Raw genomic sequence first — 71412 nt, 5'->3', positions numbered from 1 at the left:
CAAACTAGGGATTTTTCTGGTTATTGTCAACTTTCCTCCTTAATCCTGTTGGCACCTCAAAGACAAGAAGGAGGTGGAATAAAGTTTGTCTTTTCCCATAAGAAGGCCTCTTGGGGATTGTGGTGTCTGGTTGCTGTTACCTCAGTGTGAAGAATTTCTTGATTATCTCATCTCTTTCTTGAGCTAGTTAAAAAGTATCTTACATAGAATAGTTTCTATTTTAACATTATGTTATAACCTAAAACTGTATTTAACACACTACTGGAAAGGATTAATACATTATAACTTTCTAACATAACACATATAATATTCATTTTAATATTTGCAAAAAGCCAGTCATAAAATACACATTTTTCACATGGTGTTCTGAACATGTTGCTTACTTGTAAGGTGTTTACAAGAAAGGTGTAGTTCCTAATTAGCCAGTGATGTGAGGGGCATTGATGGAGGAGCAGTCAGGTCCAGCTTTATTGGAACAGACTATAAAAAGAATGTGGTGTATAATAAACTTTGCATTTTCCTTCTGAGAACACAGGAGTCTGTGTCACTTCATCCATCCATCCCTAACGCAGCAGCCACAGGGTGTGGTATTTTTGGGGTCCCCAGGACGAAGGAGGAATTGAGAATCTGACTCCATGTTCTTAGAAGGCTAATTTATTATTTTGTAATATTATATTAAAGAATGCTATCCTAAACTATACTAAAGAATAGAGAAAGGATACAGACAGAAGGTTTAACAAGATACTAACTAAAAACTCGTGACTGACTCCTCAGAGTCCCAACACAGCTGATGGTGATTGGTCATTAAGTTAAAACAATTCACAAGCAACCAATGAAACAACCACCTGTTGGATAAACAATGTCCAAACACATTCCAAAGCAGCAAAACACAGGAGAAGCAATCAGATAATTATTATTTTCATTTTTCTCTAAGGCTTCTCAGCTACCCAGGAGAAGAATCCTGGGCAAAGGGATTTTTCAGAAAATATGACAGTGACACACAGGGTGTCTCTTACTCGTGCTGAAAACACCACACAGAAATTCTCAGCAGCGAGCACAAAGTCAACCAACACCTTTGGATGATCAGCTTTGCTGCTGCTGAGCATCCCAAAGGTGTTCCAAACACTGAGAGCAGCGTGGGGCAGCTCAGGGCTCCTCTGCTGGGGAGAGCTGCCATCACCTCCAGTGCAAGAACAGTGCCAGGCACTTGCTGACAACAGGAAGGCTCATCAAGAGGCAGCTCTGACAGTCATTTTAAAGATAATTACATCCTGAAAGAGAACACACCTTTGCAGATGGCTGGATATTGACACAGCCCTAAGCAGGAACAAGGAGATCTACTGTGATTAGTCTGATCGGTGTACAGAGGGAATAAACAAAGATGTGACTGCTTAATATGGTAGAAATTAGTAGCTACTAATTGTGGAAGATAAACTCGTGGTGATTCCCTACCTGCCATCACCTGTTAATGCTGGAGGCTTTAGCTGTTGGCTGAATGTACCTTTTCCTTTTGAATTGAATTCTCCTCTTTGCAAATGGAGCAGTGGAATGGAGCATTTCCTTTTCACCCCTCACATGCACACAACACTCGAAAAGCAATAAATCCCAACAAAGGAAGTCTTCTATGGCGCTGCCTACCAGCCCTCATTCCAGTCCCATCACAATCACTCCAAAAACCAGCAAAGACAGGAATAGATGCAGGGGAAAAAAAAAAAAAAAAAAAAAAAAAAGAAACAAATGGGATTATCTAAGAGGGACAAGCTGGGTGAAGAAGGAGCCTCAAGGAACTTGGAGTGAATGGAAACAATTCAGTTCAATCACAAATTGTTAAGCCATTCCCAGACAAATTCTCACAAAACCAGAGAAAACTGAAACTTTACAAATTTCTTTGGAAGGAAAAATAATGCCCTTTTGGATGGATAAGAGGAATGAATAGCCAGGGGTGGGACAAGCTGAAGGACAGACAGACAGACCAGGACTATTTTTGGGTCCCTTATTCTCCAATTCCCCAGCATAAACACAACAAAACAAAACAAATAAACAAACAAACAAAAAAAAAAAAAACACCACAAAACAAAGTGAGAGTTTCTCTATTATTCCCCACCTCTTCCTGACCTGTAATTAATAATTACCAAGCTATATTCATGGATGGCTTGTCAAGATTGTCTTGCAAGACAAATGGCTCTAGTGAGTCTTAGGCTGCCAAGAATATTTATTGGATATGAAAGAGACTACTCCTGACTCCCAGGAGGATCCAAGGGCCATCAGTAGGAAATGTACTTCCAGGAAAAATAGAGCAAAAGAGCAGCACCCCTTTAGCACAGGCTTTTTAACAAGCACCCAGCAAATAACACATTTTAAAAAGGAAAACCATTAGCCCAGCTATATTTACTTCTCTCTCCATCAGCAGAGATGCCTTGACCCAATGGATTAAACATCTAAGGAGCCTCTCCTGACTCTAGGGAGAAATGGATCAGGCAAAAATTACTCATGTTAGATGATGTCAATCCAGTAACACTGTCTTAAACCTGAGTTAAACTGAAAATAAACTGCAGCCAGTGGTGTAGATGTCTTGAAACCATCAGAGGCAAAGTACACAGTGTGCTGAATGATCAAATACATATGGAGCATGCAGCAAAATAAAGCACATATTAACTTGGGTAAATAATACTTTTGTCAAAATATCTCCTACAAATTTACACAAGTCTAAGTGGTGTTTACCCAGGAGTCCAAAATAACTCCCAAGCTACCACAGTATTCTGTTTTTTCCCAGGTTAATTTAAGTTAAAGTGTTCACAGCTGTTGATCCATGTTGGGGGTGCACTACAGTTCCAAACAAAGCCCTCCATGGGCAGAGGTAGTGCTGGATTCTTGGGGAATATTTACCCTGCCTGTCACATGTGGATGTGGCACTGAAATGGAGCACCTCATGTGCATCCTGAAACCCTCAGCATAACCCTGCTTCTGAGAGAGTTTCATAATTGCACCAGCTGAAGTTCATTTATTTTATGCTAAACGCTCAGCTTTGCTGCTTCTGCTGCACCTTTTCTCTGCTCCCTGTTTTTGCAGCAAACATCCAAAGCTTGGGGCTTGTTTCCTTCCCCACACATTGGCAGCACCCCTGTACAATTTTAGAGTGTCAGCAAGGTTCAGCAGATATTTTTTGGGAGGTGGAAACAAGCAGTAACCTGTGTGGCAAAAGGAGAAACAACACATTACCTGCTGCTGAGAACAGCTGACAAACCAAAAAAAAAAAAAAAAAAAAAAGGAAGCTGGCAATAATCTTCAAGAGCCATTATTTGGGAATCAACCAAAACTGCTCATGTCAAGTGTTTGTGGCAACATAATCCCAAAATTCCTTCCTTTTCCCTGCCTTTGGGTTTTGTTGTTACTCCTTCCCTCCAGAAGCAGCTGCATAAGCACCAATCTCCTGAACTCTGTCTGCAGCTTGCTAGCATTTAGTTCAAGCCCTGTGAGAAGTAGGTGGAAACCAGCAATTACTTGCAGAAGGAATTAAACTGTACCACTGATAACCAAAATGGCTTTGTTCCTTCCTTGCTTGTACTTATTTGTTTGAAATGCCTTTGGATGACACAAATACTCATTCCATCAGACTCCAGACAGGCCAAAGGAGAGCCCATGGCTCTAGTTCAGGTTGTGCAAAATAACCCAGAATTGTTAACCAGAGCTTGTAATTACAAACAAACCCAAGAACCAGTATAAAATACACCCACTCTCCTTACTAGCCAAATTAACACTTCTGCACTCAATGCACCTTACTTTTTCCACCTGCCTTCAAACACTGTTCCTTTACTCTGCTCAAGGGCTGTTTCTTTCAGACAGCTTCACTGTGAATCTCTTTTTCTGCCTGGTGCCAGCACTTACCTTGCTGATACTCCTGGTGCCAGCCAGGGAGTTTGGTGGCTGCAGCCAGCAAGGTGGCACCTGGGAGCTGGGCAGCATGAGATCCCTGCTCCCTGTGCACCACACAGGGAGAAAGAGCCTGTGTCTCTTTAGGCCTTTCTAAATTAATTGTCTTTCCCTAAATGCAATCAGAAAATCAATCACAATTAATTGACCTCATGAAAACATTTCCCTAAACACACACACACAGAGCATAATTAAACAGCGTCAATGCCCTGAGTGTTCTTGTGAAAAATGTGTATTTTATGATTGGCTTTTGGCAAATATTGAAATGAATACTATATGTGTTGTGTTAGAAAGTTATGCTGTATTAATTCTCTTAAGTAGTGTGTTAAATACAGTTTTAGGTTATAACAAAATGCTAAAAATAGAAACTATGCTGTGTAAGATACTTTTTTTTTTTTAATTTACTCTTTCTTTAAATTTACTTTTTTTCACACTCTCCATCACCCTGACCATCCTCACCTGGGACTGCCAGCCAAGCCTTTGGCCACAGTGCAGAAGCTCTGGATAAATTTGGGTTGCATCCCACTCCTCACCTGAGCTGTGTCATGGTCTTCATCCCTGTCTCCTAGCAGGGACTCTGCCATCCACCTCCCCATGCCCACCCTGCTGCTCCTGTCCTCTCCTGATGCCCTGGATGGCCCCAGTGTGGTTCCTCTTTGCCTCTGAGCTGCTGGACCCTGGTACTAGCTCCCTGCTCTGCCCAAACCCTGGGGGGCTCCTCTCTGGCCACTGGAGGTCCTGGGGTCCCCCTTGGCTCCCAGCTCACCCCACACCTTGAAAGGAGCTCCCTCTCAGGTAAGGCCACAGGAGTGCCTCAAAGTCAGCAGTGAACTTTCCAGAAAACTGTATTCCCCTTTGCAGAAGAAGACACCCCCAGGTTTTACACCTCCTACAGAGATTACAACCCCCTCCTCCAGAGGTTTTAGTTCAACCCTTGTGGATATTCAGGTATGCTGCACTTAAACCCAAGCCTAATTTCATGAAGTAAATTAAAAGATAAAAAACTCCTTTTGAAAAAGATAGAAAACTCCTTTTGTCCCAACAGGATGTGACTAGATGTTTAAACAGCACAAGCATGGCACATCATCTCCATTTCACAGCAGAGAAACAATTTGTATATAGACCAGCAAGCAGCGCTACCAGGAGAGAGTGATAAAAATTATCCTTCCTCGAGGTTAAATTCAAAAAATAATTCAGTTCAGTTAACTTTGCCTGCACTTAGCCATGATTTTTTTTTGCATGTGTCATTAGGAAAAGTGAGAAGGAGCCTTACTATCCACTGGAAAAAGCTTGTCCCAAGGAAGGGCCAAAATTAGGGTCAGGACTAGAGAGTTGCAGCTTTTTCAAAGGCAAATTCAGTTAAATGAAATTACTGTGCTTCAGATGCAACATGAAGAAATTGAGGGAAGTGAGGAGTAAATGAGGTGAATCGGGAGTTCTGTTTGCATAAAACCCATTCCACCATTGCAAAAATAAAATGTAGCAGCTGTAGCATTCAAAACAAAAGCTATTTCCTAGAGTATAGGAGAGATAATTGTAACTGCAGAACTTCTGCAAAGAAAACTAGATGATCAAATTAGTGTAGACAAAAGGTTTACTGCTACATGACATTAATGTAGCCCCTGGAAACATAAAATACAGGAGAATGAAAATTCAGAGACTGCAATTTGGGAATCAGATATTAGATCTGTCTGCTAACTAAAAGAAAGTTCTGAGCCCATCCCACTTTTGAGGGGGCTTTTGGGAAACACAAAGCAATGCTTGAGGGAAAGAAGGGCTGTGGCAAACCACTCAGGAGACCAGACAGATTTAGAGGAGTAGTTTTTAATCACTGTTTGCCTCTCCCTTACCCACACAAATCAAAGATTTACTACAGCATCCTCTATCCCAGTCCTTTGTTCCAGTGAAACCATCCCACCTCCAGTGGCTGCCACCAGACTCCAGCACAGCTTCCCATGGGGACACTCCCTCAGGCAGGCTCTGCAGCTCTCCAGCAATTCCCTCTTGCTTCTTCCCCTGTTTCCCTCTTTTAAATTTCAAAGAGTGGCTGGATCTGGATCTTTTGCCCTGGCTAGGAAAGCCTGGGATGGTCTCAGGGACAGGCTGGAGCTGTGCCCCTGGCACACCAGCACTGCTGCCATGCCTTGGGGAGGCTGCCAAGAGCCCTGGACTGAAGCTCCTTCCTCTCCCTCTTCTTCCACTGGTTTCTACTGAGATTTCAGCTACTGGCTCACTTTCTTCTCAGTGCCTCTGCAGACAAAGGTCACACATAACCATCTATCAAACTAGGACATCTAAAATCAAAAGCTGTCAAACACACTTCTCTTCTTTGCCCCACGTAAAAATTCTCTTCTGCTCTCAAGCAATTAATTTTTTTTTCCTTTTCTGTACCTAATAAAAACGATTTTCCTGCAAGCAGAAGCCATGGGGCCAGGCAAGCAAACACATCCTCCCTTTAAATCCCAGGCTGTGCTTTGCTGTCAGCACCATACAGTGACCTGTCCACACCTGGCCAGAGACAAACCAGACTTCAAACTCTTCACACAGCTCGAGTTACACCCACACACTTCTTGAAACAACTCATGTAATTACTCAACTCATGGATGTAATTATCTGGACTCTCATTCCCTAGTGACACTCACTCCCTATTTTAGTATTTGGTTAAAAAGAAAAGGGTTTAAAACACTGAAGGACTTTCAAAGGGATTTGATAGAGCTGAAAAGAAATGACAGGAACACCCATCCTGCCCATGGTGGAAGGGTTGGAATTAGATGATCTTTAAGGTCCCTCCCAACCCTATGAATCTGTGTTAGAATTGCACCAATTGTATATTCATTAGCCCATTCAGGTTAGGGAGGGTCTCTCCTAGACAAAAAGCAGAAGTAGACATTTACAGTATTAACTTTCAGAGAGATTCTGAATTACTGACAACAGTTAATACTCATGCCATGAATTATCCTTCAATCTGAATGCAGAATGAAAAAAAAAAAAAAAAAGAAAAAAAATTGAAATGGGTGAGATGGCACAGCACAGTCTGGCTCACCCATTTCCTCTTTGTTACTGTGAAATTTATATCCTTGTCTCAGCTGGTACCTGATGTCATTCAGATATTGAGAAACATTGGACTGTACCAGAGCTCTGCTTCTTTAAGACCTGTGGGTTTTCCTTGACCTGTCATTGTTTTCCTGCAAAGTAATGTCCAAATGGCATCTCTGACATTTCAAAGTGACAGCAAACAGGCTGAGTAAGTGCACTCTCTGGAGGGAAAAAAAAAGAGCCAGCAAGAGAAAAAGAAGGAAGTTGTTTACTGCATGAATTCTCAGAGCTGGGCTAAGCAGACAAACTGCTACAATGAGAATCTGAGAGCTCTCACTTGAAGGTTTGGCTGAACAGTAGCAGAGGGGGTGTCCCATTAAACCATTTTGTGTAAGGAAAGAAAAGGTGAAAACTACAAAAATCCATCTGGGAAGCATATCTACCCCTTATTATGGACACTACTGCCAAGTTTTCCAGTTAAACCTGGAGTGGATCAGCCAGAAAACTCAGCTGTCTGTTTACAAATGGAAATAAGCACAGAAAGCAAAGCAGTGCCTCTACCGAGAAACCTCCCAGATCCTGCTGGAAACCTGCAGGAGCTGCCAGGCCAGGCACATAATAACTTCCAGCATTCTGACATCTCACTTCAATAGGACATAAACTAATGACAGTGGGAGAATATGCTAAGTGCAAGAAGGATACTTTGCTGCTCAGCAAGAATTTCTGAAGATCTGAAGTGCAGCAGTCTCTGGGCTATTATTCAGATGCACTGGATAGGGCTGTGCAAGGCAGCTTTGCATTCTGTGATAGAAGTGATTTCTGAACTAAAAAAGGAGCTAATTCTGTGCAAGGCTGAATGCCACAGCAATCCCTGTGCATTGAAATGAGATGGATATAATGGATTTCACATTGGGAACAGAGATCAGCACCACGGAATCTCAGACAACTCCACATCAGGCTGCTGGGTAAAGTCACTGGTAAATAGAGCACTTCAGTCTTTACTGCCAAGGCAATGGAAACACACAATTAAATGTCATTTTAGGGAAAGCACCCTCCTCCTCCCTGCCAGAGTGAGGCTGGCATTCGACCTGACCTGAAAAGAAGGAATGGAGGCACTGGCAACCAGAGCTCACCTTGCACTTTGAAGCAAGGACCTGGTCTGCTCCTGCCCTAACACAAATGGGGAGCACATCCACTAAAAACAGCCAGAACTGGGAAAACTGGAGGGAAGGCAGCTCTGTTTCCTGTACATTCCAAGAGCACAGAGTGCCAAACCACCTGATAATAAATTACCCCACTCCAGCTTCAGGGGGCAAGCTGACAAATTGCATTTCTTCTGATTTACTCTTTCATAAGAAAACCATCATGCCTCCTGGAGATGCAGATATTGCTGTATCAGCTTGCTCTTTGCAAGATTACAAAGGGAGCACTCACAAGCATTTTTAGCAATTGCTTTTCACAGGTGAAGAGATTTGCAGAAATTCTGACTACTCACTCAATTTTATCTTTTCCTCCCCAGTACACACAGCAGACACACATGAAAACATCCCTTGAGCTAAAACATCGTGGAGTAAACTTAGAATAAACTGAAATAATTAATTCATTTAATTTTAAAAATGAAATATTATTCTAACTGAAGGGTTCCATTTCAATTCCCACTCCAAGACAGCCCCCACAGCCTCTCACCTGATGTGCCCATCCACAGCCTCACAGAGAGGAGTCTCCATCAAATTTCTGATGGCTGATGGAAGAACTGCTCTGAGAGTCAAGCCTGGGGTCTCCTGCTAATTCTCAGCTCAAATAGTGTCTGTTTCTGGGGATCCCCCTTCACAAAAGACACACAATAATGAGAAAGCATCCAGAGACTCCAACTAAGAGAGATCAAGGTTTTAGGAAACATGGTCTCATTAATGGACTTGGGGTTTAATGTCAGGAAGGTAGAAGAGAGCTGTGAAAGAGCCTTCCAGTATTCCAAAGGATACTGCAAAGGAAAATGGGATTAATTTCTCCCTGTGTTCCAGGATGAGCACAGGGGATGGACAGGGATGACAGGAGCAAGCTTTCACCCAGGAGGAGAAGACAGAGCTGCACAGCCAGAGGCTGCTAAGGACAGCACAAGCACAGCAGCCACAGAGCAACTGGATGTCACAAATTCATAAAAACAAGCATACTGTCAAGAGAGCCCAAGTCATATCTGCCCTTGTTCATTCCCTTTTCCTTGGCCTGCACAAAGCCTTCTGAACTTCCATTTCTGCACACTCCAACCTCTCAGGAATTAAGGGAATTTTATTCCATACACCAACTTCTTCTATCAACTCAGCCTCCCTACAACCTTCCTGGTCATTGTTGCATGCTCAGAGCCCCAAGGAGTTAATCCCAGCACGGGCAGTACTGAAAGCAATAGAGGCTGGGAGAAGTAATTCAAAAGACTAAAATACTGGTTTTAAAGGTTTTAAAGACCACTTTGTGCTAATTGTATCTGAATTTTACACAGTGCCTGCATAGGCATTGTAAAAATCCCTTTTCCCTTGGAAAGGACTGCAACTTGCTTTAACGTTATGGCATCGTGGATTTTCCTCGCCTTCCTTCAGAGCACTGGAGATTTTCTGCAAATTTCCTGACTTATTTTGCAGTCTAATTTGGGCCTGCAAATATGGCTCTAGAGGCTAATTCTGCCCATGCTGGCACTCTAAATATACTCAAGGAAAAGCAGCAGCTGAGGACAGAATGCTGCTGCACTGCCAGGGCAGTGTCCACCACCATTAGGACCAGGAGTTAATGCACTGCAGCTGCCAGGATTCTGGGATCTGACAGGTCTGACAGACCCCCCAAAATCCACTGGACAGGGCCCTGCAAGGGAAATGGCAGGTCCAGATATTTTAATCTTTTGGTCTCCAGACATTTCAAGTCTTGGAATAACTCATGGAGAAGAGGCAGATGCTGTTTAGTACCCCACACGGTTTGCCTGACATAATTTAAGGGGAAAAAAAAAAAAAAGCTGAGACATTTCTGGCTGCTGTGGGGGCAAAATACTAGAAAATAAGTGTTAAATCACCTTAAATGCTCACTTCAAGTACAATCCAGCATTTCCCAGCAGCTAACAAACAGATTCTTACATTAGTCAACATTGTTCTGATTCAGCATAATCATCCAACAATCAATACCTCCTTTTGTGACAATCCAGCAATTCAAAAGCTGCATTTGAATGCTGCTCACCTCTAGGCATTGCCAAATCTGACTCTGGTTCATAGAACTCACTGCTTTTTAGGCCAGCTGTCCTTTCCTGTGGGCAATGCAGACCAACAGCTCAGCTGTACCCTCACCAGACTAAGGGTTATCCAGACCTCCCTTTATTTCCTCCACCTCCCTGAAAGTTGCAATACAATTACATAAGGTTGCACATTTTTCTTGCTGGTCCTACTTCCTAAATGCAAACTGCTCAGATTCTATTACCCTCTAAGTCCTGAACCTGCCAACAATGAGGAACAAGGGCTCCTTCCTCAGAGGAGAAAAAGAAATGTAAATGCACAGGCACAATTCTGAAGGTCAGTGGAAGTTGTTTCCACCTTGCTCCAATTGTGCAATGTAGCCTAAAACTGCAAAATTCACTCCTGCTGGGGAAAGAGGGTAAAAGACCCCTGCACTGTGGTGTAATTGGGGACAAAAGTGCTCCTCAGAATAAATGCCTTAACAGGGGAACCATGAGTGTAAAGCTCACACTTGTTTGGACATCATCTGCCAAGATATTAAAAATGCAACTCCAGGCACAAAAAGAAGCATAACAAATTCAAGAACCTGCCAAGCATAAGGGTTCTGAAATCCTAGCTCTGAAAGGCCAGGAAGAAAAGATTGACAAGATAAGAAACATGTTTCTTGCCACAGATGGTCACTCCATAAATACCTACAGTTCAAAGATAAGCCAGCCCAAACAAGAGAGCATATTTGTACTTTTAATAATCAGCACAATAGCTGGGTTTGAAGTACTTGTTACTTGAAAATTATTCCCTCTTTTCCTGTATAGAATGTCATTAGAGTGGAATATTAGAATGTGGTTATATAGAATATATCTGGCATTATACAGTAAATATTTGAGTCCACAAACACATCCAAGCATTTACTCCTGGCTGCTGCTGGCCACTCTCTCATGGAGTTCTGCTCCTCAGAGACAACTCAACCCTGCACTTCCAGCATCCCTGATTTCTATATATTTAAAATTCAGCCCAAGACATGGAGCAGTGAGCTCCAGAAAGCAAACACAGCCCTGATACAGCTTTCCCTTCCTATTATTTGGGATTCAGGAATGATTCAGATTAAAACTTTCTCGTGAGTGCTGAAGTCAGAGGATAAAATGCCAACAGGCAGTTTATAGAAGCTGTTACCTCTGAAAGCCAGATAAACAAGAGGATGTCTGTCCTGTGCTAAGGCTGCTCTGGGTGAGGGTTGACTGCACAGCAGCTTCTAAAGCAAGGATGGCAAAAAAAAAAAAAAGAAAAAAAAAACAAAACCACAAAACCACTACCTTAAAGAAGAAGCTACAAAGCTACAGGCCCCAAAATACATTTTCCCTGTACAAGGTATAGGACACAGGTGCATTTGCTAATATGTCAGAGTAGTTTTGTCCCATAACTCTCCTGTAAAGAGGTCTCTGCAGAGATTGTTCTTCATTCTGCTTCTATCCTAAATCTCTGGGGAGGTTCCTTCCCTGCACCCCTCCTCCCCCAGCCTCCACTAGCAGAAACTGTAAGAAAATAAACCTTATCCCTTAAATTGGTATTTGAGCAAGTATTTCAGATGAGACAGGACCTTGGCTTTTGGTGACCTCCTGGAGTGTCAATAAGGCTGTTAATTAATCAATAATCAATTAATTAATCAATAGTGTCAATAAGGCTGTTAATTAATCAATCAATCACTAATCCATGTAACCTGAAGAGCAGAGATCATTTGCTCTCACTGCCCCTGCCTGGGGAAGCTGCTCTCCGTGCCCTCCCCAGAGGGATCCTGAGCAATAACCCTGTGCTCCTTGAGAAAGGAGTGGGCACCAGGCTCCCCACTGAGATAAGGCTCCACATTAAATTAGAGCACAGGGATTTGGTGCTAAACTGTCTCATCACTTGGTGGCTTAGCTGACCTGAGAACCTCAGCTCTCTGGGCTCAGAGATAAATGGCTTTAAATGTTTCACCCAAATTCCCTTCCCAGCATCCCAGGGCACATTTCACTGGCATCACCTGCTTTTTCAGCTGCCTCAGCAAGAAACTGGATAGTGCAGTTAGCTGAGTACAGTCTGCAGCAAATGACCAACATTACAGTGTCAGAGCACCTTCTCTTTATTACTTCCATCAGAAAATGAGTGGCTTTTGCTCTGAAATTGCAGAGGAGTAGCCAAGGCCCAGCATAGTGCTGTAAATTATGTCTCTTTGGAGTAGTAACAGCTTTTTTCATTATTATTTCCAAACATCCTGTCACTGCAGCAGGATCTTGCAGTGTTCAGGAGTGAAGTTCCAGTCCATTGGTGCAGGACTCTTAGATGTTGCTGAGGATTTTCAAGCAGAGGGTCAGAACTACCTCACTCCTGCTTGAAAAACATCAGCTTTGCCCCAGTCTGCAGAGACAGCAGAGCTCAGCCAACACAACCCAGGAGCCTTGAATTCACAGGGCCCTGGTGCTGCCACAGGTGCAAACAAAGCCCCTTTCAGTAAGTGGGAAGTGGGAGAAATTGGAGGAAATTGGGTGCCAGCACTCCTCACTGGGGAGCTCAGCTGCCTTGGGTAAGTGTGTCCAGTGCAAATGCAGCTCTGAGCACTGGGAGCAGCCAGGGCTGAGTGCTGCCAGCCTCAGGCAGCAACAGGCTGCAGGCAGAAATAATGGCTGGCCTAGAAATAACAGGGGGGAAAAAAAATATGGTGGTGGACACACCCAACATATCGACAAAGTCAGCAAAAATAAATTGTTTCTATAAAACCACACTGGTGACTGGATGGTTAAAATCATTCCCAGCTGGGCTCCTGGGCTGAGGAATGACAGAGGAATGACAGGATGTGCTGGCACTGCTAACATCTGCATGCAGAACAGGGAACCCTCTAAAACTGATCTGTGGGAAAGTCTGAGCACCTTCCTCCTCAGGGATTAATGTCCACATATCCCTGCAAAAATACAGACAAATAAGGACAGAGAAATTCCAGGCCAAGGCCTCCAAGTAGACCTGGAGATCCCAGACAGGGCTGCACTGCTGTTTCTTGTGGCACAGCTCCTGCAAATTTACACAGGATGCTAAAGAAAAAGTGGGATTTCTGTAACACACAGGGTGAGAGCTGCCAGAGCTGAGATTTACTACTGCAAACCCATTTTCCCCTCTGTTAAGACCCTAAGCATGCTGCTATTTCAAGGCAAGCATCCCAAGGATAATACTTTTTGTTCCAGTGTGTATTACTTCTCTCAGGTCTATTTTGCATTTCTAATGAAAGATCTATTCCTTGCTTAGCTGAGCAAACCCTGGTATCTTTTTCACTGGACACTTGCTTGGATATATTCAGCCCAATCCATGGTGGAAAGATGTTCCCAAAGCCAACGATTTCTAAGAGCAGCAAGGAGGAGAACAAAAGGAAACTGGGTGAAACAGCAGAGCACAGAACCCTGCTCACAACTGTGAAAAACGCCAATCACTTGGGTTTTAAATTTTAAAAGTTTAATAGGAATAAAATGGTTATAAAAATAGCAATATAATTAGAGTAATAATAATTTGGACAATTAGGATTAGGACAATATGAGACAATAAAAACAAAGAGTTACGGACAGTCCGGGTACCTCTTTCTGGGCAAAATAAGCCCAAAAAAGGACCCACGTTAACAGAGGATTAACCCTTAAAAGCAACAGCCTGTTGCATATTCATCCACCTCATCCATGATGCATAAATTCCATTCAAACACAGGATTCTGTCTGGGCAGTGTCAGCTTCTTCCTCTGAATCCTGATGGCGTCTTCAGCGCTGAGCGAGGTGGGAAGAACTCAAGAGAGCAATAAATTCTCTTTCTCTGAAAGATTTAGTGGTCCTGTGGCTGCTATCTCGCTGTGAGTCCTTTCTTTAAAAAAAGTATCTTACATAGCATAGTTTCTATTTTAACATTATGTTATAACCTAAAACTCTATTTAACACACTACTTAAGAGAATTGATAGAGCATATCTTTCTAACATAACACATATAATATTCATTTCAATATTTGCCAAAAGCCAATCATACAATACGCATTTTTCACACGATGCCCTGCGGACATCCCAGCGCTGGTAATGCCCGGGAACCCCCATCCCTCTCTCCTGATCACTGACTGATCCCCCTATGGCAGGTTGTGAATTTTCCAGCGTGGGAAGAGCTCCCCCAGGCTGCCGCGGGAACAGCCGGGGGAAGGGAGAGCTCTGCCGGCCCTCGGAGCATCGCTGCTGGCCCAAGCCGTGCCATCGCTTTCAGTTCTGTGAAAAATGCGTAGTTTATGACTGGCTTTTGGCAAATATTGAAATGAATATTATATGTGTTATGTTAGAAAGTTATGTTGTATTAATTTTCTTAAGTAGTGTGGTAAATATAGTTTTAGTTATAACATAATGTTAAAATAGAAATTATGCTATGTAGGATCCTTTTTTTTCTAAAGGAAGGACTTGCACTGAGACAGCAGCCACAGGACACCTAAATCTTTCAGAGAAAGAGAATTTATTGCTCTCTCCTCAGAACAAATGAACTTCTTCCTGCCTCGCTTAGCCCTGAAGATGCCATCAGGATTCAGAGGAAGAAGCTGACACTGCCCAGACAGAATCCTGTGTTTGAATGGAATTTATGCATCATGGATGAGGTGGATGAATATGCAACAGGCTGTTGCTTTTAAGGGTTAATCCTCTGTTAACGTGGGTCCTTTTTCGGGCTTGTTTTGCCCAGAAAGAGGTACCTGGACTGTCCCTAACTCTTTGTTTCTATGGTCTCATATTGTCCTAATCCTAATTGTCCAAATTATTATTACTCTAATTATATTACTATTTTTATAACTATTTTATTCCTAATAAACATTTAACATTTTAAAACCAAGTGATTGGCATTTTTCACAATTTCTCTTTCCCTTCACCAGGCTTCTTTGAAGCTGCCAGGCATCCGCTGCTCCTCCCAGGCTCAGAATTGCCTCTCTCCTTCTGCCTTCCTGGATGTTTGCCATTTCTGGCTTGCTGCTCTCCCTTCCCTCTTCAGCTCCCCCAGCCCTTTCTCCCTGTTGTGTTTGTCGAGAGGAAATAATGAGTTATTCAGACACACACAAAAATCTATACATCTTCTGGATTAAATAAATACCAGGTCGTGTTTGACTCTCTATATATATATCCTGAACTTTCTGTCTCTTTAACATGGTATCCTAGGCAACCTGGATTAGCACGTTGGAGATACAACTATCCCAGCTTCTCTTCTTTTAATATAAAGATTAACCTTTGCACATCATCTGAAATTTTAAGAAAGTTCGTAACCTGATTATGCCTAAACTCCATGAATTATTCATTTGTCTGCTAGTAAGTGAGATCAGATTTAATTACATTTGAGGGACATCTACAGAATTAAATGCTGAAATCCTTGTTTGTCTTTGCTGCAGCCTTAAACACAACATTGGCCTTTAAATGAACACACATACACATGGCGTTAGTTAAAAAGTTAAGTTAAAATTAGTTAAAAGTTAAATTAAAATTATACCAATACTTCTTACAACTAAACAATAGGCAAGTTTACTTAAGTTGCTTGTATATTAAACCAAACACAACTTTATCTCCATTACTAAAAATTAAACCAACAATAAATTAATACTACATTATCCAGAATAAGGCTGTGAGTCATATACAATATTTATACTATGGGAGATCAATTTCTTAAACAGCTATAGGCTGATATCAGCCATCAAAAAACACGTATCAATAACAAAGTCACAGCCTCATGCCATATTTGGCATGCCTTAAATTCAAATTCAAAAGAGAGACTTTAATTGTTTTCAATATTAGTTGTCTGTGCAAGCACTTTACAAAACAATTTTACTCTGAAACACTGATGAAAAGTTTCTTAGAACAGCTATAATAATAATAATATAAATGCTTCCACCCTTTCAAAGAAATTAATTGCCAAAAACCAAGATATAATCAAGGTTTTCATCCCACCAAATTTTATTTTAATGCCTGACACACCCCTGCATCTCATATACACTCAATTCGTGCACATGTGTAACCCAGAAGGTTTTGGTGTAGCCATTCCCCAGTAAAACCAGGACTATACCCCAGTTAAGCCACCCCATCATTTCTCTGTATTGAGAGCTTTGATTTTGGGGTTTATTTTATTTGGGGCTGCAAATGCAAATCTAGATTTGCTGAGAGCAAGCACCCTTGCTGGTAGGGCTTGATGCACAGGCTGGTTCCCTTGGCAGCCAGAGGAGACACAGCCACAGTCACCTCATCCCTCACCCCCTCAGCCTGAGATGAGACTTGGCAGGGGAAGAACTTGCACTGCCTCACTTCTTCTGCCCAAAAGCTGATAGCACAGATTTTTAAATTTTTTTTCCTACAGTATTTCAAGCCCTACTGAGAGCAGCCCTATTTAAAAGGCTGCCTTTTAAAGTGTGTCGTTCCCAAGCCAAAAAGAGAGGTTGGTTTTCACTTGTGCTTCCTGGTGGTTCGATTTCCCTGGGTTTTTTTGGCTTTGTTTTGCTCTGGTTTTTGTAAAGGGGAATAAGCACACCCTGTGTGTCTGGGTACTGGGTTTGTGCGGGCAGGTTTTGGTTGTGGGGTGGGCACAGGGGCGCCGTGTCTGGCACCCAGCCAGGGTCAACCCACTGCAATCTGAAACTCTCCCTGGATATCTGCCTTCTCCAGGGCACACTGACAGGGTCTGGAGAGCAAGCTCAGCTCAGCACCCAATTCCTTCAAGCACCTCCCCTTCAAAGCCTGCAGCTGCCTCAGCCCAAATTTACACCTGCGCTTGCAAAAACCCATTGGACTGGGAAGCAAACATAACATTTGGTGACATATAAAGGCTAAGGCTTCCCAAACCTCTGCACAAAGCCAGGAGCAGCCCCCTGACCCTGCCATATCCCGTGTGAACACACAAAAATCACCTGCTGTGGGATTATCCCAGGTTCCAATGTACACTTTAAATGTGTGTGGCTGCAAAATCAGGACAGACCCTGAAAGTTGCTCCCCTTCTCCTACCCAGCATCTTTTTAAGCCCACAGATCTTTACATCTAAAGCAACTTTAAAGTTTACCCTGGTGGGTTTTTTCCTATGAGATGCCTTCTTCTGGTTTGTTTCCCATTGCAGGGCAACTAAATGGATAACATTATATTTTAATACTTTAATATACAACATTTTATTGGTTAGTGAAATATTAATGAGTCCTCAATGCATCCTTATGTAACAACTGTAGGTGTCTAGACTGCCTGCTTACTTCAAAACTTCTCTGCTGCATAAATTTAGGTTTTCTGTTACTTTTCCAAATGTATCATTTTCTTATGGGAACTCCCTGCCTCTGATAAATAAAAAGGCTTTATGGATGATTTCTTTCACATAGCAGCACTCTGAGCTCAGGGGCCTTTGAGCCCAAAGTCTTGCAGGGATTCACAGGAGGATTTCAGGATGCACAAAGATTACCCTGACTCCTGCAGTATCCCAGTCAACGTTATGGTCCCTCCTTTCACAAATCAGGATACTGCATTATACAAACGTGCTCTTTCAGAGGCCACAACTCAAACACACGCTCAGCCAGGCACTCCTGCAACAAATTTAGCACAAGTTAAAATCCCAGTGGTCTTATATTTGTGCCAAAATGAAGCCTCAATGGGACTTGAAACACGTGCTTGATGCTGAATCCATAACAGGCCTGGCTGAACTGAGACAGGCTCGGCCATGGGCATGGATGGCTCTCCCAAGCTGGGGGAGCTGCAGCTTTTCCCTGCTGGCATCAGGGGGAGGCAAGAAAGGCACCTGCAAAGAAATTGTATGAGTGGAGCCAGAACATGCAGCAGAATAAGAGTTTCACTCTGGTTTGGGGTTTGCTTTTTTCTTAGTAAAAGCAGATCAGTTTTTTTCCCCACATTTATCAGTTTCTCTGGGTCTGGATTGTAGGCACTGGAGACAGTAGTTCTTGTTTGGACTCAGGTGTTTATTATTTCCTATCAGTAAAACAGTTTCACTACTGTGAGTTTGGCAGCTTTTCATTAGCAAGGCACAAAATGGCTAACTATCTCTTGTTGCAAGGTCTTTTAAGGCTAAACTATCCAATTAAGAGCTGACACCTGGAGTATTTTCCCTTTTGACCCAATAACTGATCCCTGGAGGCCCACAATGAGGACTTTTCTGTCCAATTACAAAACATCACCCAAACCCATGAAGGAGAAGGAAGAAGAAGCATGAAGAAGAAACTCAGGACAACACCCTGTGCCCTCCATCTTGCTTCCATCCACAACATACTAAAAATCCCAAAACCTAAACTTCTCACCCAAGTGATGATACACCTACAACTACTCCCTATAATCTATTTCACACTTTTGTGGATTCCAGTCAATCTTGGCGTCTAGGAAACTTTCTCCATGAATGAGGGTCAAAGTCAGTGCTCCCCTGGGGGTCAGGGCACCCCAGAGCAGACAGAGAAATATTCCTGGTGCCCTGGGTTTCCACACACATGGGAAAACTTGAATTTTCAAATTTATCTGTCCAAACAGACTCTCCATTTGCTTGGTGTCTCATTTCCAGTCCTTCCTTATTCCAAATCCCAAGGTGCATTATTTTTCAGGGGACATAACACACATGATACATGAAAATTGCACACGAATTCTCTGAAATTTTGATGGCAAAGAGCATAAAGTCTGTTACCCACCCTGTGACAAGAAAGGCTAAAAACCAGCAGCTATAAGACTTGAGAGGCCAGGGACCCTCCTTGGTGCTGCTCACATGATCTGGAGGAACAGTACCTCTGAGATCTTTCAGCTAGCTTTTTCTGCTAAGAAAAGCTAAAACAGAGACAATTCTTGCCACCTTGCAGGGGCAGTTTTCTTCTGTGAGCAGCTGCCATGCTCCTTCAAGCTCCCTGTGCAGGGGATGCTCTGGTTTTGCATGTCCTCACTCACCACCATATCCTTAGGATATGTACAACAAGGAGCACAGGGCAGAGTCCTTCAAACTCAGTGTTTGCTTAGTGAAGAAATCCTCTCCTGCTTTTAAAGCGTGGGATTGTTACCTTGGGGGCATTTGACACCTTGAAAAGTCAGTTTATTGATGTCGCCTGAAAATGGACCAAAAAGTATAAAATAGGAGGTTCCTGCCCCTATGATTTGTTCAAGATCATGCAGCCAGATCTAGTAAAGACTATCTCCTCTTCAGAAACACTCTTGATTTGATGAAATTCAAGTATTTGAAAGCACTGACCAGAGATGAGAGTAGCAAATTATGTCTAAAAATGTGCCTTTATGAGCCCATCCAGCTCCCTCAAAAATCAATAGGATCCTGCCTGTGTTTAGCTCAGAGCCTGGAAGACAGATTACCTTCCTGGGAGTGATCCTTCACAACAGAGCTGCCTGAGCAAAGAAAAGGGAGAAGTTATTTCCCCAGCAGATGTGTTCCCTGGGCCAAATGCTCTGAGTTGCTCTCTCCAGCCAGGCAGGCACAGCACAGCTGCCCTGGTTTCCAAAAGCTTTGTGCTGGTGTGGGGGCTGCAGGTGAGCACAGTTTTCACCTTGAGCCTGAAAAGCCTTCCTCCTCTAAAAACATGAAAAGTCAAGAGAGAGATTTTAAAAAAAAATTTTTTTTAAATTAGCCTGGCATTTAGGAAGAAAATGGATTAGAGGAGTGAAAGGGACTCAGAGCCATTCTGCTTAGTCTTTTGCCCTCCCCTCTGAGCAGCTGCTCATTTGTTCTGCAAACACTGTGAGCAGTGCTGAGCTCCTCACTGTCTCCAGAATTAGCAGAGCTCATTGAAGTCACCTGGAGCTAATGCTGCTGGGTTTTAATCCCCCCTGATCTAGTTCAGAGCCCCTGCTTGTGGTGGTATGAAAGTCACTCGAGCTCTGAGTTCACTTTTGTTGCATCTCCCCTGTGGATGGGTGGGGGCCCTGCTGTGGAGAGACCTGGAATGAACTCTGAGATCCCCCATGAGTGGCAATCCCTGGATTTTGTCAGGGCTGAGTTCACTCAGGCTCTTTAGAAGGACTTTTCTGTAGGGCAAACCCCCTGCAGGATTCAGAGGCTTCAGCTGAGCCCCCCCAGAACTGCACATGTGGCATTTGCAGGGGTCCCCAGGACGAGGGGAGAGATGAGTGAATCTGACTCCATGCTCTTAGAAGGCTAATTTCTTATTTTATGATATTATATCATGTTAAAGAATACTAAAACTATCCTAAAGAATGGAGAAAGGATACAGACAGGAGACTCAGCAAGAATGATAATGAAAACTCGTGACTGCTTCCAGAGGCCAGCACAGCTGACTGGGATTGGTCATTGATGAAAAACAATTCACATGGATAAACAATCTCCAGACCACATTCCAAAGCAGCAAAACACAGGAGAAGCAATCAGATAATTCTCTGAAGCTTCTCAGCTTCCCAGGAGAAAAAATCCTGGCAAAGGGATTTTCCAGAAAATCATGACAGTGACATGGACACACTCCCTGCTTCAGCCCCTCCCTGTCCACACAGATTTCTTCCATGAGATCTCACTTTGTTTTGCACAGTGCAGTTTGAACACCACAAGTGAGAGCCCTGCCAGCCTCCCAATTTGGACAATATTATTTGGTCACTTGTCAGGACTCCCATTTGAAGACACTGGGGATGGCAAACAAGAAAAAAGTGAAGACTCTGCTTCATTTCAGAAACCTGGTTCAGCCCCAAATTCACTGACACAAACCACCTTTTGTGGGAAGGGGGCTGGAAACTGAAAAAAAGCCCTCAGGATGCTCACAAGGATTAACAAGAGACCCAGGTGGAGAGGTAGAGGTGCTCAAAGGGGTTTCAGTAGAAACAGATTTTTCTTTTTGTTGGCTCCATAAGCCTGATAGCATTCTTTGTGACATTGGGCTGGGAGTCTTATTCACACCTCCTGCCAATTCCTGTTATGCATGTTAGCTTTGGTTGCTTGTAGTAGGGTGTCTTATTGATGTCACTTCTTTTCTGCAGTGCTGCTGCCTGGAAGCATTTGGTTGGAAACTCAGCTTCCAAAAGCTAAACAATGTGAGAAGGTCAGTCCAGGAGACACAGACCCACAACATGCAGTGGAACAATGCAGAATTTGCCCCTGTTTTAAGGTGAATTTAAATACCTTGAGGGGGAGCCAGCAAAACCACGTGGGCAGGATGTGAACAGAACTGGAAATAAAACTGCTCCTGTCACCAGTGGTGTAAGAGCAATTGGGGACTGGGAAAGAGTGCAAGGGGAAGCTTTAGAGTCATTCACTGGAGACATTAGGACAAGATTATCCTAATCTTCAATTCAGTAATATCTTCCTTAGTGACTGAGGCAGTGAGAGGAAATGTTTCAGCTTGTTCTTACCAATAAAAGTGGGATTTCTTATGACAGTCTTTGAAAAGCACTAAAGCACTTTCATAGTTTTGAGGTTGTTTTCAAAAAGGCAGCAGCTTCCCAAATGTAAATCTTGGCTCCAGCCTACTCCCCTAATGACCTGCATTCAGCTGTATCCATTGATTCTACAAAACAGCATCATTCAGACACACCTGCAATCAAAAAAACATGAATAAAAGCTTTTAAATCTATGTTTGCTTCACTCAGTTCAATCCTTATACTCAGATGTTTTACAGAATCTTTGGTGTTCTAAAATGAAAGTCTTATTTTGGACTGTAGCAGAATTCAGCTCCTTGGGAAATAAACTCTTCCACTGCACACTTGCTATTTCCTATCATAATATGAAATATGTCTTTGAAGACGACTGCATACACATCAAGTCCCTAAACAGTTCTTTTAAGGCACAAAATAAGCTGGGGGTTGCACAGAAACTTTTAGATTTGTTATCAAACTTTAAGTGTTGTGCAGCTCAAAAGTGATACTAAATGCAAAGGTAAGAGAGAGACCCTTTTGTCTTTCCTCTAAAAACAGAGCCTTCTCTACCTAGAAAAGCTCCAAGCTGAGAAGGAAATGAACTCATTCTTGCAAGGATGAAGGAGAGCAAAGTAACAGCTGCCAGAAGACAGCACCTTCTTGAAGCAAAACTCTTTAATTTTACAATATTGCAGGGTTCCAAAGAAATAGATTTTCTAAAAAAAAAAAAAAATCATTATGTCACCTTTTACTCCCATATATGTGGGGGGAAAAAAAAATCTGATTTCTGTTATACAGGAGACACAAGGGGCAGTAAATTCAGTGTGCCAGGGGCAGATGTCAGCTGGAGGTGTGAACACCAGTTCTTGAGCTTGCCAGCATGATCCCTCCACTTTTAATTTCCCATGCTCAGCCATGTGATGAGCTCAGCTCAGCCCAAGCTCTGAGTCCTGTTGGGATGGGAAAGGCTGAACCTCAGCAGAGCAGCTGCCCTCCCTACCTGCTGCTGCTTGAGCAAATGAAAAAGGGAGAACTTGGGGCTTTTTCTTCCCCTCCCTCTCTTTGTGTTTGCTCACTGGAAACTGAGCCTGCTGTGCAGGAACAGAGCTGCTCCCCCCTGCTGTAATTTCAGTAAAACTACCAAGGATGCTTCCCAAAAGCCTGGGCAATTCAGCTGCCCATCACATCCTTGCTTCTCCTCAGACACCTTCCCTCAGAAGAGTTAGTGACAGCCTCACTGTCACAGCTTCTGTCCAGAGGCAGGCAACTTGCACACACACAAAAACAGTGAAAGAAGGAAATCATGCTTTTCCTGTGTAAAGTTTCAAATGGAAGTGAAAACAAAGAAAGAACTGTAATTAAATTTCCCCAGGCAACCCCCTTTGTCATTCCAAAAAACTAATGCCAATTAATACTAGATGCAATATTCCAGAGAAATTCTAATAACATTAACACAGTTTTATCACCCTTCAAAGAAGAATTTTGTTAGATGTGAGGCAGTACTGAAGGCATTTGAGCACAAGTTTTCAAGAACAATAAATATATTGGATCATAAATTCTGTGTACTAAATCTGCTTTTCTGGAGGGTGGCATTTGAAGACAAAGAGCCATTGAATCTTTTCCTTTTGCCTGACCTTGTTTTGATTGTAGAATTGACAATAAGCTGCAAATATTTATTATGATAATTTCTGCTGCTTGCATTTTAGTTTCTATCAAGTGCTAAGATAGCAGGGCAGACACTTTGCTATAAATACAAATCAAATTCCTAAACTAATAAACAAAGTCAGTGGGATGTTGCCTAGAAAAATGTAATCAAATAATACTCATTACCATCTCCCAAATTTTCCAAGAGGCTGAACAAATAACATTAGGAAGGTGCAGTTCTCATTGACATTCCCTGGGTTTTCCCATCTCAACTCCTCTCCCCAGTTCCCAGAGTGAGCCCCAGCTCCTTCTGGGTACCAAAGGTAGTCTCTAAAAAGCAAGACCATGGCACTATCTCCCAGTTTTCCCCCTGATTTAAGCTTGGAGCTGTACAGGGAGCACAGGTTGATGTGTGTGCTCTCAGCATCACCTGGTCACAGGTGCTGGGGCTCATGTGACAGCAGCTCAGGGACCTCCTAGAGCACTCAGCATGAGGCACACACATCACTTGCAGGTGGACACATATCAAAAATACCTCCTTTAAACATGACATGCACGAAACAAACACCACAGTCAGCAAAATGCATTCAAATACCTTTTTTTTTTTCTGCAAAGGTAACAGTTTCTGCCCCTCCCTGGGTTCTGGGCAATTCCTGTGGATTACTGGGTGTTCTGTTGCTATTGGGTAGGAGCACAAAGAGCTGTTTCCCACTTAGGTTCTGGAAATTGGGGCATGCAGAGGGGTTTTTGCCAACTGTACCACTCACCAAAGGCACTGCTGGCACAGCCAGGCAGCTTCCTCCACAGAGCCTGAAAGGTTTGGCTCCACAGCTGGAGGGAGTCCCTCCCAGCTCATTACCTCCAAAATGAAATTAAGGGCATCCTTATCCACAGGGTAAATCCCACACAGCCAAACACTCCTCTAAAATTGTGACACAAAATTTTGCACACAACAGCACTAAAGGAATAAAGGAAACAACACACAGACAGCTTTACTATTTTTTAACAAATCTTTACCTGACTTATATCCTAAGGACATTAAACCATCAAAGACAATTCTAAAGTCAATTTGACAGTATCACCCTTGCTAATGCAATCAGATATCCCTCTGTTTCTTTTTGAAAGGGAGCTAGACAGGAAGAAAATGTACCTGCTTTCCAAGGGGAATGCCTCAGCCTCAGGCAGCACCTTCCTCTGCAGAATTTTGCTTTCCTAATTCCAAGCTCTCCTGCTACCAGGGAGGCACTATTGGAGAAGAAGAAAGGAGAAAAACACTCAGATTAAGCACATTTAGCTTTGGTTGTTTTTTTTTTAATACAGAATTAACAAGCATTTCAAAGTCTCCCTGCATTTGTACAGATTCAGGAATTGGTCTAACTTACATTTCAGATCTTTAGAGTGTGTGAAGAACTTTTAATGATGGCTTGATTGGGTAAGTGGGGAGCACCGTGGGTATGAGCAATTGTTATGGTGTTCTGTAGGATAAAAAGCCATGCCATTCCTGCCTAGATCTGCATTCCTGAATTTCCTCCTGAATGGGGAAAAAAAAAAAAAATCTTTAGTAATTTGCTATTTTCCAAGAGATTTGTGTTAAAGGTTCTCTTGACACAAATGTGTAGATTTTTAAAATGGTTTCCTCATTTCACAGTAAGGGATTTCAGGTTTGACTTAACCAGAAGAAAATAATTTTTTAAGCGATGGCCAAAAAATATACAGGGGAGAATCCCAAAAGCCCAGCTCTCTTTAAGAAAATGGTGATTTAGCTTTGTCACTGGCAATGGATAAATTGCAAAGAACACTACATCAAACTCTTGTTTAAAAGTGACATTCAGCTAAAAAAATTTTTACTGAAATACATTTGACGTTTCAATGGTATCTGAAATATAAATCTATATTTAAAACTAAGTAAATCTTAAAATGCTGCACTTTTCATGGAACTGAGTAATAATTTTAATGGCATTACAATGCTTAAATCATTTTAGTAAAAGCTTATAAATATGGAAGTCTAAGCATCTTTTCATGGATAATAAAAACCAGAAGAAAATACAAATATGCCATAATTTTAAATACAAGCTTAATTCTATAGGGCCTAGTTAAGAGCTACACATTACCACAAAATTAACATTCTATGTGATAAAATACCAAAATCAGACAGGTATTTTTGCCCTGTTGTTTTGTCTCACACAATCTCTAACAGAACCCATTTCCTTCTCTCCTAACTTTTACTTTCATCTCCTGCATCTTCAGACCTCTTTCTGTGCATTTGAAGTTATTCTTGTTGCTCAACCAAACCTGGGGTCTAATACAAGATGTTTGATATAGGGATAGAGAAAAGATGCTTTTCTCCAGGGTGGTAATAAGTAATTTTTCTATATGGCTTTCTTCCTGTAGAGAGGGAAGCAACTGAATTTTTTGAAATTGAATTTTACTGAATTTAGCCTTCACACACTTGCTTCTTTATTTCAGATTTTCCATAACCCTCACTAAACCTGATCCTAGTAATTAATTACCACTCACCATCCCTTGAAAGCACACATTGGACTAGCCAGGCAAGAGGTTTGGAGATTAGCAGCCCTTATTTAAATAAGCAACACAGCTTGATCTGCTTACCAGGTGCCCTGCACAGTAAATTCACTGAATTAAAGCCACCTGACAGCAGATAAGGCAGCTGATCCTCGTGCTGGGATGGGCTTCAACTGCATTCCTTGAGAATCATCCAAATAAACTTCTGGTGTGACAAGGAGTATCCTAAATTGCTCCAGGGCAGGGGGGTTGCATGTTTCAGGGGTACATTCATTAAACCCAGGGATAGACAACACCCTGCCCACCTGCTTAGGTTTCACCTCCAAGCTGTGCCACGTGAAATAAAGCCCTGTGTCTCAAATACAGGGAGTGTCCTGATACTGGGAGCTGCTTTAGGATTTGCATCCAGCTGAGCAGCTTTGGCTTCGTGCACAGCATGGCACACAGAGAAAGCCAGTCAGGATTTTTCACCAACCTACCCTGCCTGAGCAGAACCCAACTAATTAAGAGTCAATTTGATTCAATTACAGCAGCAAGCCAAGTTCCCAGAAGACAGAGATGAGGCTGATAAGGCCTTTTGAAAGCACAAAATCTAGACTGCAATTATGTTTTACAAGGCTTCTCTTCAAAGAGCTGAGCTTCCCAGAGGAGGTCTGAGCAAGGGGGCTTGGCTCCTGCAGGTGGCCCCAGCCCCACACAACACTCAGGTATGAAAGGTGCAGCTCTGCCACCAGTATCAGCAGCTCCAGGTAACTTCAAATATCTGGAGTCACTAATTATCTGGGAGACATTATGGAACAACTGCATTTTAATTTTATTTTTTTTCTCATGACTGGGATTGCTTTGAGGAAGAGCATTTCTTATTCACTAATACTCTCCTAACAAGGTGTGCTTCAGCACTGATTTACATCTCTGACTGGCTGAGTAAATTACACTGCACACAGGGGCTCAGGTGCCTCTAACACCCTGTTTTCCATCATTCTGAGTAGCCAAGCAATAAATGTGTTTTAATTGGAACCAGAAACACGTATTTGATGTGACCAGCAGTCCCTTTTGCAGTGGTACTGGGTGCCCATGGTATGCATTTAGATCCAGCCTTCCCTGGAGAGTAGAGATGAGCATGTGAGCTGCAGCTAAAATTAATATTTCCTCCTTCTGAACACTGAGATATTGAAGCAGAAGAATAATCTTATTCCATGATTCACCCCTCTGACCTGCATCCTCCCCAGCTAGCAAGGGCTGGGGGAGAGACACTCTGCTGCTCATTTATTGATGCTGCTCGGAGATTGCCAACTTCACATTGTTGCAGGAGCTGCAAAGGCTGGTTTTGACTTAAAGAAATCAAAAACATTTCTGGTACTGAGAACTGTGCCAGCCCATCCTTCATTCCTGAAGGGTTTAAGGAAAACCCCATCAGCCTGGTGAGAGCCCTCAGTCTGACACGGCTTCAAGGACAGCTCAGCCAAAGGTGCCCTTTTTCCTAAGGGTTAAGATCAAGCATCTCCTCACTATTTTGCAGTTTTAAACATTTTTCATCTCTGTTAAATGTCTTTCCTCCTAAATGCTCCCCATCAGGTGCAAGCCATGGGATTCCAGGGTGAGCTCTGCAGTAACATCCCAACCAACCTTCCTGAATCTACACCTGTGACAGGTGAGAGCTCTGTTTTGTGTGGTGAAGAATTACCCTTTCTTCAAGGAACAGCTTTTTCAAGATTTGGGGCTGCATAGTTCTCCAGACCAGCATGTGCTCACCCTGTTATTAAGTTAATAATAAAATATTAAAAATGTCATCCTTTGGTATTAGTTATTTCTGCTGCACTATTGAAACTGCACTAAAATAACATAATACAGAGAATCACCTCCTCCTTGTAGAGGACTCAGTGGTTTAATTCACATGCCAAAAATCTTCCTCAGCTGACAGACTGTTGGGTTCCTGTTGACACATAGTATTAGTGGCATATTGCCTGCTAATAATAAAAAATATGTGAGAAGTGGAGCTGTAAATCACATTCGTGGCTCATTACTATCTACAGTCCTACTCAAGTGTTACACGTGGTTTTCTACTCCTACTCCAAACAGTTTTGCACACCTGCTTGCAACTAAAATTAGACTGAAAACTCTGAAATTTGACATTGCAATGTCCAAAAGTACAATGGACTAACTAAACCTGTAAAATTGTATCTGGTGATAAATCAGTGAAAGTCTAAAAACCCACACTAAAGGAATGATGAAAATTATCAAGGGGTAGAAACTTTCTTAAGTTTTCCAGCTTTGCACACTGAGTAGCAACAAGCAAATGTGTAATTCAAAATTACCCTCACATTGCTGAGCTGCTCCTTTATCCTGAACTGTTTTTATTTTATTTCATGGACTTGTGTATCCCTAAAATAAATTGGGGTTTTTTTTCCCTTAAAAAATGCTGGAGAACTGACACAGCCCATTTTTTCCCCCACACATTACAAACAGAAATCAGAAAAAAATGCAGTATATTCGGTACTGTGAATATAACCTGAAAAATTGGTGGTGGAACAAATTAGACAAATTTAATTCCATTTTTCACATTTGCTCATTTAGCCAATAAGCAGAAATGGAACTCAAATTAGCTTATTAGAGCCACTAAGCCAATACATTTCTGTTCTGGAAATAGGTCATGTGTCTCACTTATGAAGAGTTATTAAACAGACACCTCTCTCAAAAAAATCTCTTAACAGATTCCCTTCCCAAACATAACAAATGAACTCATAAATAGACACAATATTCATAATTCCTAAGGAATCATTGCTGTTTAGTCTCAATGCATTCTTTCAGTGCATTCCAACTCCACTAGCATTCAGACTGCCTTACAGCTGGCAGGACGGGGCAGGAAAAAATCACCTAACAATGGGAAAACCATAAAAATGTCATTCAGAATGTGGCATTACGTGAAAATGGGGTGGGAGACGCCAAGGTTACCTGGCACAAGGCTTAGGGCATGGAATTTTATCCAACATCCATATTGGAACAGGCCAAAATGCCTATGTGCATTGCCTGTGTGCCTATTTTCAGCAGCTTCAAGGCCAACAGGAAAAAAGAAGTCATTCTCATAAAGAAGATATAATTAAAGGATTCAGTGCACAACTCAATTATTTTTTCCACTAATTTTTTACTGCAATAATCATAATTCTTTTGTTTCTTTCCCCCCCTTTCCCCCCCCAAGGCAAAACTAATTTGTCCTAAAGGATCACACGGTGCTGGTTTCCAACTCTGTGGTCTGGTCTAAAAATCAAACACAAACCCCCTCCCTGACTGCTGCTGGGTGTCATGCCAAACAAATTCCTTGCAACATTGCTATTAGGGACAGGACAAAATATTCCAGAGATGGAAATAAAGGTGTAGCCAGTGATTAGACAAAAGACAAGCACATCCCACTCCCTCAAGGAGGCACAGCAGTAGAAATCACAGCTAAACTTATCAGCACCTGATTTCTTACCCCAGAATTAAGGCACTTTATTTTAAACACACTCACTACACCCACCCACACTGAAATGTGGAAGTTCCTGCAAATAAGAAGAGGCAATCACTTGTGCAAAGCAGTCGGGATTAATATGAAATTTACAATCTGATGATGTTTAAGAAGCACTTAGAACATCATTCTCTCTGTGTGTTCATGAGAAGATGCTGGTTTTCTAATTAATTATAATTTCATCTGATGGGTATAAAAGGTAATTTGAAGCTGTAGGAACTTTTTAGGCCCAGGCATGGGATGTAATGGTCTGAGTATGTGGGGAGTAACAATTCAGGTCACACAGATCTTGCCTGTAAAAACTCCAGGTTAACAAGGGGCTTTAGTTCTGGTTTACACCATAGGTGGTGAGCACAGAATCATAGAAAAGATTCCTTATTGACCTTCACCTTAAAGAGGAAGTGTAAAACATTCTTGCTGATACAATTCAAGCTGTAAATCAATATATAAAAAACACCTGCAAAGTGTCAGGTCCCCAAAAAGCAATCACTGAAAAGAAGGAGAAACCCTTAGAGTCACAGGATCATTAAGGTTGGAGAAAATCTCCAAGATCACTACGCCCAACCTTTGCCCAAACACCATCCTGCCAATTAAACCACAGCACGGAATGTCACATCCAGTCATTTATGGAACACCTCCAGGAATGGTGACTTCACCACTGTGCTGTTGTGAGGTCCCCGGGACGAGGTGAGAGATGAGAATTTGAGTCCATGTTCTTAGAAGGCTGAGTTATTATTTTATGATATTATATTATAAGAAATGATATACTAAAGAAAGAGAAGGATACATCAGAAGGCTAGACAGGAAAGATAATGAAAGCTCATGACTGACCCAGAGAGTCTGACACAGCTGGCTGTGGTTGGCCATTAATTAAAAACAATTCACATGTTTGGATAAACACTCTCCAGCCCACACTCCAGAGCAGCAAAACATAGTGAAGCTGAGGCTTCCCATCTTGCCAGGAGAAGAAATCCTGGCACAGGGATTTTTCAGAAAATACCATGGTGACTCCAACACCTCCCTGGGGAGCCCATTCCAATGCTTGACAACCCTTTCCATGAGGAAACATTCCCTGATGTTTAACCTGAACCTCCCCTGGTGCATCTTGAGGCTGTTTGCCCTTGTCCTGGTTGTCTGGAAGAAGAGGACAGCCCACACCTGGCTGCACCCTCCTTCCAGGGATTTGAGCCTCCTTTCCTCCAGGCTGAACACCCCCAGCTCCCTCAGCCTCTCTTCACAGGATTTACTCTCGAGATCCTTCACCAGCTGTGTTGTCCTTCTCTGGACATGCTCCAGTGTCTCAAAATCCTGTTAACATGGTAGAAATCTAGCTACAGTTTTGGTTTGGTGGGCTGCATTTCTGGAGTTTACATGAGCACATCTCTGGAAAAAAAAAAATAAAAAAAAACAAATTAACAAACAAAAATCCCAACCTACTACTAGAAGTGTTTCTAGTAGAAAAAAATAAAATTCAAAGTACTGGCAGCCAAAGCAAGAAGAAAAGAATTCACCAGAAATAGTCTGTGAGGGAAGTTAAGAACCATCTGTTGGAAGGAATCTTTTAACTCCAAGGAGTCTCTAAGGTACCAAAGAAGGCTTAGGTTTCACTGCAAGTTCAGTGAAGAATTAAAAGGAAATACAAGTGCATGCAGATCTGTCCAGAAATCACTTGAGGTTCTCCTGATGCAGCATGTCTCCTCCTTCAGTTCTGCTTCCAGGAGCATCTCCTGCTGCCAGCTGGAGCTGCTGCAGGTGTTCTGGCATCACAGGCTCACCAGCACAGGCTCTTGTCAAACACTTCTAATTTCAAGGACCAAATAAAAGGGGGAGGGAAAAAAAAATGAAAATAATAAGAATCCATGTCATCTTCCCCAGGGGTTTGTCCAAACATGTGCCTTGTATAACACAAGAAGCATTATCAGCTGAGGATGGTTGGCAGACTCCCCACTTCCCACATCCATTTAAGCTCTCATGGACCTTCTAGGAGAAATTAAAAAGGCAAAATCTTGCAGCTGAGGCAAGGGATCATTCTTACCTGACAAAACTTCTAGACACTGCTGTGGTGCTTGTGAGGTCCCCAGGACGAGGCAAGAGATGAGAACTTGACTCCATGTTCTCAGAAGGCTGATTGATATATTATATTATATTATATTATATTATATTATATTATATTATATTATATTATATTATATTATATTATATTATATTATATTATATTATATTATATTATATTATATTATATTATATTATACTATATTATATTATATTATATTATATTATATTATATTATATTATATTATATTATATTATATTATATTATATTATATTATGTTATGTTATATTATGTTATGTTATATTATGTTATGTTATATTATGTTATGTTATATTATGTTATGTTATATTATGTTATATTATGTTATATTATGTTATATTATATTATATTATATTATATTATATTATATTATATTATATTATATTATATTATATTATATTATATTATATTATATTATATTATATTATATTATATTATTATAACTATACTAAAGAAAGAGAAAGGATACATCAGAAGGCTTAACAAGAATGAATAATAAAAGGTCCTGACTGACTCCTCAGAGTCTGACACAGCTGGCTGTGATTGGCCATTTGCAAAAAACAATTCACATGGAACAAATCAAACATTCACCTGTTGGTAAACGATGTCCAAGCCACATTCCAAAGCAGCAAACAGATAATTATTGTTTTCATTCCTCTCTGAGGCTTCTCAGCTTCCCAGGAGAAAATCCTGGGCAAAGAGGATTTTTCAGAAAATACCATGGTGACACACTGCAGGCTTTCCCAGAGAGACCAATAAAGAGTTATCACATGGCAACATCATGAAATGAGATGCTGCAAGCTTCAGTGTGCCCTGCAGCCCTCAAGGAGACAAATTTGGGGTGAAGGAAGAAGTAAAACTGCTCCTGCAGGCTCGCTCTCTTCACTTATTGAGAATCTTGTACAGCAACACCTAAAGGGCCTAAATATATTCCAGATATTCCACCTTGTTACTGAAAAGGCTCTTAAAGATTTCTGCAAACAGGATTTTTACAGGTGAGAACACAGGTCTAGACAAAAATGTCATGAAGTATCATCACACTGTGTTTTATTATACAGTAAATATTTTTATTCTTTTTGAGAATTGAATAAGATGAGGTGAACTGAAGCCAGTGGTCCCAAGAAATGAGCAGTACCACCTCAGGAAAAAACCCTGTGATGCTAAGCATCACATCACATCATATCACAGGAGACTCCAGCAAGGGCAGAAGTAATTGTCCCTGAGTGAGGATTTTGACAATCAAATCAGTCTGGAAAAACAGAAGCACACAGAATTTAGCACACCCTGTGAAGCAAAACCCTGCTGGGCCCGCTCATGTCTAAAGTTTAAGGTAACTTCAAGGTTGATCTTAATAAGAAAATATTAAGTATCCCTGGTTGGATGTGACAGATTGTTGAGGGTAACCCAAAATGTTACTGTGGTCCATAGTTCTTTGTGTCCAAAATTGTTACTGTCTCTTCAAGACCCTGCAGGACATTTGCATACGTATATTTTTGTTATATATTACATATATTTCTATAGATGACATATGCATATATATAAATTTTAAAGTAGCACTTTTACAGTGCCACTTCACAAGTTTTATTTAGTTTATATATACACACATACATACACACATATATATATATATATATATGTATATATGCATTTTCCAGCAAGATCTGGCTTGAAGGAGAAAAGCTGGTGAATCTCAAACCAATCAGACAAACCTCAAACCAATCAAAGACAAATGCTGTATGAAACCCTGTTGTTTTGAGGACACAAAATACCTACATTCAGTAATCCAAGCTGGTTGGACAAATTTTTGACAAATTTCCTGAATAGAAAGAGCTGCTGCAGCTTCTCCAGCATCTCTGGATTTCCCCATCAGAAACATAATTTTCAGTTTATTTAAATTAATCCTCTGTCAACCCATACTCATGAACTAAACCTCACTTCCCCCAGATGCTGTTGATGTAAGAAAACTGAATTAAATGAATCTGATGACCACACTGGTGAGCTGGAGGTGAAAACCATCATCATACAAATAATGCCATGGCCCAAAAGGTCTTCCTCAGCATCTTCTGCACACTCTGAATGGGAGAGCAGGAGCAGAATCTGTCTGGCACTGTGTGGCACAAAGGTCAGGGTGTTTCTGTTCTTCCTCATTGCTCCTGTTTCCAGGAGTCAGCAGCCCCCCTGATTTTTGGCCTCTGTAGGAAGCATCCTGTAGGAGGTCCAAAGCTGTGGTTTGGTATAAAACAGACTTAACAGGAGCAGCAGAGAGGGGACAGTGGATGGACCTCACACATCACACTTCAGAGTGTACAGGTCCTGTAGATGGCTGGGAAATATTGTCTTACACCAATGCAGCAGCCAGAAAAAAGTGATGGCCCAAATTCCTGCCTCATGCACTGCAGCCACATTTCTCCTCACAGGGAAAAGCAAGGCACAACTTCCTAAGAATATTTCTGGGTTTCACCTTCTCTGAACCTCAGAGAAAGAAAAAACAATTCTTATCTCATTCACTGCTCCTGTGTTGTTCAAAAGTGGAATGCAATGTGGAAGATTGTTTACCTGAAGGGAATTGAAGATTGGATTCTGGTGTGAGTGTTTTGATTCTCTGCCCAGTTGAATCCAGGTGTGAGTGTCAGGACTGTTGGCTGACAGTCACGAGATGCTGTGCAGGGAAGTGCAGTTGGGTGCTTGGCAGATTCAATTTGGATGTAATGTAATATAGATGTAATACAGTATAGAATAATATAGTATAATGAAGTAATTAATTAGCCTTCTGATAAGATGGAGTCCTGCTCATCATTTCTCCCGGACACTGGGCAAAAATATCAGTGATAATATCACAGATATCATCTGTACATTTAGAGATGAACAGAGGATCAGCCTATGGGCTCCCCTTCAGAGCTCCTCAGATTACAGGTCAATGTATTTTATATTTTATTTACAACAGCATGGAAACACCATTCTGGTGCATTTAATTAATCTCCCATGGCATTTGCACTTGGTAATGCTGGGCATGCTGCCATCAGTGTAGAAACATCCAGTTCACACCTGAGACATCTTTTACTCCACTTGGTTTGCTCCAAGGGAAAAACCTCACAGATACAACTCACACTTCCAGCTGTTCCCCTTCTCCCTTACTCCCCATTTCCCCACTGGGACCTCAAAGGGATTTATGCCTGCACAGGCAAATGGGTTTTTTCCTTCTCAGTAACTTTTACTTTATTTTTACATCCTTCTAAACATTTCCAAAACCAAAACAAAACCCACTTTGCAAGCTGAGCTGGAAATTTGGCTTATGGAGGAGCCCCAGGGGGGTGGGTCCATTTTTCAACATGGGGTTACAATGGACAGAGCAGCAGGAACTGATCAGCTTGATGTAGGGAAAGAAGGGATGCTGGAAGGCAAGATAAAATGTGCTCAAAAGCAGTGATCTGGCACCTTCCTTAGGAGGCACAAGGCAGAACCAGGAATTAAATTTATTCTGTGTGTATCTTTACAAACACATGTATTTCAGGTAGGAAATAACTGGGGGAAAAAATGGTAACTGACCTGGCATTGATATTCAAAAATTTTTCTGCCTTGTCTGGTGCAGATTGGAGGATCACCAACACCCATACCCACATCAGGAGCAGCACAGCTTCTCCCAGCCTGAGATCCTACTCACCCTGAGAGATTCCTGGAGCTGGCACAGGGGAAAAACAACTGCAAACACATCAACACAGAGCAACACCAAACCAGATTTGAAGTTAGGGGGTTGTAGCCAAAACTTCTGGGCTATTTTGAAATCCTTTTTCCTAAAACATGTTGAATTTTTGCTAAAACACATTAAACACAAATGAAAGTGTTTCAGTTTTAATGTCAGCACTTTTATCCTTGCAAGAATGCACTGCTGTTCTTCAAGATGGTTTTCTTATCAGCATGTGGCTGCATGTGACTCCATGGACTTCTCAACAATACCTCCTATTAAAAAGAGACATTAGTCTGAATCTAAATACTCTGATCAATTTTCTTTATGGATTTTAATACATAATACATTATATTTCACTGTAATTATTTGCAGGAACATTCTGGCTAGCTCAGTATACTTTCACCACCGAGGCATAATGGAAAAAATAGAATTTGTCCTACCATCAGAAATATTGCTAATAGAAGAACAACATGGATTTCCCCAAAACACAGGTGGGGAAATGGAAATTTATTCATAAAATGTTTTGTTAGATGTGTTAAAAATATATGGATGTTAAACTAATTGGAATAAAAGAGTTTTTCACCTCCCTCTTCTGCCCTGAAACACAGAAGCAGTTTTGCAGCAGGCACACAACAACTTCATGGTTGCAGTGGATACTTCACCTTATGAAGCCCATTGGCTATATTCCAATAAATTTCCTAAAACTTAAAGTTTTCATTGGTATTCCTTTTAATCCATAGGAAACATCTGCATTGCTCCACCCTCCCTCCCATTTCCTCAAGTCCTCACTATGTATTAGCATACCATAAACTATTCTAGCAGGTTCAGGGGGTTTGTTCAGGTTTCTTTTCTAAGGATGTTTATCAACCTCTTGGAAATTTTCCACGCTGGCCAGGAGTTCCTTGGCTGGGCACGACAAAGTTGTTGCCCATGCTGTTCCTCTTCCTAAAGCACACCAGGGGATGGGAATGCTGCCTGGCTGATTGCTGTTTGTGCCTGCTTCAGGGACAGCAAACTCAGCACTGTGAGACCATGACACAACAATCAGCTCTCCATAGGGAGAAATATTCCAGCTGGCTGCCCTTTTGAAGCATCCCCCTAAAACTATAGCTTTTCTAATGTGAATGTATTCTAGGATTGACAGCCACTGTTTGCTCTTTACATTCCTGTCTTGTGTCCTCCTAACCCCAAACAAACAAAGAAAAGCAATTAGAGAGAATTTCTTTGGAGCTATCACGAGATAGAAATAAAAATCCATAGTAAAACAAACAGTGTGTGGCTTCTGAGGAGCAAGAGCACCTCAAAGAAACAAACTCATGCCAGAATGAAAGGTTCATTTTCTGATTCAAACTGCACCAGCAAATGCAACCTCCTCCCCTAAAAGAGATCTTGTAGACACAAATGTGAGTAGGACCACAGCCTAGTTTCATTCAAAAGGCACCCACCTGTTTGTCAGTCCTAAGGAGTGATTGTAAGCATTGGACTCCTCTCAGGAAATCCTGCCTTGACACCCAGAACACATCTCTTGGTGCTGCCAAAATTGCAGTCCTGTAGCTTGACAGAAATGCTCTGAAGCAAGAGTTCAGGGGCTGAGGCTGCCAAAAGGCAGCCCAGCCAATGCTGATGCCAGCCCAGGCTGTGTGAGCTGTGGTGACACAGGGCTGCTGCTTCCCCTTGTTATAGATGGATAATGAGATGATTGGCTCTCACAATTAAAAGATAACTCTTGTGTGACTATTAAGAAAAGCTTTAGGGATGTATAGTTATGTTATTGTAGTTCAGATGCCCTCTGTTCTCCCCACAGCTCCCTTTCCCCCCTGTATTGTTGTCTAGGACAGGTAAAAAGAAGGTGTGCACCTGTCCCTTACCTGGGGCAGCTGGGAATGGACAAGCTTGGTACTTAGGGGGTGAGGCATAGCAACACCTGAGCTCCAATCCAGTGACAAGAAAGCCAGCTCCACTGATAAATGAAAAAGAAAAGCTGACTGACAGACTTTGGGAGTGGCCAGGGCTGGCTGATGCAACCCCCAGGGGTATAAAAGACTGAGCATCCAGCGTGAAGATGAACTGGCTGTGTGGTGTGCACTAGGGGCAGTGCCCAGCACTGCAGCTTTTTCCTGATGTACTCCTTTGTAGTATTTTTGTTAAGGTTTAATAAGCTTTTTTAAATTTTCAAAGTGAGCACTTGTCTCTCACACCCTTGCAGCTTCTCTGCAGGGTTGAGGGGTTTGCACAAATGTCATGCAGATCACTTGGTTAATATGCAGAAAAATTAATGTATTGCACAGTTTTTGAACTCTGGAGAATGCAAATACTTATATTAAATACACTTTGAAGAAACAGCAGTGTCAATTATCACTAGAGTGGCATTTTTTCTTTAGGGAAGGAGGCTTTAATGAAAACCACCTTAATGCACTGTAATGGTTTTCAATTTCTTAGGTTCTGCTGACACCAGGTGGCACAAAGGGAAATAGTCTCAAAGCAATAAACAGCTCTGGTCCTGCTTCACCAGCCAATCACTCCTCACCCTCTCTGAGTCAAGATTTGCCATTTCTATTAGTACAAAACCAAAACACACGAAGTTCTGTAAGAGATGCCTTGGAAGGCTTTTACAGGTTAATAACATCTGCCCTATGAACTGTTCACACCCAGGTGCTCCAAGCTTTTGCAAACAGTTGTTAGTGCAGAAGAGTTAGTAAAAAGACATATATATGTTCTCTACAGCCAGAGGCTTCTCAACCACCCTTATAAAATGAATCCCAGTTCTTAACAGGAAAAAAATTCACCATCATACCTCATCGGGCACTGGTCAACATGACCCAGATAAGCTAAACACAAGAGAAAAAAAGCACTTTTGCATGAATAGCAAGGTACTGTCTTACAAAAAATGTAAATCTCCTCTCCTTAAGCCACAACTGAGGCACATTCCCCACACATCTATATGCTGGCAATATATTTATTAAATCAATAATAATTTTTGGGCCTGGAAATACAAGGAGCAGCTCTAAAATATTGTGGGCATGAGGTTAAACTCATAAAGAACAAAAACATATTCAGATACTGCTGGCTGCAAATACTGAACTGTTTATTGAATCAGAGGAGCTCTCAGAAAGGAGAAAGTCCAAGATCAGGTTTCCATGGCTTATTTTCAAAGACCATTGTCAAAAACCCCTCAAGCTTCAACCTGGCTCCTCATCCCTTTGAACGAGCTCAGCTGTGAGCCATTTATATCAGGGTGAACAGGACCCCACTTTTCATAGGAAGGACTGGGATTTGGCCTGGCAAACAAACCATGGACTGGGGAGAAGACAGGGTGTGCTCTCCTCCCAAGGCATTGGGAATAGAATGACTTACAATGAAATTGAGGTTGGTATGAGAATGAGTGTGGACTCCAGAATATGGAAGGGTGACCAGGCTCCATTGTATTTTCACAGCATCTGCTCTGATTCCTGCCAGGCCCTGCCGTGTCACTTCCACTGAGAATCAAATCCATGCAAAGAGTTTAGGAATCTCTTTCTGCATTTTCACCAAACCTTTGCTGTCTGCATAATCCATAGTTACATGCAGCTGAGCTGACAGAGAACCATTTCTAAACACTCACATGAAAAATTGACCAAAAATGGGCATTTCTGAGAACATTGTGGCACTGCTCAGGATGGACTGGCAGCCAGAGAAGAGCAGACACTTCACACCAGCTGAAAACCTGCTTGGGGAGGTCTGTCTGCCCTTTGCTGGGCAGGTACTGAAAGGAAGAAACTCCACTAGTCAGAGTAGGGGTGCTCCATGAATGAGCATCTCTGTAAATAAGAACATTTTTAATTAATTGTCCACACTAGCTTCTAAACTATGAGCTTAGCCATTGGCTACTTATATCAATAGTCATATTATTTTGATTTTGATTACTGTATTTACATCCCAAAATAAAATACTGATAATTTTTCCAAACAGCTTTGTAGAAACATCACTTATTCTGACTGTTCCATTCTTAAAATCTTATTTTTCAATCACAGTCTCTAGGGCCAGTATCTGAGTGGACATGTTGCTAAAACACCTGCAAAAGTTTTTTAGTGTTATAATAATTGTATTTTCTGGTTTTTAGCAGTCTATGACGATAAGCAGCACATTTCCATTGGAGGTGTCTTCTGTTGAGAAAACATTTTTTCCTAAGAAATATCAAGAGGAACAAGGCACAGGAATTCATGTGTCCTGGTTTTTGCTTGCAGCTCTCTACAAGCAGAAAAATCCATAGGATAAATATCCAATTTCAAAGCCATGTGACTGCACTTGGAAAGGTGGCCTTGCCCAAGTTTGGCTGGCAGCAGAGTAAGGCAATAACTTTTGTTAAAGTAAACAGTACTTTTCAATGAAGTGGGCTTGGCTGGTTGGTGGTTATTTGAAACTAATTGTGATGTTTAAAAATACTCTGGGCACAGGAGAACAGGAAGCATCTGTCCCAAACATACAGCTTTTCCTTACATGACATATAATGGATGTGGCATTGACATTCTCTGAACAGAGAGACATAATTCTCTCTCAGGGTGTTTTCCTGGAGAAGCACAGAGAAGGAGGGAAAACAATTCTTATCTCTACTTGCTGCTCCTGTTGGTTTTGCACATGTGGAATGTGTTAGGAAGATTGCTTACCTGAAGTGATTTGTCAATTGGATTCTGCTGAGGATTGTTTTGTTTCCTTGGCCAGTTGGCCCAAAGCTCTGTCCTGGCTGTCTGGAGACAGTCGCAGGTTTTCTTTAGTACCCTTTTAGTATTTTTTAGTACAGTATCTCTTTAATATAGTGTAATGTAATATAATATAGTCTTAATAAAGCAATTATTCAGCATTCTGAATCAATCATTTCCCTGTGTTGGGGCACCCTGGATTCAATAAATGGCCAGATGGGAAATTATGTCATTCTTAAAGGCAAAAGTATGTGTAACACTTCCACCTATCCTGCCCACTCACCCTTCCTGTTCAAATGCCAGCTGTGTAGCTTGCCAAATCTTTACTTGAGCTTCATGGCTTTTAAAAAACCATGTCAGGGTGCAGATCTAAATCTCCTGTCGTGGTTGACTGATATTTTACAATACAAGCAGCCTACAAGTTAAATAGTAAAAACCACAGTGGTTACACGGCGTGCAGCATTGTAACTGTGATGTGCATTTGATCAAAAGCTCTCACCAGTGAGTTATCCCTACAATCAGGGAGAGAGCTCTGCATCCTGGCTCTGATGGCATTCACAGCAGGTGCCCAGGGCAGACTGAAAGGGCAAGCAGACCTGGGGAACAGCAAATACAAAAGGTGCCATCCCCTCTGAAAGAAGTCAAAGTGTAACAACCTGCAGTCTTTCATTTCCCCCGAAGCTTTCTGGGCAGTTTTGCAGGTTCTTCTCAGCTCTTGTTGCTTGCTGGCAGCTTCCAACTGCTCGTCTGCCTTCCCTGGATGTGACAGAAGTGTCTGTCAGCAGCCCTGGATGCAGTAGGTGGAGCAGCTGCGTGGCATTTTGATAGCCAACACAAAATAAATGACTTAGATGCATTAGAAACAGCAAAGATTTCAGGTCAGCAGCCTGTTTTCCAACCTTCCACAGGAAAGGTGGGTAAGTTGAAGCAGTAGGTGTTTCTTGGCCTACAACTTTAGCTCTGTGTCCCCACTTTGTTACACCCAGGAGTGACTCAGGGAGTGCAATACACAAACACCAACAGGCACTCAGCTGGCATCATTTGTTTAATAAAGTTTTTTCCGGTTTTAAAAAAGTTTACAAGACAGATGTGTTCCACACGATAAACAACTAGAGGTTGATCTTCTCTTGTAATAACTTAATCCATGCAGAAAGACTGGACTGCCTAACCTGATGTTAGGCAGCAGCTAACAATTTACCAAAATATGCACAGATCTGCACACTGCAATGGAAACAGGTAGCACATGACACCACGGACTGAGAATCAATACACAAGCCTGCTCAGAGAATTTTCAGAATTCAAGTGTAAGTTTAAGGAAAAAACCCTGATTTATTCTTTAAATGGAGCTTATGTACTGAGAGTGAAATGCTCTGCTACAATCTGCCTACAGTCACCCTTTGCTCAGCAGTCGTGTGAGAACGCGTACACAGAAATGTCACAAGTCCTTTTCACTACTGACACTACACATTAACAACTGAATCTGATAGCATTGCTTTGGTTGGTTCAATACAGAATGAAAGGTTTCTAATGTCTCAGCTCTGCTTTCCCATTTTCCTTCCTTCTCCAAAGTCGTTGAGGAGTGTTGCTGAGGCCAGTGTTGGGTCTTTCTTCAAGGATTCAGTGTAGCTTTTGTGTAAGAAACTGTGGAAGGCAAACAAACGGAAACATTACTGTAGGTAGAGCAGAAATACTGCAGGATTCCTTCAAATCCCACAGAGAAAAGAATGTTTACTTATTGTCACAGCATGAAAATTAATGCTAGGTTATCTGTATGCCACATTCTAGAGACGTTAAGCTCCTTAGAAATCCAAATGTTATTGGAAAGATTGGAAAGACTGACCCAATCATTCCAATAACACTGCAAACCCTCTAAAATGTCCTTATTTCAACACACAACCCAGAAACAGTGGGGGGAAGCCCTGTATAGAACAGAAATCATCACCCAATGTCTGACCACGTTGGAAATTCATGGATTTAAAAAAGAAAAAAAAAAGTAAGGAACTTTGTGAGCAGTGAACAATGCTGAACTGTATAAATCACAGCCAGACTAAACTCTGGGGACAGGAAAATGAGAGAAAGGTTAAACCTTAACTTTGCAAAGCTGTTAATAATTAAACTGCACAGCCAGCTCAGGGCTTCAGTGTGCAGATGAGGATAATAACACTTTCTTGAGAGCCTGGACACGTTTGAAAAGTCAAAATCAGCAATGTAACTTTTTGGGGTCAGGAAGGGGGAGGGAAGGTAATGAAAGCTGTGTCCTGAAAGCTTAAAGCTGACTGGAAGAGTATGATAAACACATATCAACACAGGCAGATAATCCATGACTAAGGATTCAGGTCTGTATTCAGCTTAATTCCATTCACTGATGTCTAGGTATGTCCTGGGGGTTGAGTGCCTGAAGGGAGAGAAGATCTGCTGTTGCTGAGGCAAATTTGGCTCTCAATGTCTGCCCAAATGTCCTTATTAGATGCTGGAGGTCCATAAAACAGCCTGTGACTAATTCATCCTGGGAAAGAACAAAACTGAGGAGGGGCAAGTAAGAATCATGAAAGCAAGCTGCAGTTCTGCCCTGTCTCCAGTTCCTGAGCTGTTTTCCACCTCCATTGCTGGGGACTGTGCTGTATTTGGGCTGTCCCAGAGTGAGCTCCCTGCTAGGTGAGGACAGACAGAAATACAGTCCTGTGTATCTGAAGAACACAAGGCAGGATTCTGAGTTAAGTCACTGCTGTACTATCAGATCAAACTTTCAGATTTCCTGAGCCAACATGGAAACAATCACAACTGGGCCAGACCCACAACTCCAGCCAAGCTGGGAAGAGGCTTTCACCCACCCCAACATTCTGGTGTGCGACTGCAGATGGGAGCAGAGGTTGTAAAATTTATAAAACCAAGCAAGATTATAAAATTTCACCTTCCAGCACTTCTAATGCCACTCTTTGCATGTGCTGCTTCAGTAAAAGAGGCAGGGGGCCAAGCATTCCAGAGGAGAGGAGAAGCCAAACCTGAGGCCTGCCTTGGATGAGCTAAGGCTCTCTTTCCGAGGACACATCTCCTTCTGCTCCGCTGCTGGCACTGGGGTCATCCTTGTTTCTGGGGGCATTTCTTTCTCTACTTGACTCAGAGGGCACCTTGGTTCTGGTCTTCTCTTTTCTTTGTTGCTGTTTTTCAAGTTTTGTCAGCTATTCACAAAGTAAGGAAAAAATACATCATGTAATAAAACAATTTCAGAAATCTATTTCCAAAAAAAATGTAAATGTGAGCATTTGTATAAAACTTGCAACTTAGATTCACACCACCAATACATGTATCAACAAAGCAAAAAAGAAAGAAAAAAAATCCTGAAGGTTGAGATCTTCAAAAATTTAGAAAAGACAGTGAATTATCACCATAAGATAACATGATCACCCCAAGTATAAAAGAGAAGTGATTTATTTCTATCCCTCAGCACAAGTAATACAAAAAATACATTTGGATTGACTAATCCAAATGTATTTTTACTAATTACATTGCAAATTACTAACAACGTTCTGATTACCAATCACAAACACAGACAATTGCTCAGACAAAATGAGGTATTTCACTGTCACATCCAATGACATAAAAGAGCTGTTCATCAGCAATTATTTATCTAATCTCTTCCTGCTAACATCACATTAATCACTGCAGGATGGTTCAGTTATCTCTTCTCAAATGTAAAAACCACACCATCCTTAAGCCTTACTTCCCATGCTACAAACAAATCAACAGATTTTTGTCAGCAAAAAAAGAATGCAATAGGCAGGGAAGAGGAAAGAGAAGAACAATTTAAATTGGCTCTGCCTCATCACACTTTGCAGGATGGATGTCTTGACCCCACCTCCTCTTGGAATTTCTATCACCTGAACATTGATGGGACCAGGAGTGGGAGCTATATTCATTCTTTTCTGTCTCTTTCTTCTTCTAATTCCCTCTCCTCTGAGTTTTGAGCAACTTAAAACTGGACAGGTTTGGAGTTTGTGAAGCTGAATGGGTTAAGCCAATGCTTTGTGAAATGTTTTGTGTTAACTGGATGTTGCTCTACATTTTTGCCAAAGCTGTCTGATTTTCTGAAGGTTGCCAATGAAGTTTTTGTTGTTTTGACTTCTTGATAATATCCTGTTGGAATTTCTCCCTTGTGTCTAACTCAGGGAACATGAAAAAACCTTAAGCCCTTTTAAAAGGCTTGTCAAGGGAGTTTTGGGCCTTACACTGCCAGAGAAAGTTTAAAAACCAGCATCCTTCCCGGCCTTCAGCCCAAGCTGTGGCCACCAGGAAGATGATGTCAGATGGGTAAAGCAGGCAGCCTTGAACTGGGAAGGCCAAACCCTTAAACAAGTCAATATTCCCCAAGAAAGAAATGAAACCTTGCAGAATCCTGCACACCTTGGTAATTCCTTGGTTATTTTACACCTACACACTGAGCAGCAGTTCTCACTCAAAAAACAGAGCTGCTGCTGATGCTTATGCATGGTTAGGCCTGAGAACTCTGAAACTGTGAGGGTACAGAAAGAAAGACTAGAGCCAGAAGTAGATTTTTCAGGGGCTAAAACATGACACAAAAATCCAGAAGAGAATTTGAAGGTAAAAAATGAAACCGACTTCAAACCAAGCTATCTAGGACAACACAGGGCACTTGTATCTGCTCATTTCATAGCTGGAGGACTTGTTGAGAAGGATGCTGTGAGGGACAGTGTCAAAAGCTTTACTAAAATCTAGAAAAACTAAATCCACCACCTTCCCTTCCTTCACTTGGCAGGTGGCCTTATTATAGAAAAGCATTAAATCTGTTAGACAGGACTTTCCCTTTTGAATCCATGCTGACTGTGCACTGTCCTTTAAATGCCTTTCAGGAGCACCCAGCATGATCTTCTCCACAATTTTTCCAGGCACTGAGGTTAGATTAACAGGCCTGTAGTCTCCTGATTCTTCCCTCATGCCCTTTTTATAAACTGCAGTAACAATTTCCCCAAGGTTAAGTGAAGCATTATACAAATAAGGTTGGTGTGGCCTTGCTGAAGCACAGCAATCCTTCCCCCTTCTCTCTCAGCCTGGAAAAGCTGGCCACTGCTGTTTAGAGATGAGGAAGCCTCAGCACTGCATTTGGTTTTCAGCACAGCTTGTGCTGCTCCTCAGCAGAGCTAGCTCACTCTCCTGTCCACTCCAGGACTTAAACTCAGGACTTAAACTTAAGTCCAGACTTAAATTTGGGATTGAAATTCCCTATTGCCTTGATTCTGACAGAGAGGCACCTCTTCACTTCCATCCAGTCACCCACATGCCAAAGCTCCCACATGGCAAGAAACTTCACTAAAGGCAGGGGGGGTGATCCAGACTTATTAAAAACATTGTTAATGAGTAATGATTAAACAACAGCTTTTATGAGGAGGTATGAACTGTGAAAAGCTGTTCTGATTACACACACACAACCTTCCCCAGGACAGCAGGCAGCCATCAACAGCCAGGGAACAGAAGAAAACAATGCAATTTTTGACTGTTCAGAGGCTGCACAGGAAGGACATGGTCCTTGTACCTGATGGAAGCTGTACTGCTTCACAACAGGAATGGTACACATTTGCAGAGGATACACCTCATCCTTTCCTGACAGACCTTACAAGTCACTTACTTGTTTAGGGTCAACAGTGGCTGCTGGGGACTCCAGTTCTATTGTTACAGGACCATCATTCTGGATGTGGACCTGCATGTAGGCACCAAACTTGCCATCTGAAAAGGGAAAAGACAACAAGCACTCAGAGCCCTTGGGAAGATAATGCACAACAAAGTTTTTACCAAAAGTGGTACCAAAAAGTAATTAAAAAATACATGAAAGTATTTTCTAAGTAACTTTCTGCAGCCAAGTGCAGAAAGTTACTTAGAAAAAAACAGTGTATGTGCACCCAGGTATGTAGCTTGACATTCAGAGAGGATAAACACACAGCTAAGTAGAGAAACATGCACAAAGCAAACCAAGCCTACAGGTAATCAGGATGTCCACAGTTCAGGATAGGCAGGATGGTTCTCAGTGCCAGGACATGACATTTTAAAGGCTGTAACAGCTCAGCCTAGGGATCCAGTCCAACTGACCACTTGATGTTGTGAAGAAACTTTACAGCTAGGCAAAAGGTAAGAAGACCTGGAGACTACTCTGAAGCATTTGACAATTGAATACTGAAGAGCAGGGGACACTGGGGTGCAGCTCAGTCCCAATCTGCTACTGCCATTTCTACATTCCTGCTGGTAACCTAGGCTGGTCTTTGAGAGTTACATAGATGCAACCTACGACCCTGTGACCACAAAACCCAGTCAAAACTAATGCATCTTTCTTTAACAAAATACTAAACAAAGAATATTATCTTAAACTTTATTAATGGGAGCACAACTTTGCAAATTGCTCTCTACAATCATCCCATCCCTCTGCTGTACTTCACTTATAAAAAGGGTTGGGCTTTTCCATTTCCTATTCATGTGTATGGACCTAAAAAAAAGGTGAACTCCACAAGCCCTTTTTTCCAGAGGTTGATAAAGTGGTCAAATAAACCCCCAAATTTACCAGAACACTCAAAGTACTCCCATGCCATAAGCACTTTCTGTCTTGTTTTGGCACCAGAACTACTGTCAAGAAACATCTTTCTGCAACAGCTCCCTCCCATTCTCCTCACACATTTAAATTTCTAGTTACTGCTCTTCATCCTTCCCCACTGTAAGACTTCTGGACTGATCAATTCATCTTGCAACATCTTCTGCAATAAAATAGGATCCTAGAAGTATTATTAAAGTGAAAACTTCATTCTGCTGGACACCCAGCTCTCCAAATTCCTTGCCTCTAAAAGCCTAGCACACATGCCTTCCTCAGATGGAATATCTGCACCTGACATGAGTCAGAGAAGCCACATCTGAGCCATAAAGATTTGAAAAAGAGGCATCATTTACTACCAGAATATTTTTGTACATATTTCAAGCCTTATGACCTAGAAATTTCACACTGGTTTTATACTTCTAAGCTTGTCTACTTGGAAAGTTATTCTTAATTAACCTCATGTGAATACTGTTGCTCCAGATAAGAGCACTTATTCTGAAGTGACAGCACTTACAAAGGGAATTAATCAGGGAGAATAATTGTGCTTTCTACTTGTACCAAACCTTAATCTGAGTTAAACTCTTCATTGTGGAACAATCCTCTCATATTTACTTAGATATTACTACTAAGGGAGTAAGACATTTCACATTCCTTGCCATGCTAAACTTTACTACCTCAGGAGAATAAATCCACATTCAAGACAGAGAGCAAAGGCCCTGAAACAAAAGGAGGAGCCTTGGTAGGTCTGATATTTGGATATTAGCTTGCACAACAAGAGTGCTCAGGCCTGCAGACACCAGCTCTGCTCCCCAGAGGGGAGTGGGATGTTTAAGAACACAAGAAAGCACTGAAGCACAACAGGCAAGGATTTCTGATGCAGCCTTTTATTTCCTCGATGTGGGTGCCATGTGTTAAACTGTGCTGACCTAGGAACCATGGCTCTGAACTGAAGGAACCTTCTCCAAGATTTCATTTGTCAAGTGTCCCACTGCTCTTGGTGTGAAAGAATGGTTTGTGCCTCTCTTTGGGGAGCACGTTCCACTCTAAGCTCCTGGCTGGCAAGCTCTAGGCAGACCAGGGAGCAGAGAGGAGCTGCCTGCCCAGCACCTACAACTTCCAACAGCCAAATTCTCTACTGGAACCAGGAGCCAGAAAACACAAGGCTCTTAGGAGATAGGACAAGACCTTTATTGATCTGTCTTTGCCTCAGCTACACAAATTCCACTTTCAGTGATTAAAATACTCCTCTAAAATGCATTAAGCAATTTGTAGGATCAAAAGGGAAGGGCACCTACAGCAATCCAGAAAATCAAACTCTAATCTCCCAATAACTAAAACTGTTGTGTGTGTGCCTGTGTGTATGTAGGGGCAATGTGAATAGAGATTTCCAGACAGCAAAGAAGCAAAAAAAAAAAAACCACTGGCAAAGCAATTGGCACAGCAGAAACTTCAACCTAAGAGAATCTTAACAGACTTAGGTGCAACACACCATAACTGGCACAGCTTAATAAGAAAGCAAAATCACAAACTGACAGGTAGCTCCAGTGCTGCCAGCAGTTTTAAATTCATGTGTTATCTGACCCAATAGCACTCTTGGGTTTCCAAATCTGTGCTTTTAACACTGAAAGAAAAATGCAGAAGTGAAAGCTCATTTTGCAGAAAGGACTGGCAAAAAAAGTGCCAAAATAAGGGTACTTAATATTCATTTCAGATACACAACTGCTATTCACTGAGAGAATGAATTCAAAAAGCTGCTTTCAAAATATAAAGTGATTGAAGGGGTATCAGAAATGCATTTCTTATCAGGAACAAATGTTGGAAGAACATATCAAGCTAGAAAAGCTTGAAAATTGACATTTTTGGACATGTGGACATGTGTGCATGTCACTGTGCCTCCTAGGAAAGTATTGGAATAATTATTCTAACCTAGAGTCAATATGAAAATTAGCCTCTAAATCTTTGTCAGCTTTATTTTTTTCCTCATCAGGAAAATAAGGCCAACCACTATCTATTAGCAGATACCATTTTAAAAATAGTCTTTTCTAGAAACTTGTCTTCTGTCAAGTGTAGCAAAAAGTCAAATCTGAATATGAAAATGGACAGAAAGTACTGAGAAAACCAAACAGAAAAGATTGAGTGTGGACAGAGCACAAATGAACAGGAAAGGCAGGTATTTTCTGATAAAGAGAAAACTGTTCCACACATGACACAGAGTTGAGGAAAGAGAGTCTAAATCAAAACCTGTTCTCAAGTAGCACGTTACACCTCCCACTGTCACAATTCCATTTAGCAGGATGTGGAAGTGACAGATGGAACTGAGCTGTCCATCACACACTGGTGACACCTTAGAGCCTCACTTCTCAGAAAAAATGCTTCTCTTGGGTTAATCTATTCATACAGCACAAAACATCCAATCTTTGAGAGAGCCTGACCACAGAGCTTGTTCTCATGGCTGCAGCCTCTCTGGGCTGCTCATGCTGTGCAGCCAAAAGGAATACAACATCTACATGTCATCCAGAGGAAGGCCAGGAAATGGCTTGGCTGGAGGAAGACTGATCACCCTGACAGGCTCTAGTGAAAATATTGTTAACATCCCTTCAGCTACAGAAAATCACAGAATAAAGAAAGCAACAAACAGGAAAGGACACACACAAGGAGTGTCCACTGGTCACAGCAAGGACCTCACCAACCTTCTGTCCTTACCTTTAATAAGCTCTGGTTTGTAGGCTTTTCTTAGCTGCTCTAGGAAGTTGTTATAAAAAGACTCTGCCTGCTCCGTGGGCATTGCCATGTGATAGTCAGGCTTGTTTCCCTTCAGGATGCACTGGAGAGTGAATTGGCTCACACACAGCACTTCATACTGTTTATCCATGACACTTTTAGACCAGTGCTTCCCACTTTCATCTTCGAAGACTCTCAAGTTCAAGATCTTTCGAACCCTGGGAGGAGGAGAAGATAATTCCTAAATTGTCCCCTGTAGGATCAACAGGTACCATACAGAATGAGATAATAGATGCATATTCAGTCTGCCTCCACATAACAAGATATAACAAGATATCCTTCTGCCACTTCATTCCCAGCCCTTACACAACAGTGTCAGGTCATTAATCCACACCATCACTTCACAGGGTGGCACCAGGACAGAATAACTGCATGTTCCACAGCAACATAAAGATGGCACAGGAAGTAAGAAAGCTCACTCTTTACTATCTGCTTTTATGTGTCACAATATTATTGAACGTGTGAACAGCTTTGGGAATTTGAATCCTCCCACCACACCAGGAAATCACACTCGGTAGGAAATGAGATCATCCTAAACTGTGTTTAAAACTGTGGGTTTTTGTTTCCAATCATGATTCCAATCATGATTCATGATGTACTCCTCCTGCTTTGTCACTTCCTAGCACTATTTCCAGACCAGGCCCCATAAGCCAGATGATGACAACACTTTTTCATCAGAATGAGAGAAGGAATCCAAGGAACAGGGCAGAACTGCAGCTGGCAGCAGAGTGGTTTGAATTTTGGGCTGATTTTCTAGAGACAGGGGACAGAATTGACTGGCTCAACACAACAAGGGGACTTTCAGAAGTGGATCCTGAAAAGCAGCAGGCATCTGCAACTCAGTCCATGTCAGGATTTTAACTGATAACAGGACTGCATCCAAGCCACTCTCCTGTCTTTAGTTTCTTCTGGCTTCTCCATACCTGCAGCATACCAAGGGAGCCTATCAGGTACAAAGGGTTTCAACTGCAGCCATCAGCCAGGCATTTTGCACTGTACCAGAGGTGAGGCAGTCAGTGCAAGACAAAGCTGAGACTTTGTTATGGTCTAGCTCCAGGGTTTTACCATCCCTAAGGCACAGTCACAAGAACATCCTCACCAATTTGTGTGTATCAACAGCAAACAGCATTAACTCCTGAATGAAGTGGATTGTTGCAAGCATCCGCTGGAAGGCCCCAGCAGAAGGCTTAAATCATCACCACTGCTCTGTTTTCTTCATAGAGGTATTTGTTGTTTCATTTACAGGATTACTAAAGTTTCCTTTAATAGGCCTTGAAAAGCCTGGTTAAGCTGCTTTCTCTCACTCCTTTTGCCCAGACGCTGGCTTCCTGCCCTTCCTGTGTCAGCCATCCCAACAACCTGGTGCTGAGAGCATGGTAGCCACAGATCTGCCTGCAAAATTCAGAAGCAGCTTCCACATCCACCAAGGCAGGCATGGGAAGCGATGGCAGAGCAGATGTTACACATTGAGGGAGGCAAACCAATGAAGCATGTGAGAATAAAAACCCCTTCTTCTTGACATCAGTCAGCTCCGTTACCTGTTTCTTTCTTGCCTTTGCAAGGACTGAGGTCAGCCCTAGAGCAATAACCAGTCCAAAAGAGACACAGGAAGCCCCTGGAGAGCTCGCTCTTGCATGTGTTTGCTGGCTGAATCCCAATATTCTGTGGCCATGGAGCAGATGGCCAGAGCCAGTCCTCCAGGCTGCCAAAACTGATTCCTGTTTGCAGACAAGCAACTGACAAGACTATCCTGCCTTTAGGAAGAACAAAACTCATGTGCAAGCTAAAAGGAGAGTTTGAGGATGCTCATAAATCCCATCATTAAAGGATGGATTTCTTTTGGACTCATAAAGGATTTAAAAGAGTCCGCTCTTGATAAAAAACACATAGCAGAAAATGGGACCAGATTTTTCTCAATGGAACATGAAGAGAAAACTCTAAGAAATCTGTATTCAAGGTAAAATCTGAAGAGGAGCTAACAGGCAAACCTGAATTTTGCAATAGGAATAGCTGATTTGTTTGGCTACTGCACAGGTATCAGCAACGCACAAATAGAAGAGTACAAGGCAAAAGGAAGGGAGGGACTTACATGTGCTCCAGTTCTCTTTGTGTATCTTCCAAAGAAATGCCCAGCAGCACGCAGAGGCCTCGTCCTATTGAACTGATTTGTTCACCACCCACTGGAGAAAGCAGAGAGGGAAAAGAAAAATAAGGCTAAATGCACTGTTTTATGGCACAAGTTAGGACTGGTTTCAGCAGTCCAACCACTAAAGAAAACAATGTTCTAAACCCTGCTTCCTCTCTCTTAAGTTTGTAGATTTGAAAGATCACACAGAAGCATTCCTTCAAAAGCTTCCCAATACCACCACTTCTTTATCAGACTGGGTTACTTACTCCAGCATTTAAAAACACTGTATGAAGATTTTTACACTACAATTGCATCAGTTGTCCTAAACAGAAAGGTGGTAAAACTCTCACAATCCTTGAAAAATTATCCACCTGGTTGATGCCACTAAGTGCACTCAATATCTCCACTCCACCATTCCCTTCATACTTTGCCATTATTTTGAGCAGGTGATTTCTACCTGAGTCCCCATGGATTTTTTGAAATATGACTTTCATCAACCTGCAAATTAGATCCTCCTAATTGGGAAATTAACCCCTTTAAAGACATTTACAAGAAAACACAAAGTACCATAGATCTGTTGTGTTTTCCTAAGAAATGTCTTAAACTACCTAAAGTTAATTAAATTATCTTAACGTGGTTCACCCTGAGATGACTGTAGTAAGAATGCCTGGTGCTGAGATAAGCACCAGTTACCCAGCTGCTAAAACTGCATCCAGGCTCATGACTGGGACAAAAAGCTCCAAACATCCCACAAAAAGAAATGTGATCAGGCCTCCAGTGAAAGCTGAAAGTGTCTGTGCACTAGTGGCTGGATCAGAGTGTGAGTCCTCCAGTCCAGAAATTTGTCCTGCTAAGTACAGCACTGTCCACCAAACTCTTCAACAGCCAGGAACAACAGTTGGAATTCTCCCCAGAACAGTGGTCCTAAGGCAGTAAGAACCCCGGTGCTGGCAGGCTGTGTCCAGCTGTGGCCACGGTCCCAGCTGTGCCTAAAAGCTGTGCCCTTACAGACACGCTCTGCCTGTGCTGACACACAGCCAGAAGCTCCTCAGTAACTCAAAGGCCACCCTGCTGCACACCAGAGACTCCCACAGCAGGCACTCACTGCAAATCTCCAAGAAGTTTGCCGCAGGGCAAACTTCTTGGAGATTTGAAGCACCCTGAGCACAGAAGGTGCAAACCAGTGCAATAGCAGGGACATTCCATCAGGACACACTGTTCCTGCAGGAACCGGGCGTACACCCAGGCGAGCAGTGCCTGGGGCAGCTGGGACAGCACCACTGACACACACAAGCAGTGCAAAAAGACGAGCCAGGCTGCACTGCCAACATGCCTGCCATGCACGGAGGTGACTGGGACTGCAGTGCCAGCACATGCAAGCCACGGGAGAGGGACACGCACAGCAATGCGCGGCCGTGCCAGGGCAGCCCCGCTAACACGGCACCCAGGCGGTGTCACGGCACCCAGGCGGTGTCACGGCACCCAGGCGGTGTCACGGCACCACAGCACCGAGCCTGCCGGAGCCCAGGAAGCGTTAGGACAATGCTCCCGGCACACGGTGTGACTCTTAGGGATGTGCTGTGCAGGGCTGGACTCCGTGATCGCTGTGGGTCCCTTCCAACTCGCAATACTGTGCGATGCCGTGAACACAAGCGAAGCAAGACGACTGCGACTGTGCCGCCGACACAAAGGCGCTCGAGAAGGCGATGGCAGCGTGTGTGCCAGCCCACGCCCGCCAGGCAAGGCTGCACACAGAGCCCCACACACGCCCCACACACACGCACCCACGGGGCCGAGCCCCCGGGGGAGCCGCAAGCGAGCGGACCCACGCCAAACCCGCGCGGGGGGACAAGAGGAGGGGAGCGCCCGCCCGCACACACACACATACACATACACACAAACACACACACACACACACACCCCATACACAGACACCCACACGGCCGCCCCGGCCCCCGCAGCTCCGCGGTCGGGACACACTGACCTGTGACGCTGGCCTGGGCCACCCGCTGCACGATCGCCTTCATGGCGCAGCGCAGCGCGGCCGGCGCCGAGCGGGGACAGCGGCGGCGCCCGGCAACGGCGGCCGCTCCCCGAGCCCCGCGCACAGCGCCCCCCGGCGCACGGGAGGTGCCGCCGCAGCCCTGGCACGGCCGCGCCGGGGCATTCCATAGGACAGGGACAGTGCGTGTCCAGGTGTTTGGCCTTCCTCTTATTGCCTGTAGGGATTTGGGAGGGCCTTCCAAAAGGCACGTAAGCAGACTGGCATCCGCTATAAGAACAGCTATAGGAACACAGCGGGTGCCCATGAAAATGAGTGGCTGGGAAGAGCGCCCAGAAAAGGAGGTGGTGGCTGTAAGGACCTGAGGAGTCCATGTGGAGAGGCGGGGCCGTAGGTGCACGGGCTGGGTGGGGCTTGGGTCGTAAAAGCTCCTATGGAATCAAAGGGACACTTTGCGCCAGGCCAGGTTGCTCAAGGTCTTATCCAAAACCTGGCCTTGAGCACTTCCACAGCTGAGGCATCCACACCCTCCCCCGGCAGCCTGTTCCAGTGCCTCACCACTCTCACAGTCAAGGATTTCTTCCTAATATCAAACCTAAATTTCCCCTCTTTTTATTTGTACCAAGTCCCCCTTGTCGTATCACCACAGTTCCGGACGAAGACTTCCCCTCCCTGCAGCATCCCTTCTGCAATTGGAAGGATCTGGAAGCTGAGGTGTGTGGACAGAGGAGATGAAGACAGCTTTCCAAACAGCAAGATGGGAAGCCTCAGATCCCCTTGTGGGGCAGAGCAAGATGTGTCCGAAAAGGGCTGTAGGGAAAGCCCCAGTAGAAACAGGGAAGGTGATGTCCATTAGGACATGGGAAAACCCTCCAGAACGAACATTAGCTCTGGCCACAGAGCTGAGGGACAGTACCCTACAAGGGGACAGCGTGTGCAAGGATCAGGAAAACCCCTAAATAAATAAAGAGCCTGGAGCAGAACATTTAGTAAGTTTTACCTTACAGAAACATTTCCACACTTGTAACTCATCTCTCATGAGCTTTTATTTGAAGGACCATTAAGAACTCCAGTGACCAAAACATTAAACTACATTCCTTCCCATTTACTCGTGGTTCCTGAAGTATCCATTTCAGACCTGCCCAGCAGAGGAGCCACCCCAGGTACAGTCTGGAGCACCTGGGTTTGTCCTGCTGGGAAAGCAACTTCACACCAGTGGGGCAGAGCTGCTGTTTCAGCAAAGCAAGGGACAGTTTTCCAGCAGTGGTCTGGTGCCAGGCACTGGGATGATGTTCTCAGAGGTCCAGCACAACGTTCTGAGCTTCTGAACAGCTCACTTTTCAGAAGGAGGGTCATCATTAGGAACAAAGAATGATACCACACGCCTGAGCAGCCGAGTAAGAGGAGGCTGAACCTCTTTGTATGTTATTTCTGTTGTCACTGTCAATCCAAAAGGATATTCCTTAGTGTGTACTTCCTTGCGGGCCCTTTGGTTTGCCTCAGGATCATTTTCATTCTCTAAGGAATAGAAAGGACGGTAAGGAAGACAAAAAAGTGCACAACAATAAAAATGTTTTATCCCTTTATCATGGCAGCCATGTGGGCATTCATTATTCTTTTTGCTTTTCCTTCCATTCTGAGAATCAGATAGCAAAGATCTGTTAACCATAGCCAGAAAAACTGATTTAATGGGGAAGGATCAGATACCTGCACTGATACTGGACAATTATCAGTACTACAGTAGCAGTAACAACAAGCTATCAAGTTTCCCAAGCTATCCACATCAAAACTAGCCAAGCAGCCCAGTGCAAACACCCATTAATTCCAATGTCTGACTACCCTCTCAGTAAAGAAATGCTTCCTAATGTCCAGCCTAACCCTCCCGCAGCACAGCTTCGAACCATTCCCACAGCGCAAATAAAAGCAACAGGATTGCAAAAGCCTAGTGCCCGTTCCCGTGGCTTAACATAAAGCACGAGTTTCTCCCAACAACACGGGATTTATCTCCCTTCAGGAGGGACTCAGGGGGCGGGCCGGGCGGACACCCGGCTCACTCAGCCGGCAGCCACACAGCCCAAAGTGTCCCGAGAGGCGGGCGAGCAACACCCAGCGTTACTTTCCCCGGCCGGGCAGCGGCGGGAGCGGGACTGGGGGGATCCCGGCCCTACCCCGGCAGCCAGGAGAGCCCAGGAGCCGCCCGCGGCCCAGCTCTCCCTCACGCAAGCCCCGCCCCCGAGCAAGCCCCGCCCCGGACACGACGCGCGCCGAGCGGGCCCTCCCTCAGCGAAACCTCCCCAGCTCCCGGAGGTGACCGCAGGCCCCACTGCCGGTACCGGTGCCGGTGCCGGCTTTCTCCAGGCGGCCGTAGTAGATGAGGGCGCCCAGCGTGGTCCAGGCTCCCAGCGAGTAGAGCAGCGCGGCCCTGGCGTTCCACACGGCGGCGCGCGCCGGCTTCATGGCCGCCCGCGCGGACGCCCCGCCCCCAAAAAGGGCACGCGCCAGGGGGCAGGGCAGGCGAGGGGGGCGGGGCAAAAGGAGCCGAGAGCCGCCCGTGGCACCAACAGCGGGATTCGGGGACAACACTAAGGAACGGTGCTCCTACCCCGTTTTGTTTTTCATTTATACAGCCCCCTGCTTGCTGGGAGACTCTTAAGAACATTAAAAGTCAAGCTAAAGGCTGTCAAAATATCTGTTGGCTAAAACACCTTTCAACTCTAATTATGATGTGAGAAAAACGCACAGTGAACAGAATATAGACAAACAGCAATACAAATAAATTAGAAGGGAGAAGTAAAAAAACTCTCCCTGAATGTTTATTTCGTGTAACAGTTAAAATCCCTAGTTTAAAAGAGAAGAAAGTTAATGTAAATAAATTGGTCCGCTTCTGTCATCAACACGATCCATGTAAATCGTCTGCTCCTGCTGCTCAGTCTGATCAGTCACGATGCACTTGAAACTGCCAGCTTTTTCAGGTGGTCCATGAACACCTGGAGACTCACATCATCTGTCAGGATTGGAGCTCCTGATTCCTGCAGAAGAAACAAAGAAATAATGAGCCTAAAATACTGTTGCTAACACAGGGGACGAACTAAAAGCAAATCAAATATCAGCAACTCTGAATTCACTGCCTGCTAAAAGCTTTATCTCCTGCAAAAGCCAGATGCCACTCTTTGGAAACAGCACTGACATTATCCTCTGATACAATCTGAACTGCTGCTGGGAAGTCTCTTCTTCCTAAAGCACTGGGAATTTTGCTGCCCAAAGCTCTACACAAACAAGATAAACAAAGAGGATAAAAAAGCCTAGTATCCTCAGCTAAATTAGATCTATATGTATCCATATGCTAGTTGCTTTTTCCAGAATACTGAAAATGCATGACATCCAAGCTTGAAAACTCCATTCTGATCATCCAGTGCTACCATGATAAGGAACCAAAGATAAATGTAATGCTGTTTGTGGCCACTTGGTGACACAGGTAGGCCACTGCACACACAAACGTGTCCATGTGTATTTTACAGGCATTCCCAATCATGAGCAGCTCCTCCATTGCTTACCTGGCCCCAGGCATAGAGGTTATTGTGGGTCTGAGAAGGATTCACTTTAGACAGGAGGAACCGGGCCTATAAAGACAAAAGAGGAGAAGTTTGGTAAAAAGAGAGCCCTGTCTGCTCCCTCAGGTTTCATCTCACTCTAGATGCATGACCAGTAATGTTCCTCTGCTTTTGCAAGGTACTAGGTTAATTTAAGCAGGTTTCATGTCCAGACATCCCTGCTCCACAAACAGCTTGTCTCCCAGGGGCACTGAGTGCCCTGCTCCAGCAGACTGTGCTCGCCTGGCAGAGCAGCTCTGATTCCATGGCACAGGAAACACCAGCACTGCTCTTCTCCCCATGCCACCTCTGCTCTTCCAAAAAGGGCTCAGTGCAAGACCAGTGTAAAAGGGTCACATCAAAAATCAACACCAAATCTTTGGTTTGGAGCATCAGTTCCTGCCTCTTACTGCTACAAACAAGAACAGCACACTGCAATTCCAGGAAGAGTGAAAATAAAAACAATTTTATAGCCTCATTCAGTGTTTGAGAATGAAGATACAGATGGTCAATCATTCAGCATTACTGTCCTAGCAAGCTAACTATAGACACATAACCAAATCATTTATTTCCCACCTTTTTACTGGGGAATAAAAACATATTTAAGTTGGCTTTTCCATTTTTTTCCACCCTCAGATTTTAATAAGCATATCCAGCAAGTGATCAGCTAATTAAAAGACAAAGTTGTAGTAATAGCTGGTAAGAAAATATGCAAGCTCTGTACTTTGAAGAGCTAAACTGTGTTTGACTACCCAAACCATCCTTTCAGAAAAGCAGAATGAGCCATTTGCTCTAGGCAACAACAGAAAGAGTTCCTCCAGAAACTTCCTTACCTGACTGCCCCCGTGCTCAGTGTGGATGTAACGTGGCATTGGGAATCTGGTCTGCAAGATTTCCTGGGCATCATCCAGTGGGGCTTGCAGGAGGTGCTTAAAGTTTTCATATTCAGGCATGTCTTGGTAGCCAGCTTTCTGCCACTGGGCAATAGTCTATTGATGGGACAGGGAGGAAATTAAAATGGAGCAGAGATGTCTACAAGCCCCCCCTTTTTACCCTGCATGTCTTAAGGCAGCAGAATGCTACATGTGATTCTGCTTAGGGGCGAACACACAACTTCACTACTGTGCCTACAGCACTACTTTCTGTCCCTGAATTTAAGCACAGGCACCCAACACAAAACCTGGCAGCAATTTGTGCAGTGTCAGAGCAGTTTGCTGAAAATCTTCAATATGCTTCAGCCTGTGTCAACACAGAAATGAAGCATTTATAAATCACTGACTTTTTGAATCTGACTTGGCCTTACAGTATTTTCAAGGCATCCATTGCCTGCACCATATGTCTGCAGCAATTCCTCTATACATACACAGGTCAGACACTCAGCTCTTCCCTTGTCTGAATTTTACCCAGTTGCTGAGTGTCTTGCTATGCAACAGAGGACAGAAACTCTTTAAGGTAACTTCAGAAGATTTTTAGAAAGGGACAGTATCTAAGCACTTTCCTCAGTCATAAGAGAAAGAATAAAGCAGCAGCTCTCAAAAACATCCACTATTTAAAACAGGAAAACTGCCTGATTTCTTGAAGAGCCTCAGTACTTAAGTATGAAAACCCTGCAAGCTAAAAGTCACTTCTCTGAAAATACTTGCAACTCTGTTAAAATATGTATCATCTTGTAACTCTGCCTTGCTTCATTTCCAGTTTCTCTGGCCTTTTCCAGGCTTGGTAAGGGACCACCTTCATGGCCAAGCTAACACAACAGCTGCTATGATATGTGGTCTCTTCGAGCTAAGTCTCATAAGCTCTCGGAGATTTATATCACACCCAAGATAGCTCAGCTACCTTAAAAGGCATAAAATCAGCAGGATGGCTTCTGTGGTAGTGTTGGAAACAGAAAAGATTTATAGAAGGCAAAATAACAAAACTCTTCACACAGAAAAACTGAGCCAGGTGCAAGAGGTTCTTGCCCCTGGTAAAACACCTCACAAAAGTGATTGGTTCCTTTGTTGTCTTCTTCTTCTAGTAAATTGCCCAAGTGGGACCTTTTGGCTTCTGTCCAACTGGCTATCCTTAAGTTTGAGGCGAAGTGCCCCAAGTCCTATGAGGTGTCTTTTTACCAAATTGAGGAAAGAAACTTCTAGGCCTTTTTCCTTTCTAAGGAAACAAAAGATAGTTTTGTCACTCCACCAACAGAGAGCACGTTCCTATACTGCTACTTGGTGCAGAACACATCCTTAGTGGCTCCAGTATTATTTTTACTCTGACAGTGATGGGAATTGTATTCCAACAAGCAGCATGTACATGACATGGTCACAATGCTGTGTGGGCTTTGCAAGAAGTTAGTTTGTTAATATTTCATACTAGCAGCAAAGCTGTCTGCACGCATGACAGAAGGGAAGGAGCACAAAAAGTGAAAGAGAATGTGTGTTTCACCATACCTCGCCAAGGTAGATAACTATCTGGAAGAAAGTATCCATCAGCAGGATTCTGTCAGGAAGAATACTGCTGCTGTCCAAAAGCACTGGCTGGGAAAAATAAAGAACAAAGTCAGGCACCCCTAAGCCCTCAGATCTCAGGATGCCAGCGAGCAACTTCTATGCCCATCCAAGTGTAACTTGATATGATCTTGAATAAAAGTATATTGTCCTTTAATAATTTTTTTTTAAATCTACAAGGGCCTTTTGGCTGAAATAGTGTTACTTCAACTGAATACTCATTGTTTTGAGTTGATTAACCTCTTCCTGGAAAACACAGACTCACCTCAGGAGGCCCATGGAAAGAATAAGCATAAAGGATGGGCTGGATCATAATGAGGGACTGGGTCAGGTCCTGCCTGGCAAAGTGGTGCCGGTAATAGGAAGATTCATCTGGGCTGTTATTGAAGACCTGCAGGAATGGGGAGCGGCGCAGGTGGAAGATGAACTGCACCAGAAAGAGGAGTGAGACAAGAAATATCAGCCAAAGTTGCCAAAACATCTGGACCCAATTCCAGTATTTTTGAATAGCAAATTCTTTGGGAAAAAGTCTGGCCCTTAGTAACTCCTCAGACTTCTTTCCCTTATTGGTCTCTGGCAGTGCTGAACAACAGGACCAGTCCATTACATTAAAAAAGCACCTGTTCCTCCCCTCCTGAATCTGACCAATAGTGCAAGATGTTGTATCATCATTCCCACTCACCCCTGCACACTTTTCCCACGGCTGTGGGCAGTGACATTCTTACCTGAGGATACAAAGAAAATGATTCTGACAGCCTAAAGGAGTTGGGATCATCTTTGTTGTATTGTCCAAATTTCTGACACTGTTGGAAGCAAAATGGTTACTTTGGTTATCTCTCTATTTTTTCTTTTCTTTTTTTTAATAGAATTTACATCTCTTTTTCTACAGGGTGTTCTTCTGCTAATTTTTAAATCAAGGCATGAACCTCACAAGAACAAGTACTACAGCATTTACAGGCTATTTTTCTTTAAGTCAGTGTTTTTTCTGTCTCACTACAATGAGAATGAAGATTTAATCTTTATATATATATATATATATATATATATATATATATATATATATATATATTCATAAAGTCTAGATTTGAAATTATCCAAGAATGAAAGAAATGGTGCCTCTACAGCACTACACTTTTTTTTTTCCATTAACTCAGGGTTATTACACCTATACTGTTCTGCACCCTATGGAACACTTCTTGCAGAACAGCAAATAAGTATTTCACTATTTCACTGAAAATAAGTATCAGTGGTTTTAGAAATTAAACTCTAAATGATCCCACAGTCATTGCAGCAAACAGTTTGCCCCTGTTTGTGCTTCTGCTCCTATCGCTATTTGACTGGCCCTGTTTTTTTAGGGTCTGATGTGCCATATTGTGTTAGTACCAACCCTACAGGGGTGTTTGGACAAGACCAGCACTGACTTAGACAATTTGAGCTTGTGAAATTCAAAGCAAGAGACAGTATGAGGCTTCAGACTTAATTCAGATTACTATCCTGAACTTGCTCACATCTAAATGCTGTGTCCAGCTTTGGGCTCTCCAGTGCAAGACAAACATGGATATACTGGTCTAGAGGCCACCAAGTTAGTCAAGGGTTGGAGCATATTATGAAGAAAATGAAGCTGAAGAAGCTGGGTTTGTTCACTCACTGATGAAGAGTGAGAGCAGGGAGTCAACTTGCTGTCTACTTGACTGGTAACTGGGGAAATGGAAATTCTGATTGAGAGATAGAGGCAGGGAAGAGGGGAAAAAACCCCATAAAACCAGTGACTGACCAGACACTGGAACAGGCTGTCAAGAGAAGCATAAGAAGTCCCACCTCTGGAGATTTTCAAAACACAACTGAACAAGACTTGGAGCAAGCTGCTCTAACTTCAGAGCTGGTCCTACTTTAAGCAGGAGGATTGAACCAGTGACCATCCCACCTGCATTATTCTGTGTTTCCCTCTCCCTTATTCAACCTCTTTCAGCATGATGGGATGTTCACCTATCCCATCCTAAATTTGCTGATCACACTGGGTTCTGAGTTATTCCATGCTACAGCTATGTGACCATGATCTAAGCACAAACAAAGCGAGTCAATTCAAAAAACGATTGCTGTTGTCTCTTCCATTTTCACTGAAATCAAGAATGTCCCCAAGCTCAGTGTGTTGGTCTTACCAGCCTGATGAGCTGCCTGTCCAGCCAACGCAGAACATCAGGTCCCTCCTCAGACTCAGCCCTGTACACTCCCAGCCGTGCCATGAGCACGGCAGCTGCCTCCTGGTCAAACGCGGCCTCAATGTGCTGGAGCTGAGTCTGTGCATCTGCCCAGCTGCAGGGTGAGCAAAGGGTTAATGCCACGTGCATCCACGTGTGCCAATGCATGCAGCAAGAAGCCAGGAATCCCAGCACAGACTGGAGCTGAAGGTGCTGCCACTCTGCCAGAGCACTGGCAGAGGGTACTCACTTTCTGGCTATGGTGGTGACACGAATGCGCTTCTGGGTGCTGGAGTGTTGATAGTGGGTGACAAACTGCACTGCCCCTCTGCCTCCCTGAGGGATGGGTGCATTGTGCTGCAAATAAAACAAGGGCACACTTCAAAACATGATGCCTTCTCCAGAACTCTTCCCAGCTGTAACAAGCCCCCACAGCACATAAAAGAAATAGACACATACAAAAAATTTCTGAAATTTTCATCACAGAACACTTGGCTGCTTTGCAACCATATACCTGCTACACAGGCGGTGCCATTGTATTTTCTAGACCTGTAACAAGTAGTCTGATGAGTAAAAAAGATGATTGAAAAAAAAAAAAAAAGGCAGGACTGACCTGATTTACCACTTCAAAGTAAATGGCCAGAGTTGTACTGGGATCCAGACTACAGATTTTCCATTGAGATGTCCCTCCAATTCCAAGTTCCTGCACAGAATCAAAAAGAAAGCAGCAATTTTCCTCTAGCAGAAGGAAATGCAAGCTTATGTTAAATTCTGATCAGAGGTATAAGTAATGGCAGGCCTTCTAGATTCCTTATCTTTTGGGTGTGAATGAAGTTACTGAAGGCTATACAGTTAAAGCCCTAGGAAGCAAGAATTTGGTCTAAGAAAGGCTGTAATTTCCTAGGGATGTTTCCTGGAAAACTCTGACATTCTGGTTCAGCTGTAGGTCTAGACAGAAACTTTGCATTGTATATTTACTTCTTTAGTTAAGATTTTTCCATGTCAGAAACTTACATTTTCAGACACACATGGCCCTTTAGCATTCAGGGATATGCATGGTCCAATGGCTCCTGCAATTTTCAGCTCCCTGGAGGTCTTGAACAAGGTTAAAAAAAAAAGGTTTGTTTTTTCATTAAGTCAGTCAAATAGAATACATACAGTCTAAATTAGTTGCTCAGCTTTAATGAGATGGTATTTTCCCAGACCATCCACGGCTACAATTAGTGAATCTGAAGAATCACATTTAATAATGAAGACATATTTATAAGGGATGAAACTGTATGAAATGTTCCTTGTTGAGTGAGGAGAGGCTGCTTTAAATAAAACAAAACCAAACCAAATAAACAAAACTAAAAACCCCACACAACAACAAAATTACTAAGCTTCCAAATAAATATGCCTCCAGTACAGTGCTTCTCCCAAAGAAGCACTACATCTGACCTCAAACATGTAGACATTCCTACACCCCAAACATCCCAGAGACTTAAACTGACTTTTTAATCAACAGCACTTCTATTTCCCCATTGCTGCAATGAAACTCATCTCTGACCTTCACATCCAGGTTTGCACCAAAAGCCATCCGAAATTCCCCATTGTAGCCTTTGCTAAATACCCTCTGGAAGGTCTGTTTGAAGAGTGAAGTGTTGAAGGAGTCTCCCATCACCATGTGTCCTCTGGAAAAGAAAAAACAAGGGAACTGAAGCATTTAGGGACTAGAAGCACAAAGGATACATCCCTGAACCTCTGACACGTGCAAACACATGCAGTTACTGCTTTAGAGCATGCCTTTGCATAGGCAGGATTCATACCAGGGAGTGCAGATTCATGGGTGCCTCCTACAAAGCCACAGGGGTTAGTGCTCGATCTTTGTCAGTTTCTTTTCTCAACTCTGTTTCTTGCCATTGCTTCAGCAGCCTTCAAAACGTTTGTGTTTCAACCCTGTGAAGCTCTCTGCTCAGCCTGCTTTCCCTGAGCAGAGCTGAAACCACCCACACCACACCAGGGCACTAGGGGTGGCTGCACCACTGCAGCACAGGGAAGGTGCTGGGCCTCCCCTAAGTGCCCTGGCAAGCCCAGGCCTGACCAAATGCAGCTCAGTAACACATCCACAGGGTCAAACAGTCACTCTTCTCCTTGCTGAGCACTGAACAGTTATTTACAAACACCTTGCACTTGCAGTAAGACATGCCAAGTCCCCAAAAGGCCTGGGTTAGCACACAGCCTTCCTCACAGAGATAATTTCTAGCAGTATGGGACAGAGATCTTTACCCCTTAAGACATGTCACTTAAAACTGGGCCCAGGGAAGTCAAGAATCCCTGGAGAAAGCATAAGCGAGCTGTTAAGCAGAGAAAATCTGGCCCACACAAGGAAAGCTTCTACCCACCATTGAGTTTTCTAACAGCAGTGCTAATTCACATGCTGCTTTGAGACTCCAGAAATGTAGACTGGGATCAGGTGAGGCTTGCCATATAATTCCTGGCAAATTCAAACCACAGTTTAGAACAGAACGATAAAAACCCTTCTGCCCTGACAGCATACCTAATTGCTTCCTGAACTGTTCTCCCCCTCCAAAAAAACCCCAAAAAGCAGGTGCCAGCTGTGTGCTGCCCTGCTGTGAACATACCCAGTGAGGTTTGCACAGCACTTCATCTCCAGCAGCCCTGTCTGGTCCAGGGCACAGGCGTAGATGTCGATGCAGTGCCCGTTGGCCGCAGAGCGGTTGGCCAGAGTCTCGTAGTGCTGGGAACACACACCCGGGGTTAGGAGGCTGCAATGTGCAATTCTGCTGCTCCCCACCTCAGGCCAACACAAGGTACACATGGGGCAACCACCAGTGCTGTGGTAGCTAAAGAGATGTTGGCTGCAGCACACTGCTCCCATCTCGGATGAGGGATGCATTTGGATGAGTCTGAGTTTATTGTCTCAAATATAAACAGCGCATAAATGACAAGGGATCATCTAGTCTGTGATGACTTGCTGGGAACCCAAAGATAGTTAAGAGAACAGGTGTCACCCTGCTTTCTCTAAGCCAACAGGCACATTTCATATCTGACATTTTTTCTGTTTTAATGGCTGTTTCATATGTCAAGAAGACAAAGGAGGCCTTCTGGAAATAATCAGTTCTCGGGAGATTTGTTCCTCTCCTGGAGGAGATACAATGATGCATATGAACAAACTCTCCACCCACCCATCAGCTAAGAAACAACACTGACATACTTTCTTCTCTGAGGAGGCAGAAGACCATGATGGAAAATTAACCAGGAGGAAGCTTTTTTACCCTTCCCTTAACCATCCTCTCAATTTAGCATACACAAAGACTTGGATTGCTTCAAGGACAACCATGCAACCCATGTAGTGCTCTGAAACAACACTCAGTTTCAGCTTTTAAACACACCCATCAAGCCCTAGTACCTACTTTGGTGGCCTTCTTCATGAACCTTGCATTGTCCTTCTCTATGTCATGCCAGGAACGGATGGGTGTTTTCAGTTCATCTCCCACCACCATGCCTGGCCCTTGTGTTGGTGGCCCACCTGTGAACAGCATTATTCTGGCCCCCGTGTTTGGAAATGTGCCCTAAAATAAAAACAAAGACTTATATCAGAGAGGGGGCGAGGGAAAAAAAAAAGGGAAACTGATTAAATAGCAACAATGCTTTCTTTAGAGAAGGGTCTGCATGTGCTCCTGCAATGTCAGTGGTGACCTGTCCCTGCTAGAGGCCACCTCAATAAATAGTGATGCATTTCCTGACAGTCCCAGCACTCAGATAAAGTTTAAACTCAAACCATATCAAGCTTCATGTCTTCAAAACAGGAAGCAGGCAGTTTCTGTTCTCTTTACTTATATCTTAGATAATACTTAGATAAATCCAGTGCACAGTATCCCCTCTTGTGTGGCAACACACACAAGAATCAGAGACCTTTCAACACCTGCAAATTTTACCATTTAGATGGAACCTTCCAGCCCACTCTACATCAGCCGGTGCTAGCACAGCTCACATGTCAGTAGAGACAAATTGCACCTCTGCACCCCACTGTAACCCAGCTGCATTCATCTCAGCAAGCTTGGCCATGTGCTTACTTTGGCCTGCTCAAACAACAGCATTAGAAGTACCTCCAATAAGCCAACTGCAATTGAAAGAGCCACTCCAGTAGAACGTAAGGGTCTCTTTCCCTGGGTCACTGGCCATGGGTCCCTCTGCAGCTCTCCAAGCAGATCTGTTAAATTCATGTCAATCTTATGCACAGGCTGTAGGAACCTGCAAAAATTCAAATACAGTGTTTTCCTGCTTCCAAGTTTGGAGAAGAAAAAAACCTGCCTCTTTGTTCCTGGCACACATAAATTGCACCGAGACAATAATCAGAAGTCAAGAGACATGCAGCAGGTTGTCTTCTTACATGCAAACTTTCCAAGATAACAAGCCTGTGCAAAATAAAAAGTGTGATCAAAGCAAGACATCAGGAACTGACAAGAAGACAAAGTCACATAAAGAACAGGAAAGAATTTCAAAGCTGAGTTTGCTGAAAGGCATGAGAGCTACCACTGAAACAGAGAAGCTGAGAAAGAGAAAACTGTGTTCAATGGAGGTAAATAACTGTGACAAGACAATACCATTTAAATCTTCTTTCCCTTCCTGGAAAACCCAGGGTTAGAAGCATGACCTACAGGTATAAAGGGACATAAAACATCTGCCCTGCTGTGTGCTGTGCTGGTGAAGCTTACCTGCTGGAAATAACAGGCTGCTCTGGAGTTTGAAGAGGTCTTCCCTGTTGCATGGGGACAGCTGGCCTCGAAAGCCCAAGCATATCCTAAAGACAGTAAAGAGAAGGCAGAGATGTACTATTCAAACACTAAACATATCACTTGTATTATTATTTAAAATACCCTGAGGCCTGCAATACTGCAGCATTAAATATACTTAAATCTGTAAAATTACTCATCTTTGCACTGCCATTAGGAATGGATCATGGGTCCATTATGTGAGATACACAAACTCAATCCTGAACAAGCTTCCAAGATATTTACAAAGGCAAAAAGACAGGACAGATACTGGGAGGGCAACATGCTCACGGCTCAGAGAACCAAGCCCTCCTTTCTCCCAGAGAGCCCTGTGCTTGAGAGCCCAACAGAGCTGTAAGGTACAAGCCCCTGGCCTAAGGGATGGCAGAGCAGCCAGGGATGGCAGAGCACACCTGGATTTGCTTGGCTGTCAGGTCCTTGGTGCCCCGGAACACGTAGCTCTTGGAAATCCCTTCACAGCTCAGCTCGTGAACCTGGACCATCCGGCCAAAAGTGATGAGCCCCACCAGGGCATCGGGAGGCAGCAGGCTCAGGGACATCTGCAGGGACTCCTTCAGGGCCTGCAAATCCTCCTCCTCCAAGCACGTGTCCACAACATACAGGAAGATCAACGGCGTCTGCGGACCTCGCTGACGTGGGAAGAAATGACATTTTATAAAGCCTCCAGCCAAGGAATAAAATGAGCCTATTCTTAAGCACCTTGCAGATATTTATTTGCATTATCTTAAGAATATTTTACACATAGATCATTTGTCACAAATAAGACAATTCTGGGAGTTCCAGACTGGCCTGTGGTTCATTTACCTGCACTATGTATTCAATTGTTGAAAACTGAGGCATAAGCTCTGCTGGCTGATTGACTTCAGAAATGCCAGCATATGCTGGGGGGAACTGAAAAAGAGAACAAAAAATTAGGACAAGGAAGTTGCAGGACAAAAATGTAGGGCTCTCTTCTGCAGCACAGAGCCTGCCCTGCTGATGATGTGGTTATTCAACTTTTTATTTACTGCCACTGCACCAACCTGATTAACTCATTACAAGAAACCCACAGTGCTTTTCCTAAGCACAGACAACAAGTGGCCAGCAGGATGGATAGCTGTTCAATCCAGTGTAAATAAAAAGGCTACTACAGCAACAACGTAGTAGTTGAAATTCTTTTAGCCATAGTTTCTGATGACAAAAGTCTACTCAAATCTAATGAATTCCACTATCTGCAGGAATATCAGATGCAAAAAACACACTGGGACACATGGAACAAAATAGCATTTTTATCTCCTTGCTATGCTCTGCATGCCAGTAAAATCACTGACATTATGTCAGATAAAGCAGACTGTGCTCTAGCCTGGGTTCAGCAAGAGAAGAAGGCCAAGGGAAGGGATCTAGAGAAGCAGAATTATGTTTAATATCCAGGGAATGTCATCAATAAAGTATTCAGTGAAAAGGTGGAAGTGCTTTTTCCAACTCACCTGGTTTCTCTGAAAACAGAAGTTACAAGCCCAAAGCTTGGCCCGATAGTCAACCTGGCTGCAAGGGAAAGATGAGGCATTGGTGTGACTTCAGGAACAATTTTACAGCAAAGTTTCACAATTAATTCATTAATCCATGCTGGTTCACAGCACTGAGGGAAAAACAGACACTCCAGCTTGAACAGCAAGTGTGACTTGCTGGGACTCAGACTCTGGTTCTATTACCAGGAAGATCATTAGCTAATCCAGCCCTGCCATTTTCAGGCTTGTCAGCATGAGGGACCACTGACAGCTTTCTGAAGCTCAGCCCTTGGCAGACACAGCCTTGGGTCCAATAATTCTTTCACTACACTTAGGCTCATCTCATGTCTTATTGTTTGTGCAGCTGTAGCACACAAGTGCTCCAGTCTCAGAGCAGCAGGAGCCATCCACCCAGATCTTGTGCAAACATAGAACAAACAGGCTGTTCCCTGTCCCACAGAGTTTACTCTCCTCAGCCCAGTACAACATCCTGCTAGTGCAGGATGCCTCGCCACGTTCTCATTCCATGGCTTTGATCTCATTTCACTTCCTTTTACTGACATTCCCTGCTTTTTCTCAGCCCAACACCACGCTCCGAGCATGGTGATCATCACATGATCTTGGGACCAAGATAGCCCTCTAAAATTACTTCATTATGCTCCTACTGGAACTGACCTACAAGCAGCAGGACGTGTAGGAAGCAGGAAAACAAGTGAACATCAGAGTCCAGAGAACTCAAATCATTAGATTTGAGTATACCAGTATTATACCAGTATAATGGGTATCTTTGTCTATTATGAGTTTCCTCATTCACCATAAAATTCTCTGGGATGCTGAGAGGATTCTCTGCCTTAACAGCCTCCCAAAAGATCTTCCTGTGTCCTCTTGGAAGCTCTAGTAACAGGCATGTTGATGTATGGATTTTAAAAAGGCCACCACATCTAAATGAAAGAGGCTGCCAGGCATAGGGCAGAGAAAAAGGGGAATAAGGAAGTAGTGAAGCTCAGATGAAAATCAGATCCTATCCAGCCCCTTGAACATCCCCAGCCGAGCAACTCCTACCAGAGTGGGTTGAGCACAGCTTTGCAGGTTGGCCTGCTGCAAAGCACTGGTTCATACTGCACGGGGGGCAGGTCCAGACGCTCCTTCAGCGGGGTCAGGAGACAGGCCAGGGGCACAACCATCCTGGTGGCCTCCAGCCTGCTGGAGGGCCACACATTCCAGCTGAAGCGCACTCCGTCGCGCTCCTCATTCTGCTGGATGAACTCCAGGTACGTCGCCATGGCCCCCAGAAGCTCCTGAAGGACAGAAGAAGGCACCTTTGGGCAGCAGCCACTGGTGTGGGCAACAGGCCTGCAAAGGAGCTCAGCAGATCAACTACAGGTGGGGGCACAAGGCACTGCAGGACAAAGCCAACACAGTAAAATGCATTAATCCCATTATCAACTAAACCACGTGACTCCATTAATCTCTTCTGTCCAGTGCTCTCATCAACATTACAGCCAATTAAAACACTGCCAAATCCAACAAAGAAACAAGGAAAGCCGACATTCAAAGTCAGAATGCAAGAGGTTGGGGTTTTTTCATAATGATTCACATTTAACATCTCAAAATCCAATCAGCCTCATGCTGGCCTCAAGGCAATCCTGCCTGACTGGGTCAGTAAAGGAAAACAGGCCAGATTTGCAACACGTCCTGAAGCCTTCAGCTGAAACATTGCAGGGAGAAAAGGAGGCCAAGTCTGACACCAAACCAATCACAAACGTCACCAAGCTGCCAGCCTGACCTGCTTACAAAGGGAAGGGAGTACATGACAAAATATCAAAAAAGGTCTTTTGGACACCCACTCTGCATGGCATCATTGTCCCACTGTAAGGAAGGAACTGAGAGTCCAGAAGAGTTCAGAAAACATCAAGGAGGAATATCTCCAACACAACAGAGGAGTCATTCTCTGTGTTGTCTCACTAAACCCTTCAAAATAAGACACAAAAAAGAGCTTCCAGGCCATCACTACTTTTGATTTCTCTGAGAAAGGCAAGGACAAGCTTACCAAAAAACCTACTTGTCAAATCCAGACCACAAAAACACCACACAGCACTAGCAGCAACTCATGGAGCCAAAAGCAGCAGCTCCACAACCTGCTTCAGAAAAGGAAACTCAGTGGTTCACCTACAGCTGCAGATGCTCCAGGATTACCTTATCCTGGTCCTCACTGCAGGTGGGATATTCAGGAGGGTCACACACATGAGAAAACAGAAGCAACACCACCCCTCAGAGGAGGGGAAATTTTGGTGTAACATTTTCCTACAGAACTCCAAATTCACTGACATTTTCCTCACTATTAAGGATGTAAATCAAGCTTAGGCAGAATTGCCCCATGTTTCCACCTCCTGTCACTGGACGGACAAACAGAAGGGTTCAAAACACATCCCCACGAGAAACAGGCCTGTCAAGGTGAAACTCAGAGCTGAGTCTGCCTGTAAAAGACCCCGCACATCAGAACAGCAATACAAACATTTGACATCTCAGGCATGCAGCACAGCCACAGGGCAAATTTATCCAATGCTTCTCCAGCTGCAGCCCAGCATCACTTCCGTGCCCCAGGCACAGCCCTGACTGCCATGCTGGGGTTGACAGGAGTTGTGGCCCTACTTTGGGGTCAGGAGAGCGGCAGGACAGGTGGAATGGCCCAGCTGGTGCACTTGGCATGGCTACAGGGGACACCACAGACCCCAGTGCATCCATAGGTGCCACCTCCGCCCCCCAGACCACTGATCCCCGGCACGGCCGAAGGGCAAAGCACGGCTACAGGTTACTGCGGATCCTCCACAGGACACACACCTGACCTCAGCCCTGCCCAGGGGGAACACTGCCGATGCCCAGCCCGGCCGAAGCGAACAGCGCCGAGCCCGTGCTGCTCTGTGGGACGCTGCTGACCCAAAATGAAAGCACCGCGCCAGGGGACACTGCCGACCACGCTCCACACTCCTTCAGGGGACACCGCTGACCGCCCCCACCACACCCGCCTGCAGGGGACGCCATTGGCTCCCCTCACAGAGGACGACCCCTTCCCCCTCAGAGGGGCCGTCACTGACCGCCTCGCACCGCCTGTGTCCCTCAGGGGACACAGACCCCCCATTCCCATTCCCTCGGAGCCCCGTCGCTCCCACCTGTCCGCGCCGCTCGCGCCGCTCCCTCCCGGCACGCCCCGCGCGCCCGGCAAGGCCAGCTCAGCGGTACGCGCTGCCCGCGGCCAAGATGGCGGCGGCGGCGGCACGCCCGCCCCGCGCCCGCGGAGGCTCCGCCGCCATCTTGGCTGAGGGCACGCCACACCGCCCTTCAGAAGGAGGGGAGAGGTGTACCCCTACCAAGCATGGCGGGGCGGCGGCGGCAGCGAGCTCATCTTGGCTGAAGGCGGCAGGTTCCGCCTTGGAATGGCGACGGACGGGGTGTCCCTGCTAAGTGTGGGATGCGGTCCCGCGTTCCTCCCCTGGCACGGCATGAGGGAAGCAGCTCTGCCCTCACGGGCCTCGGCTGCTTGGGAGCGCGCTGTCGAGTTCAGCAGGGAGCGTAGAACTTCCTGGTGTGAAAAATGCGTATTTTATTATTGACTTTTTGCAAATATTGAAATGAATATTATATGTGTTGTGTTAGAAAGTAATGCTGTACTAATTCTCTTAAGTAGTGTGCTAAATATAGTTTTAGGTTATAACATA

General features: G+C 43.6%; 2 protein-coding genes across 6 annotated transcripts; both read right to left on the bottom strand.

Moving 5' to 3' along the window:
• Positions 1-40662: 40662 nt before the first annotated feature.
• DTD1 (D-aminoacyl-tRNA deacylase 1) lies at positions 40663-53224 on the bottom strand. 3 transcript variants are annotated; one of them, XR_009485672.1, is made up of 6 exons: positions 53116-53224; positions 51093-51183; positions 48926-49161; positions 45272-45369; positions 42542-42809; positions 40663-41271 (listed from the first exon to the last, which is right to left on the bottom strand). XR_009485672.1 is itself a non-coding variant. In XM_059840817.1 (6 exons), exons 1-5 carry the CDS (start codon positions 53156-53158, stop codon positions 42654-42656), a joined length of 624 nt encoding a protein of 207 aa, XP_059696800.1. In that variant the 5' UTR covers positions 53159-53224; the 3' UTR covers positions 40663-41271; positions 42633-42653. The 3 variants fall into 3 exon arrangements, 2 of the variants coding, with proteins under 2 accessions (XP_059696800.1, XP_059696801.1); XM_059840817.1 differs by having other exon boundaries at positions 42633-42809; XM_059840818.1 differs by having other exon boundaries at positions 42644-42809.
• Positions 53225-54161: 937 nt separating this feature from the next.
• Positions 54162-71188, bottom strand: SEC23B (SEC23 homolog B, COPII coat complex component). 3 transcript variants are annotated; one of them, XM_059840816.1, is made up of 21 exons: positions 71065-71188; positions 68759-68994; positions 67676-67733; positions 67014-67100; positions 66602-66838; positions 66132-66217; positions 65523-65667; positions 64827-64985; positions 64035-64150; positions 62960-63083; positions 62425-62505; positions 62024-62113; positions 61661-61767; positions 61372-61525; positions 59938-60015; positions 59478-59639; positions 59156-59242; positions 57557-57712; positions 56688-56753; positions 55467-56162; positions 54162-54651 (listed from the first exon to the last, which is right to left on the bottom strand). In XM_059840816.1, exons 2-20 carry the CDS (start codon positions 68977-68979, stop codon positions 56073-56075), a joined length of 2304 nt encoding a protein of 767 aa, XP_059696799.1. In that variant the 5' UTR covers positions 68980-68994; positions 71065-71188; the 3' UTR covers positions 54162-54651; positions 55467-56072. The 3 variants fall into 3 exon arrangements, with proteins under 3 accessions (XP_059696799.1, XP_059696797.1, XP_059696798.1); XM_059840814.1 differs by lacking the exon at positions 71065-71188 and adding an exon at positions 70867-71019; XM_059840815.1 differs by lacking the exon at positions 71065-71188 and having other exon boundaries at positions 68759-69092.
• Between the last annotated feature and the right edge of the window lie 224 nt (positions 71189-71412).

This window comes from Haemorhous mexicanus, chromosome 3 (genome assembly GCF_027477595.1).
Source record: "Haemorhous mexicanus isolate bHaeMex1 chromosome 3, bHaeMex1.pri, whole genome shotgun sequence".
NCBI classification, from domain to species: Eukaryota; Metazoa; Chordata; class Aves; order Passeriformes; family Fringillidae; genus Haemorhous; species Haemorhous mexicanus.
This window is presented reverse-complemented; position numbering and strand designations above follow the sequence as displayed.

Excerpts from the sequence above, each read along its gene's own strand:
- DTD1 (XM_059840817.1), bottom strand. The coding sequence starts at position 53,158 with ATGAAGGCGATCGTGCAGCGGGTGGCCCAGGCCAGCGTCACAG. Across the intron at positions 51,184-53,115 it reads GGCCCAGGCCAGCGTCACAG|TGGGTGGTGAACAAATCAGT; the intron begins GTCAGTGTGTCC and ends TGCTTTCTCCAG. Across the intron at positions 42,810-45,271 it reads CCACTGTTGACCCTAAACAA|CTGACAAAACTTGAAAAACA; the intron begins GTAAGTGACTTG and ends CTTTGTGAATAG.
- SEC23B (XM_059840816.1), bottom strand. The coding sequence starts at position 68,979 with ATGGCGACGTACCTGGAGTTCATCCAGCAGAATGAGGAGCGCGACGGA. Across the intron at positions 67,734-68,758 it reads GCTGTGCTCAACCCACTCTG|CCAGGTTGACTATCGGGCCA; the intron begins GTAGGAGTTGCT and ends TTTCCCTTGCAG. Across the intron at positions 64,151-64,826 it reads TCATGAAGAAGGCCACCAAA|CACTACGAGACTCTGGCCAA; the intron begins GTAGGTACTAGG and ends GTGTGTTCCCAG.